At 35.2% G+C, this 72,089-nt stretch overlaps 1 pseudogene; it reads right to left on the reverse strand.

Annotated features, from left to right (window-relative positions):
* Nucleotides 1-19,373: 19,373 nt before the first annotated feature.
* Nucleotides 19,374-19,956, reverse strand: LOC102927788 (nascent polypeptide-associated complex subunit alpha pseudogene; annotated as a pseudogene).
* Nucleotides 19,957-72,089: the final 52,133 nt, after the last annotated feature.

A 72,089-nucleotide genomic window follows, 5' to 3' on the forward strand; every position in this document is an offset into this window, starting at 1 on the left:
TGGTGGGAGACATGGAGACAACATTCACAATACTGGAACTAACAAAAAATACTGTTTTTGCTAAATATGGTATTGTTTTTAGATGTTTATAATGCAGTGCTATTAACATTGTTGAATAATGCTAAAAGCATGACTTCAAAGTTAAAACACTCTTTCACTCTAAGAACAAAGAAAAATTAGAATCTTTCATAGATGTTTCATTTCATAAGTGAAGTATTACTACAATAATGTCTCTACCCATAGCAAACATATATATTTGACAAAATTTCTAATTGATTCTCCAAGTATTTTACTACCTTCAATATATGTATATTCATATATATTTTATTAACTATGAATAAAATTTTATGGTTGTATGTAAGTGCTTTACTTATTTCCACCCCTCATTATATGACTGGTATATTAGTTAAATTGCCCTGTCATTCTGAGAAAACTCTGATCCAAAGCAACATAAGGTAGAAGAAGGTTCATTTTGGCTCACAGTTCCAAGGTAAATTTTATCATGGCAGAGAAACCATGGTGAGAGGTGCTTGCAGTGACTGGTTATTTTAATCACATAGCCAGAAAGGAGAAATCAGTGTGCGTTTTGCTTAGTTAACTTTCTGTTTTTCTCTGAGATTGCAGTGAAATGGTGTTCCCTAATCTCAACTTGTCAACTTTGACCATCACAATAGAAAACTACAATAAAAAATGACAATATGGATTTTATGAGGGATTTGACAAGAAGTATATTTGATTAAAATTAATATAACCAATATATTTGGAACATGTTATATGTTGCAATTTCCCACATATTTTCCTTAGCTTTTGATCAAAATTTGTAGATAGTTGCTAAAATTGGTATTATTAGTGGAGAGTAGGTACATTATGTCTAGGTCATATTGTTCTGGGATTATTTGTCTCTAGGTAACTGATAAACTGCCCTCATGTAGGTTTTTAAAAATACATTTTTATCTCAAGATTTTTGTTTACTGGAAAGCTTTATAATAAAACAGCTTTTTGAAGTATTCCTGTATATGGTTTCTCAAGATGTTGCAGAACTGTCATCATGTTCTACATTCAGTTCAAGAAAATATTTAGGTTGAAACATGCATTGACACTCAGCGGTGTGAATATTGGTGGGTCTCTATTGCTCTCAAGCTATTTTAGAAAGATAGTGAAAGAGAAGGATAAAAAGCAGAAGCTATTCACAGACAAAATTCATCCCGGAGTAAATATACTAAAATTTCTGTCATATGGCACAGGTCACACTTGTGCTCTATAGTGTAAAACACTATGGTTATTACATAACAGTTATACCCAGAAAAATAGAGATACTTTTTAACACCTTGGAGCATGCATACCAAACAGCCACAAAGCAAGACTATATTATAATAAATAAATTAAATTACAATCCAAAAGAAAAAAAAAACAGAAAAAAATACATAGGAAAAAAAAAAACTACTAGGCATTGGTGTTGGCAATTATCTCTTGGGTATGAAAACAAAAGAGATTTAGACAAATGGTTTTGTATGGGCCAGCTCAACAAATTGAATTTATTTTAAACCATGTGGATGTTGTGTTTAACATCCAAAAATATAGAGGGAGAATCTTCATCTTCTAAGTAACAAATCCATAAATAACCAATGTAAAAATGTTTATGTTATCTAAAATATACATCATTACAAAGAATGTATATAGAAGAGCAATTGATGTATGGCATGGTGCTTAAAATTACTGATTATCAGTAAAATTCTAAACAAAACCTGTCAAATATCATCACATAAACGAGGTAAGTGCAGAAACAGCATTCAAAGAAATGATGTGTATATGTATATGTGAATGTGCACATGTGTGTATAAACATAAGCCATTGGAGAAAATGAACATTTATATAGTCATTGCATGAAGTCACATTTCATTCTCTCAAAAAGTTAAATGCAAATTTCCAGTGATCCAGAAATCCCACGTGAGACTAAAAACCCAAAGGAATTTAAAACAGGTCCACAGATACTAGCCTAATATGGTTATTGCAATAATGTTTAAAATAGACAAACCATAGCAGTAAACCTCTTTGTCATCTTAACGGTGAAGCAACACACACACACACACACACACACACACACACACACACACACACACACACACCTTAGCATCCGGGGCATTCGCCCAGGTTGCAAAATGCTTACCATTCAGGCTTGACACTCTTAGTTTGAACTACAAAAACCAATATAATATATCATGGTGGCAACAAATGTTTCTATTCCCAATTCTGGAAAGGTGGAGATATGTGGGTCCTGGGTCATGGTGACCAACTAGCACATATTTAATGGAAAGTTCTAGACCCATGAAAGGTTTTGTCTCAAAACCAGCCAAACAATAGGTACATTGTACCTGAGAAAAGTCACTTGAATAACATCTGTTTCCTGCTTATGCATGTACACACAGGTGCATGTACAATCTCTCTCTCTCTCTCTCTCTCTCTCTCTCTCTCTCTCTCTCTCTCTCTCTCTCTCTCTCTCTCTCTCTCACACACACACACACACACATACACAAACACCATAAAGCACAAATTTTGTTTGAAAAAGGGAATTTCTAGTTGGCACACTTGATGTCCCAAATAACTAGTACACATATTTTTCCCAAAATTTGATTTTCTTTGTTTGTATATGAAATATTATTTTCAAGTAAGGAAATAATTAATGGTGTCTATAAAAAGGTTCTAGACCCTGGCCAGAAAAAGGCTTGCTTGTTCGTTGAAGAAAAATAAAAAAAAAACAAAAAAAAACCTTTTCAGCCTGAAATGACTTGAGCTACATAGCTGAGTAGAAGTGCAACTTGCCTTAGTGACCCTGCCATCATATCTCTCCTCTCATGTAAAGAGAGATCAACTGAATAAATCTCAAGAGAATTTCAGAAATTACACCTTTATAAAGCAAATTAAAAACATAATTATCTGAGCTCTTGTGGTCCTTAACTCTTAGATTCTGTTCCATAGTATATAATATCTCTGAGTTTGCCAAACTAAATTTTTATGAGTTTTATTAATTACACTATAAAATATTTGTGTGTAGCTTATAGGACAGTGGCATAAAGTAAATGGAATAATTAGTGGGCCATACTCAGCTATGCTCATATTAAGTGATCAACTGATCATTATAAAACTGATTATTTTACTATAATACTCTCCTTAGCAAATCTTAATATTGACAAAAGACTACAATTTGGTATCACTTTTTGAATGTATATAAAGACAAATTTTTAGACTTCAGCTATTGATAATAGATATTTGCTAAACAGTTGATATAAGGAACTGTTTTATTATTGTTGAGTTTGTCATAAACCTGTTTTAAAGTCATTATATTTTTATCCTGTAGCCACAACATGTCTAATTTCCATAGAACACTTTTACTTATAAATGAATTAACTGATATGACATGTGCATTCAAGAGAATTTTACCTACTTTGATAAAATAATCCTAGGAACTGTCTTCTAATTGCTGCTGGAAGGCTTTAATCAGCCTTCAATGGCATCCTCATCCTCTAAATAAAAGTAAGGTGTCTTCATGCCAGTGATCCTTTTAACTGTCAAAAGTTACCTTTACTATAGTAAGACAGTATTAAAGAAAAGTTATACATACATAGAAATTGACAGTTTTAGTATCTATAAGTTCTTAGAATTAAAGTTTCTTCAAGTCAAGTGATTAAACCAATTGAAGAAAATTTAACTAAGACAATTCTTTTGCGAGAAAAATAATGTATATTTAAAGAAAAAAGAAACTAAATAACTGATTTTTGCTTCTTAAAAATTTATGATTAGTTTATATTGTTTTTGGAGTCTCTTGAACATCCCCACCAATGGCAATTTGAAAGGACTTTTTCATAAATGCAAGCGGGGTTTTCTTAGTTAGTAATGTGGTTGTTCATGAGAGCATTGTCAGCCCAAGTGGGAGATTATATATATATGGAATAATATCTTTTCTATGTAACTTTTGGTTTATAAATAATAATAATAATATTTTATTTCTGTTGCCTTGATTGCCTCCCAGACATTGATTTTAAGTTGATATTGTTGAAGATACCATGTACTTCAGACACAGGCACCCAGAGGACCATGATTGTATGGTTTCCAGTAACAATTAGTACACCTAAAATATGACTCATGAACCTGAGAATTAGGGAGCATCATGGATGGAGTGGCATAAAGAGTGTAAGAGCCAGAGGACCAGGACTCTCCTCTGACATTATATTTCCTATAAATGATATGTAAATTCCACCCATTATATTACTACAAAATAGCCATATTAGTATATATCTTAACCAAACCCTGAAGATGCACACTGATAGATAGGCTAACATGTAAGGAAGAAATCTCTCAGGGCCCCACTCTTAGACAAAGAACTACAGGCAACTAAGGAATGCTAACAGAGGGGGTGGGCATTTGCCACTCCCAGTGATGAGCCACCTAACTTACTGTCCAATACTAAGTGTCCAACCCTGAATTAATGCTGAGGGATGTCTTTTTGTATGCTATTAATATATGTTGTTCATATTGGTTAATAAAAAAAGCTGCTTTGGCCTATGGCAAGGCAGCTTAGAGGCAGACGGGAAATCCAAGGAGAGAGACAGGAAAGAGAAAGGCAGAGCCTAGGGAGAGATATAAGGCAGCTGCCAAAGGAGCAACATGTAATGAAACACAGGTAAAGCCACGGAACTTGTGGGGATATATAGATTAATAATTATGGGTTGAGTTAAGTTACAAGAGCTAGCTAGCAATAAGCCTGCCATAGGCTATACTGTTTGTAAATAATATTAAGCCTCTGAGTGATTATTTTATAAGCAGTCACAGGACTGCAGGGCTGGGCAGGACCAGAGGAACTCAGACCAGAGAAACTTTTGACTTCAAATTAATATTCATACAAATGGCACTAAACAGACTCCCAGGTAATTTTTATGTATTTAGGGTTTTAGAAATAGTGTTAGTAATGAGATCAACAACTAAAGGAATGAGAGGCAAAGCTGAGCAGCGGTGGCACATGCCTTTAATCCCAGCACTCGGGAGGCACAGGCAGGCAGATCTCTGTGAGTTCAAGGCCAGCCTGATCTACAGAGCGAGGTTGATCCAGGAGAGGCACCAAAGCTACACAGAGAAACCCTGTCTCAAAAAAACCAAGAGAGAGAAAGAGAGAGAGAGAGAGAGAGAGAGAGAGAGAGAGAGAGAGAGAGAGAGAGAGAGAGAGAGAGAGAGAGATTGAGAGAGAGAGAGCATGATTTTTAATGGGAGAAACAAGAGATATGTAAGAAGAAATGAAGGGAGGAACAGAAGTAATTACACTTTAAATTAAAAACTCTTAAGAGAGAAAAAGAAACTGAAAAGTGATTAATTTAAATTTCAGATTATTAATTGGATTCAAAACTATGGAAGTTATCAAAGTCACTTGCTAAGAGAATATCAGCTTGGGTGTAAGTTCCTACACTTCTTGCTCAGATGTGTTATCTCTTTAATATGCCTTTCTGACCAATTTTAAATTAAAAAAATACCAATTTCAGAAAACAACTGTAAAATGAAACACCATACCAGTTAAAGTTGTAAAGCAGCGTTCACTTCTGAGCAATAGTAGATGTGGAATGATGCTGATAGATGCTGAAGCAGTCGACGGCCCCAACCTGGACCATCAAACATGCTGTAGCACATACTGCAAAGGTGGAACACACTGGAGGTCCTGGTGACAGATTCAAGATAGAGACACTTGTGCAGCCAAACAGGAAATACCTTTACAGTTCAGCCTTTTCAGTTTGGGGTTTTTAGTTGTTTAAACAACAACTACAAGCCAATGCCCCTCCTCTCCCCAAAAACCTATGTTACAATATATGCTGTATCCATGAAAAAATTTAAATAGGTAACACATACCACTCTACAGAACTCCAAGGTAACAAACAGTCATTGGAAATACTTCCAAACTGACATATCATTACTTAAGTGGACTAATTTGCTTTCTATATTTTCTTGAATCACATTTTCTACCTCAATCATTATTATTTTCTTCTGTGCTTTTAAAAGTTGGTATAGCTCATGAATATGAATTCTTTATAAATTGATGCATCTATAAAAGCAGAAAAGAAATCGTGTTTTGTTAGCTGTTTAATGCTGCTTTCGTAACACTTGCAGAGGCAAGTTCTAGGGATAATTAGATTTGGAAATCATATTCTGATTCTTTAAGATTTTGGCTTAAAGAAACATTGTATTTGCAACTCCTATGTGAAAGTATCAACTCATTACAGATAATCTTAAAGCTATTTTCAAAAGTATCTGTTAAGTCATATATGAGACTACTACTTAATCATTGCATTCTCCAAAAATAAAACATCTTGATACATGATTTTTTACATTTATGCTTAGATTAAGAACACAGTACACAGATGTGCAAATATGTTAAAATACCTGGTTTCAAAGATAACTAATAAAAGGAAATGTTCTAGGTCAGCCCTTATATTATCAATGAGATACATGTTGAAATCTCTGGGTTTGAAGAGATGAGGGAGATAAAATTTTCTTACAATCAAGATAAATGTATTTCACATTAACAAGTAGTTGATATTCCATGGTTGGAATTTTATGGCATTGTTTATTTAAAAAAACCAAGTTTAATCAAGTCCAGGAGTTATTTTACTTCTTGAAATAAAAGAAAAATGAAGCAATGAATTAATGCTTTGAGTATATGATCTGAAAGACAATGACCCTCATCACATTTTAGTAGTTAATAGAAAAACAAACGTAGACTACCACAAAATTTCTTGTACTTTTAAAAGTATGGAAAATGTTTTGTGAAACTTCACCCTGATTAGATATTCAATTTTCAACCTTTATACATAGAGTATTTAGAAACAAAGTAAAAGTGTCATTTTTAATATCATACACAAATATTCTAATTGTATATTATAATTGTAATTTATGAAAGTTAGAGCTTTTCTCTAACGTTGTCATTAAATTGTTTTAATAATTTTGAGTTGAAAAACTAAAGCATGTATTTTCCTTCTTGGCTGTCTTTTTTTAAGCTAAACTACAAATAGACTCATTTCAGTATTTTGGGAAAAATATGATTTTTACTTATTTATTATCAGTGTGAAAGCATGGTTACAATAGTGCATTTTTTACATAGCTAGTTGTAACTCTATTTATGAGATGAGTGGCTAAAGAGGACACAATGACTGAGGTACTATTCTCCTTTAAATCAATATATAGCTTATTTTACACATGGGAAGGGATTAACCTATGTAAATATTTAATAAGTATTTAATCACAGATTATTAAAAATAGAAAACATTTGGCAAATGGTTTTTTGCTAAATACAAAATGAGCTATGTTTTATTATTAAAATTTAGAATTTCCTCAAATTTTCATTTTTAACATAAAACATAATTCATCATGGGGTTTCATCATGGTTCAGGAAAGAAATTATCCGTTCTCTTTAATCTCTTGGTTTACTTTAAAAATGTTGTTAAATGTTTATCATCTTGGCTTCTCCTTTAAATTTAGTTTTGTCTTGTGTGGGTGGTTGCAAGGGCAGACGGCAGATGCCAGGGATAGGGAGATAAGTGGGATCACAATGCATAATGTGAACTCCACACAAAAAATTAATAAAAGCTTTTAAAAGAGCTTATTCACAAGCATTCTCCAAGAACAGTAATCTGGGAATCTTTTATACTCTGTTCTGAATTAGGAAGCAAACTCCCCCAAAATGACTATATTTGCCAGACAGTAGAGTGGGAAAAATAGTCTTCACCATGGATGAGCCATTTCTTTGGTTATTTGGTTATCCATTACAAAGTGGTAAGCCCTGAAATCATCTATATAAAAGAAACACTAAAGGGAAGAGAAGAATGCTGTAATTATACTGCAATTTTTCTTTTATTGGAAATATATTTTTCCATACTATATTCCATATAGTCTATATTTCAAATCATATTTCATTCCACTTTTTCATACTATATTTGTAATACATTCTGATTATGGTTTCTTCTCCTCCAAATCCTCCTAGTTCCTCCACACCTTATCTTCCTTCCAGTTCCTTTCTTCCTCTAGTTAGAAAACAATGAGGCATCTCATGTATAATAATAAAAGAAATATAACGGAAAGCAAATTAGTATAATAACACTAAACAAATGGAAAGAAAGCAATTCCAAGAAAATCACAAGAAACTTATATAGAAGCAGAAAAACTTTTTCTATCACACAGGATTCCCTTCAAATCCCCCAACCAGAAACCACAATATATTTGCAAAAGTTCCATGAGGAAACCAATATGAAAATGCCAGATACAACATCAGGAGACACAGAAGCTACAAAGATGCCTTTGGGCTAGTATTGTGTTGGCCATTTACTGGTGGCTGTCGGCCTCCCTTCAGAGTCGTTTGTTTTTCAGTGAGACCCCCTTGAAGAAAACTAGTATTTTATTTACAGTTGTTTATGGGTTGGAAATAACATCTGGGTTAGAGATGGGGGCTTATTTCCCCATCTTTGCTCAGCTATATTAACCCACCTAATGCATACCCTGGCAGTCCCTTAGTGTGATGCTGCCAAAGTCTCGGTGACTTCCTACGTGTTATCAATCGTTTAAATACAATCCATCAAAACAATCAACGCATTTAGAGAGCCTTGTTTCCTTGCTGCCATTCACCCTCTCAGAGTCTTACACTGCTTCTGCCTCCTCTTCTACAGAGTTTTCTGAGTCCCAAGGGGACGCATTTGCTGGGGACATCCCATTTAGGGCGGAGTGTTCCATGGCCTCTCACTCTCTGCACTTTGTATAGCTGTGGGATTCTGTATTTGTTCTCATGTACTGCAGGAGGAAGTTTCTATGATGGTGGCTGAGCAAGGCAATGATCTGTGAGTATAGCAGAATGTTCCTAAGAGCTATTTTATTTTTATATTCCTTTAGTAGAGCAGTACTATTTTGGTTTCTTCTATGTCCTTGTGCTGTCTAATCTCTGGTTCTTGGCCACCCAATATTATTCACTCTGGGTCTCATTGAATGAGGCTTCAATCAAGTTTGATCTTGGTAGGTTATTTCACAGTTCTGTGCCATTATTGCAACAGTGTTTCTTGTAGGCAGATCATTGAGAATGATGTAATTATACTTTAAAACAAAAACATAATTTAAAAATCTCCATGATAGAAGAAAATACTTATTAACAACCATTTTCAGAAACGTATCAGAAACACAGGCACAGAGAGTGTGTGGCTTTAGTAGCATCATTCGCAGTCTTCGCTGTTTCTGAAGATTTCTTGTCTGTACACTGAGATTTCTTTTCTGTTCGCTTTTGTGGAAATCTTATGGGAAGAAGATGTTAGCCACAAGATACCCCTTGTCACCATTAAATGGCTCTAGCCTCTGGAAAGCCAATCATGTGAGATTCAGCATAGTGGTAGAGGCAGAAACTTCTCTGAATTATGTGCGTTGTCTAGATTAGTGGTTTGCATGTTGATAAAATGACCTTCTTTTTTTTTTTTACCACTCTGATGTGTGGAATTCTCTGTGTGGTAGCATTAGCAGTTTTCCAGCAGATAGTTGCATACCTCTGGTGAGTGTACTAGAACACTTAAGACCTTAGTGAAATAAAATTCTCTGAGTATTAAGATTCTTGCTTGCATGATAATACAATATTTTACTAAGGCATCATATACAATAATACATATTACTTTAGTCTGATTAGTTATAGCTTTTGCTGATCTTAAGATTTATTCTCATCACAGCTTTAAGATATTCTGTGAAAAAGAATTATAATAGAAGAGAATTTAAAAAAAAACTTTATGAATGTCACAGTTAGACCTACATGGGCAATAAATTTTTCATGCAATATAAGGGTCTTGAAAAAGCATTTAGGATACATGAATTATAATTATTTTCTTCTTCACAATTTGGGTAAATAAAAGATTTTCAGATGAAATACACAAAATTATATCATATTTGTATTTTTAGGTAACAGAAATTAATATTTGTATTTAAGCAAAAGGTATACTAATATCAGTATGTTAAATACAATACATGTATACTTTTACTAACAATTAGTGGCATGGAACAATGTGAATGTGTATTACAGTCTTTTATGTTAGGAGACATTCCTAACAACATTTTACATAATTTTTTCTTATATTTATGTATGTGTGTTTGTGTGACTGCATGTGTGTGTTGTATATGCATGTGGTAAACACACATTTATTTGAAGATGACACAAGACATTGAATTTTCTACTCTGTTAATCTCTACCTTGTCCCTTTAAGAAAAGATTTCTCACTAAAACTGGAGTTAAACTTTTAGCCAGTCAGCCTCAGAAATTCTCATGTCTCTTCTCTTCACATTAATAGGGTTATAAGCCTGAGGAGGAATTTAGGTGACATTCTAGGTGCTATGTAGTTTTGAACTCAGTTCCTTATGATTTCACAGCAAAAGGTGTTTTCAAGAGCAATCTTATACTTCCTACATTGTTGTTTATAGCGGTACCATTAGTGACACTTTGTCCTCAGTCAGATATGTAACATAGCAAACAGTGTTGATAACATCACTGAAACCAAACATGGGATAACAAAGTTTATAAATTTTACAGTGGTGGGCAAGGTGCTACCAGAACTCAGTGATTATTAAGTAACTATAGAAGCACAGATGCACATGTTTCATGTGATAAGTACAAAGAAGCTGTATTTTATATGAGCTAACTCAACTGGATAAGAAATCCCAAGGATTTCTTGTAGTATCAATAAGGCACAATGTATTTGTAAATTTATTCTAGAGTATCAGAAAACTCCTTTATAATCTAATATGAATGAGATATCTGGGATGTCAAGACATGGGCAAGGGGACCAATGAAATGCAATTATATATGATTGATAATCTATGGTAAGCATTCTAACTACTCAAACAATAAACAAATCTGTAGTTCATTCAATCTTCTCTTTTAAAAAACTATAACATAATAAAACATTAGTAATATCTTAGTGTAAGTACAATATGTAGTAAGTTTCATCAAGTTGGATTTTAAGGAGGAATAGGAAGTTGCATAATTAGTGTTTTGGTAGAAATTAAAGAATGTAAAGGAGCAACTTAAATGTAGAAGAAACGAACAGACAGGCTCCAGAGGTTTATTCAAGAACAGTCCAGAATTTCCAGAATACTCAGAAAAAAGAGACTATTAGAAAATACAGAGTAGCACTGAGTGAAAAATATCAGGGATATTTAGAAGAGATCAAATGCATTCCACACTACAGAGAAGTACTCAAAAATGAAGACAAAGCAACTTCCATTGATTTTGGCATAGAGCATGATCCAGGTGCCCTTGACAAGGATTCTAAAGGGTATGCTGGAAATTGGATTAAGTAACTTAAAATGTCATTGACAGAAGAGAATGTCTCAGCACTTTATCATGTGAAATGTTATATTGTGTGTGTGAAATAAATGGAAAAAGAAAAGACAGAAGGCAAAGAGAGTAGTATGTGTCTACTTTTGGAGTGTGGCATATGAGCAATATAAGGAGGGCAAATTGCAAGGAAAATATGGAAGAAATGTCCTTTGATAATTATTGGCAGGAAACAATCTCACAAAGTAAAGTTTTATGAACTATGTAAAGCAAATCCAGGTTTGGCTTAGATGCATGTCATCTTAGCACTTAAAGGTTTGAGGCAAGAGAGTCAGATATCAAAAGACAGCCTCTCTTCCACAGCTATTTTGAGGCCAGACTATGTTCCATGAGACATTGTCTCAAACAAATGAAGATTATGCAGTGAGTCTGAATGTGGCTGGAATGTTGATGATGACAGAATGATAAAGTTCATACTCCATGTGATCAAAGAAATGATACTTTTAAAAAATAAAAAAGTTCTTTGACAGTTTTATATAATATAATAGGATGATACTTGCCCTTCCTTTCCAAAATTTTCCCAGATTAACACCTCATTTTCCAGACACCTAACTTCATGCCATTTTCCCACCTCCAGGCCAATTTTTTTTTTCGCCACCCAAACCGTTACTTCCCAGTCTTCCACTGGGATGTGATTGACTTGTTAAGGGATGCAAGCTTAGAATCTTAGAGAAAATTGAGTTTCCCTCTCTCAGAAGCTTTGCTCTCCACAGTGGGATTTTTGTCTATTTTAGGCTTGCACAGTTTTGTGTATGGTGTTATATACCCTGTGAGTCTGTGTATGCCGCTGTCCTATTATATAGAGATTACACTGTTTCTTCATAGTTATCCATCAACTGTCTATTCTCTTCCCACCTTTTCTTCCACAGTGGTACCACCCTATGAGATTAAATGCAAATCTGGTATCATTACTGCACCATCAGCCTATAGACAGGTCAGAGATCCTGGGAGAAATTTGCTCTTATTTGGCCAAATGGATAAAGTCATAAAGCATTTTTAAATGACTCATTGTTATATTCATAGATTAATTAATATTTTAACACTCATCAGAGAATCCTCTATTTGGAAGAGATTGTATTTAACACAAAGACCCACAACTGACCAAAGTGCCAAAAGTAAGAGACTACAGGATTTTTTAATCACATTTTATAATATGTTTTTGAGACAAAAACCTTCATTAAAAATATAGATAGAAGAAAATGTGGCAGAGGAAATGTAAAAGTATAATGCAGATATTGGAGAGCAAAATGTAACTAATTTAATGGAGACAAAATGGTACACCAAATTGATTTTCCTAATGTAGCTTGACTGTTTTAAATTTAAGCTTAAAGCAGTCCATGAAAACCATGCTTCAACAATGTGGATGGATGGATGGATTGGTTCAATGTTTTCTTCTCATACAATTTCCATGTAGGTAGAAAACAAGAAAGTAAGAACCACAGTGAAAAACTTTGTGTTTGGTAGAAGTATAGAGAATATAAGCTGGTAAAAATGCTGCTAAGATTATGATTCTACAAAAAAGTGATGTACTGAGAAAACTAGTTATTAAATGCATCATATCATGGCATAAAAGAGTTTTAAATTTTTCCAGCCCTGAAATTATGATGAATAAAGATTTCAGCAACTGATCAATGAATATGGGAAATAAAGACTTGGCAGCCTAGACAGAATCCTTTTCTTAAATAATCTTTTATTTTTTTCAAAAATTTAAATTGAAAAATGTATTTTTCATACAATATATTATGATTATGTTTTCCATTCTCCCAGCTCCTTCCAGACATCCAACACACACTCAAGGCCTGCAAAGGTCAAGACTCCATCTTCAAGCCAGAAACTATCTCCAACTGATAGACTGGGCAGAATCTTAAGAAAATAAGTGTCACTGAACCTAGAGAAAACCATGTGGTAGCTTAAATGATTTGGAAAGATGGGAAAAGTAAGCCACAGAGTGGACAAGAGACCTTAACACATTGTATGAAGGATTCTAAAGTGTACAATGATTATGATTTAAAATATATAAACCATTTAAGAAGATTGAAGAAAATGCTGTCCTCCTAAGATAAAGTACAATCAGTTGTAAAGAGGATGATAAGGATCAAAGAATTTGGAGATGTCTTCTGATGACAGGTGCAGAGTGATAGATGGATAAACCAAGTATGGCTATGTTCAAAAATAAAGTAAGTAGGTTTATGTCATATAAAGAGATAGACTCTAGGGATGAAGTGGGGTTGAAAGGAAATCAAAATAACAATGACAAAAATAACAATAAAACCAGCTAAGATATATTTAGTGAATATATGTCATATATTTCAATATGTTAATATTGATATTAAAGTAACAAAGATGTCTGTTTACCTTGTCACTTAGATTTAAGAATATTTCTTTTGGGGCTTGATTATTTGCTCATTGGTTCTGAACATTGTTCCTTCTTGCAGAAGCCTGGAGTTGTTTCCCAGAACCAAAATTGCAGCTTACAGCTCTCTGCAACTCCAGTTCCAGAGGATCCAATGCCTTCTTTTTACTTCTGTAGCCTCCTTCATGTGCACAGTGCAAGATACATTAAGGAACATATGTATCACCATAATAAATAAATATATAAATAAAATAAAGAAATATCATAAAGAATCTGCCTTCTTAACACACTCTGTAAAACACATAAAGTGACACAAACACAAAGTATAAACAACTTCAAAACATCAAGAATTTGAAAATAATGGTACAATGGTATTTGGATGTCATGTAATTTGGACCCATGTTATTATAATTTTGATGGAACTTAACAAATATGATTTCCAAAGTGGCTATACAAGTTTGCACTCCTACCAGCAATGGAGGAGTGTTCCTCTTGCTCCAAAATCTTGCCAGTATGAGCTGTCATTTTTGGTTTTGATCTTAGCAATTCTGATTGGTGTAAAATGGAATTTCAGAGTCTTTTTGATTTGTATTCTCCCAATGGCAAAGATGTTCAATATTTCTTTAAGTGTTTCTCAGCCATTTGATATTCTTCTATCGAGAATTCTCTGTTTAGATCCGTACTGCATTTTAATATGATTATTTGATTCTTTGATATCTAGTTTCTTGAGTTATTTATATATTTTTGAACATTATAACTCTATCAGCTGTGGATTTGGATACTAGGACAGAAGGTCTCTATCTGGAAACTGCCAGTGGAACCTCATCATCAAGGACAACTTCCACACAGCTCATTGAATAATGAGAGATCAACCTCATGTGGGCTTGGAGGTTTCATGCCTGCGTTCAAGTCTCTTTGGCAGGAGAAGGTATTCTGAAGGCTATGTAAAGATAAACCCAGGCATCAACACAGCCACAAAGCCATCCACCTAGATTCTGTCCTGCCTGCAAGATGTGCTGAGGAAATGGGGACACAGAATATGTGGGAGAGGCCAAACGATGTTTGAGTTAACTTGATGTCCATGCCACTAAAGGGAGCCAATGTCCTTCACTGCCTGGATGGCCAGGTTAGCCCAGAGACGTAAGACTGAACCAAACATGACTGTTAAAAAACAAAACAACAAAAATGATTCCTAATTATATCCTGCTATACCTATAGATCAGTGCTGTGCCCAATCATCATCAGAAAGCCTTCCTCTGGCAATAAATGGGAGCTGGTGCAGAAATCCACAACTAGTTGTTAGGCAGAGAGAAAGACAGAGAGACAAAGAGAGAGACAGACAGACAGACACACACACACACACACACAGAGAGAGAGAGAGAGAGAGAGAGAGAGAGAGAGAGAGAGAGAGAGAGAGTCTAGATTGGAATCCATAGAGTCCCTCCCCACAGAGATGGGGAGGAAACACTATACTTTTGGAGTGTGAGGGGATGGTGGACATCAGGAAAACATGTTCCACCAAATCAACTAGACTGGGATCATATGGGTTCAAAAAGCCTGAAAGGCAAGCACATGGCCTATATGGATCTGAACTAGGTTCCCTGAGTGTATGTTATGGCTGTTTGCTTGTTGTTTGTTTGGGAATCCTAATAGTGGGAGCAGGTATAACTGATTCTTTTGCCTGCTCTTGAGACTCTTTGCCTCCTGTTGGGTTACCTTGTCCAACCTAGATAAGAGGATTTAGCCTTGTCTTGTTTTTTATTTTGTTGTGGTTCGTTGTGGACTCTTGAGGCCTGCTATTTTCTGAAGAGAAAACATAGGGGGAGTAGATATGGAAAGTGGGAAGGTGGGTGGGGGGAGCTATAAGGAGTGGAGGGAAGGGAAATGGGATAAGAATCATTGAGAGAAGAATTATTTTCAATTAAAAAAATTTAAAAAGAAATATGATACTCTTATAACCTCATAAAAAGTACACCATGTAACATCATTTTATGTTATAATATGAAGTTTAATTTTGAAATCATTTCCCCTCAATATCTAAAATGTGTGTCAATGTAAAATGTGGATTCAGACCCAGCACAATTACATCTCTTGACTAGGTTTATTCTTATCAAGGTTTTTTTTTTTTTTTTTTTTTTTTTAAAGAAATGGAAGCTCTTAGGTGTTATGGAACAAGGTTCAGCTACAAGGCAGGATGACTAGAATTTGGTAGCAATTTGAAGTTATGATTAACTTGAATGCTTTGGCAACTCATATATTGTAGAAAGGAAGTGTATATGTATATATTTTCTAGTTTCAGAAACAATAATATAGAAGCTGTATCTCACTTTGTAAACCGAATATCTTGAGCCAATTTAGAGGGTTTACATCATTGGATTAAAATTAATTTTCAAATTGTATGAATATACTTTAGAAATACACTATTTAATATGTACCATGGCGGTTTATGGCTCTTGCAGATATCCAGATATCCTGTCAGCAGGTTGTGGATTCACACCATAAGTCTAACCCAATAGTTTCAAATGTGGTTTCCTGCTGAAAGTCTAGACCAATTGTTTCAAAAAAAAAAAAATCAGCTTGCCCCATATCCCTTCTACCCAATCCCCAAATTATCAAGGCATGAAATTCCTGGCTTACATTTTTTTCCTTCAAAAACCCTCCTACCCCTGAACCTGCCACTGCTACTGCCTTTCCCTCCATCTGCTGAGTGGCGGTCCAGGTTCAAATCTCACAATAAAATGACCCTTATGTGCTTGCATCAGAAATCAGTTCCTTGGTGGTCTCTGGGAGTTTTGTGACATGAGTATAACACCTCAACCAGGATTAGCTACCCAAGGGAGGCCTTGACCCCTGTTAGGAGTAAATGGGGTTGGGATTGAGGGGAGGTGGGGGGAAAGGAGAAGGGAAACAGGGGTTGGTATGTAAAATGAAAAAAAATATTATCAGAGGAGATCTGTGGTTGGTATGTAAAATGCATAAAAATTTCTTAAATAAAAAATTTAAATATTTATAAAAAGATATACCATGGACATATTAAGCACAATTATTAATATTTCCAGTTTCCAGATGAAATAATGGCAGCATATGCACATACATATTCTGTCCAGATTTGCTCAGCTAGTAAGTGGCATCTTATGAACTAAACCCAGGCAATCTTGTTTTGACACTCTTGTCCCTAACAATGCCAAACACCAAAGTGAGCACAAGTACATGGATGCATTTTAATTGTATTTCATTATTTCTGTGGAAAATAAATTTCATCAATTTAAACTTAAAAATGCAAAACAGAAAGCTGCCTCTTATTTCATGCACTTAGGTAGAGACTTTCACAAATTAAAAAAAAACCTAGAGAAAAATTTTACAGCAATACTTTTATCATTTGCAAATGTAAATAGATGTAATATCAAAGTTATCAATTTAATCTTGAAGCTGAAAGATAAAGCAATATCTGCTTAATATTTAGGAGAAGGAAAGAGTATAAAGTATTCATAGACTCTCTAAAATGTTTTATTAATATATTGTTGAATAAATACATAGCTGTTTGAAAACATTTATGTGTTGACAAGAGTTACATCTTGGACCATAGGGATTTAAATTTGTAATGCAAGAATCAATGTAGATACACGATATTGTTTTATTCATTAAAACAAACAAGTAATTACCAACATATTTTATCTTTGTGATATTAAACCATAATTAAATAAAGTATCTTCTATAGGAGTTAATAGTCTTATTGTCTAATGAGAACAAAAGTAAATTTTGAAAAGGAAATAAATACATATAAATATTTGTTTTTAATGCAAATTAAACACTTTGACTTGTAATTAGGAATGCTACTTTTACAATAACTTTAATGAATTCATATTAGTTGTTCTAAAATTCAACTTTAATACTTTTCTATAAAAACAATGTTTTTTAGGAATACTGTTTTCTATATCATGTTACATAGCTGTGTGCTGAGGTTTGGCAAACAACCTTAAGTGTGGTTAGGTATTTGAATGTTAAAATAAACAAAGGCTATTTTATTAGAATAAATACATATCATTCATTTATATAAGCTTTCATTTTTCATCTGAATTTAAAATTTATGTTGTCATTCCGTGTTTTGTTGTGACAAATCTGGCAACACTATGCAAGCCACAAGATTGTGAACACGCTAGCTACACATTAACCTATTTTATCTATCATAAGTTTATATTTAAATTTCTTGAATCTATTTCAAATTCTATTCCTTAAAGAACAGTGTTGTCTTATACTACTGTGGTGCTCCTAACCAATGAGTAATAATCAACATTGTAAAAGCCAACCTTATAAAAGATTAACAAGGTTGTGGTCTGATGTAGGAGTGTGTTGTAGTTTTTAAGTATCATAACATATTAAAGAAAAATAATAAAAGAAATCTCGTTTATATCCAAGATAATGAACAATTAAGAAATTATTTCAGAAAATACAATAGAAATATTTTATGAAATAGTTTATGTGCACCTGAATGTGTAGCTTCTTGTCAAAATCCATGTTTCAATTTTATTTTTAGCTTTTATTCATTCTCTCTTTCATTCAGATCTCATAGTCGATTTGAACAGATCACTTAGAAAAATCAGTGAAGCACAAAATGTATTTGTCTTGTTTGTTTTGTTAACAATTGAATCTACATAGTGAGTACATTTTCTTAAGTAGATATGGCAGTTTCTTACTTAAAAGCATGAGTTCTTCATTCAGTAAATGTACTCCTAAGTAAATAAATAATACTTCCTTATTACTTTTAAAATTCTTTTTTAAAAAGTTATCTGAAGCATTTAATGAATTCTATCCATTTACCCAGAACTCTACCACCATCACCAAAATATCGTATAGCTTTTATCAGGCCACTTAGAAATCTTGCCAGAAGGTAAAAAAGCATTCCATATTTTGAAGATATTATAATTTTATAAATACTTATAATCTTATAGTTATAAGTAGGCTATTCACTCCTGATTTGAATCTACATTTTATAGTTCATATTGCCTTGAGAAAAAGTGCATGTTATAATCTAGTTCATCCTTTTACCTCCTGATACTAGGTGGATGATAAGAAGTTGAACATTGCTGCTTTGGAGTTATCAGCCAATACTCACCTATAGGTAACTTAAAAGCCATTATGACCACATAAAGAACTAGGACCACTGCTAAAATCATTTAATTATATGATCTAATAAAACAATCCTTATGAATGTACTTCCATACAGCACATTCTTTAGTTATTAATAGTTATATGCATAAATGCATGCCACATTCATTTCATGGAACTGTGATTTTCATTCCATGATTTTCTAAATAATTAATTATACTATGAATTATTTGTGTAATAATAAGCAATTACTAAAAAATTAATACCACTTAACTCACTTTTAAATATCTACAAGGTGAATAAATATCTGGAGCTCATGAGCATAGAAACACATTTTTTTATCCAACAAGAAGCCACAACTTTATTAGTGATAGAACAATACAAATGTCAAACCAAGCTGTAATTCCACTTTCAAAACACTGAAAAACGGGCAAGGGGGAGGAGAAGGGAAGTGTCTTTGCTGTCAAATAGTTACATTGTTAATTCCATAATAGCATTTACAATATCTTTACTGTTATTCAGGGCTCAGACTGCCTTTGCTCTTGACACATTTGCTTGTGACATGACCAATTCTACGTCCTTAACCTCCACACCTGTTTCATTAACCTCTTCCTCCTCACTCTCCTCTTGTACGGTGGGAGTCCGAGTATTTTCTTGAATGTTTGAAACAGCTTCTCCTTGAACTTTGAATTCCTCAGCAGCTGATAACTGTGCTTGCTGAGACAAATCTTCAATCTTGGCTTCTCCAAAAGCTATGTAGGTGTCTGAAACTGGGCCCCAGTAGACATCTGGTTTTGTGATGACAAAGAGGATATATTTAGATTTCCAGACAGCGACTCTACTAATCCCTGTAACCTGTTGGAAGATCCAGTTTGGACATAGCCTTCCTTTGCTTTCTTTTCACTCCGACTCTGCTTGGCTTTCCTGATCGGTTCTTCATTGATTTCAGCGGCTGCCAGCTGAACTTGTTGTGTGGTTGTCTGTGTGGAGTCTTGTTCCTCGAGCTCTGGTACTGATTCATCACTGTCAGATTCTGTTTCCAACCCTGTCTCAGCCTGAGGCCGTGGCACCTCCTTCTCTGTAGCTTCTCTGTGGCTTCACCAGGCATTTTGTGTGGAGAACAAGGAACCAAGATGGCGGCAGAAAGAGGGCGAGCCAGAGCTAGAAATAGATTTTAATTTATAGGGGATAGTAGCACACAGGCAACGTGAAAGGAAAATGAAGGAAATTAGCTTTATTAAACCTGAAATGAAGCTAGAGGGGTTAGAGAGGAGCAGTCACAGGTTGTGCTAAGTCAAACTAAGAACATATGAAGAAGCCTTACAGAAATCTACTATGTTCTATTTAAATATGTTTAAATACAAATATATAAAAAGAGTTTTAACAGAAACACCTTGCATAGGAATGCTTCTACCAGAGACATTAGTTTTTAGATGAAAATCTCAGTACCAGGCAAAGAATACTTCTGAGTAAAGTATTTGTCAAAGAGGTCTCAGAGACACCCAGAACCTACAAGGTATGGCCATTGCTCTTGTTTGCCTATCGTAACTAGATGGTCAGACTGTATTGCTGAAAATACCTCTCTATTGGAAGACAAAGCATAAAGAAATTAATTTCAATGGAGCAGTGAACTCTTCCTGCTGTCAAGCTTTCATAATGTCTGAAAGTGCTGTGCAGCTTCAGTGGTTAAAATATTTCAGGAATCTCTCCCAGGTCTGGACTCTGCATGTTCCAATCTCTGGGACAATAGTGACAAAAGTGATTTTAAAGATAATCAGCTGCATTCTGACTGGATATCAGGCATGGCCCACAGAATGAATATTATACCTGGAATATAGATTAGTCAAAAGCCCATGACTGAAGATATCATAAGCCATAATGTCAAACTGTCTTCAAAATATTTGTGTTTATAACCATAAACGTGTATGGCTCTCAACTTATCTCAGAGACTGCCCCCTACCTCCCTCTATCTATCATCTATCTTCTACTTATATGTTTATCTGCCTTCTCTCTATGTGCCTGTCTTTCTTTCTTTCTTTCTTTCTTTCTTTCTTTCTTTCTTTCTTTCTTTCTTTCTTTCTTTCTTTCTTTCTTTCTTTCTTTCTCTCTACCTATTTTCTATCTATCATCTATCTATCTATCTATCTATCTATCTATCTATCTATCTATCAATCTGCACACAGAATGGAGAGGAGTATATGAAAGGGTTTTGAGAAAAGATATTGAAGGGAGAAATGTAACGATTTTATAATCTAAAAATGTATGGTTACAATATCAAAATAAAAGTTTTAAAATATATTATGTAAATGTGCAGTGTTTTCCATAAATAAAATATTTTTTTTCTGGCACATTCATTATGAATTTTTCTTAAAAGTATGTTTTTTAACTTTTATTTATTCTTTGTGGTTTTCACATCATGCATCCCAGTCCTGCTTATCTCCCTGTCTCCTTGAATCTGCCCTCTGACCTTGAAACCTCCCCACAAATCAAAACCAAATTAAAAAAAAAACTGAAATCCAAACCAAAACAAACAAAAAGTAAAAAAAAAATAAAAAAAGAAAAAAAGAAAAAAAAGAAAAAAGAAAAAAATAGGAGAAAAGAATTTTGTCATGGAATCTGTACTGTGGCCCTTTGAGTCATGCAGTTTACACTTTAGTCTATTCATCTTTGTAACTTGCAAGTGTTCATTGCCACAAGTCATTTGTCTGGCTTAAGGCATTTGGTTTCTTTCTTTTTTTTTATATTTTTATTTTTTAGTAAATTTATTTTACAACATCATTAACATCATTTAGTTCAACATAATAGCCACAGATTCCCCTGTTCTCCCACTCTCACCCCCTCCCCCTCCCCCCACCCCACCCCCCATTCCCACCTCCTCCAGATCAAGGTCTCCCCCGAGGACCGGGATCAACCTGGTAGACTCAGTCCACCCAGGTCCAGTCCCCCTCTCCCAGACCAAGCCAAGCGTCCCTGCATAGGTCCAAGGATTCAAACAGCCAACTCATGCAACGAGCCCAGGACCCAGCACCAACACACAGCTGCCTCCCAAACATATCAAGCCAAATGACTGTCTTACCCGTTCAGGGGGCCTGATCCAGTTGGGGGCCCCTCAGCCTTTGGTTCATAGATCCTGTGCTTCCATTCATTTGGTTATTTGTCCCTGTGTTTTATCCAACCTTGGCTTCAACAATTCTCGCTCATATAAACCCTCTTCTTTCTCACTAATTAGACTCCCAGTGCTCCACCAGGGGCCCAGCCGTGGATGTCTGCATCCAGATTCCTCAGAGCTTCCTTGGATGGGGTTTATGGCACAACTAACAGGGTGTCTGGCCATCCCATCACCAGAGTAGGTCGAGAGACGGCAGGAAGGTATTTGGTTTCTGTTGCACCACCAATAATAGGCTCTTACTGGGACTCCCCTTGGATATTTTATTGTTGTCCTGTCATGGTAGTCCCACTGTTTGGGTCTGTAGGTTTGTCCTCTTTACATGCTCCTACAGCTCATAGATTTGGTGTGGACGCTGGGGCGAGTCAACACATAGCCCTGGTTCTGGGCCTGGGTAGTTGGTCATCCTGCCAGCTTTCCCTCATTGTAGGTACCTGGCTAGCTCATCCAGTGCAGCCTGTAACAAGGAGCTGGCCAGTTCTCCTGCTCTCAGGTTCTCAGATCCAGGTCCCTCTCCCTCACACCACCAGAGCCAGCTCTACTGTTTTGCCCAGGCAAGGTACTGAAACATAAATCTTTTTAAAAAATATTTTTATTTATAATTAATTTAATTTTACATATCAGCTACGGATTCCCATGTCCTTCCTCCTTCCATCCTGCAGCCTTCCTCCCCAGTCCACTCCCCATTCCCACCTCCTCCAAGGCAAGGTCTCCCCTGGGGAGTCAGCCCAGCCTGGTAGATTCAGTTGAGGCAGGTCCAGTTCCCTTCTCCCTACACCAAGGCTGAGCAAAGTATCTCAGCATAGGCCCTAGATTCCAAAAAGCCAGATCATGCACTAAGGATAGGTCCTGATTCCACTGCCTGGGGGCCTCCAAAACACATGAACTGTGAACCAATAGCTGAGGAGCCCCCGTGTAACATAAATCTTAAAAGATCTTATTAATAAAAAATCCAGAGCCAGATATTAGGGTAAATTCTGAAAGATCAGAGAGACAGAACAAGCCACAGCCAACCTCACCTCACCAACTCATTGGCTGATCTTGTTTCATCAGACTGAAAGCCTCTGAGTCCTCACCTGAATGGCTCTCTGCTGAACTGTTGCTAACACGCTTCTAGTTCCTGGTCCTCATGTCTTATATACTATTCTGCTTCCTACCATCACTTCCTGGGATAAAAGGCATGTGTCCTTCCCAAACGAAGATATGAGATCTCAGAGCCACCGTACCTGGCTCTGTTTCCAATGTGGCTTTGAACTCAGAGATCCAGACAGATCTCTGCCTCCCCAGTGATATGTTTAAAGGTATGTGATACCACTGTCTGACCTCTATGTCTAATTTAATGACAGCTCTGTTCTCTGACTCCCAGCAAAGTTTTATTTGTTAGAACACAAACAAAATATCTCCACAAGGTACAGGGTCCTCTCTCTAGATTATTGTAGGGGGAATACGAGGGAAGTGGAGGGGAAAGCTCTCCTGCCCTACAACAGGGTCAGCTCTAGTGTGCTGACCAGTCAGGGTGGGGGCCTGCTCTCCTGTGTGCTGCATCTGATGTGGGGCAGGGTTAATTCCCTCACTGTCATGACTCCTGGGCCAGCTCTCTTGACTGCCATAGGTGACAAGGGGCAGAGGGGGAAGAGCACCTTTTCTTCACCCCTGCAATGGCAGATGAGAGGGGTAGGGTCAGTGCTACTGTTTTTACTCCCTCAGGGCTTGTTCACCCCATCCCTAATACAGGGTCAGCTCTAGAGTGCTGCTAGGTGACGTGCAAGCCTGTGGTGGGGATGGAGCCATCTTTCCCAAGTACAAGGTTGGGTGTCAGGGTATGGGAGTGTTGAGTTGTCCCCTGATGGGTAGGACCAACTCACCTGCTGAAGTAAGTATCCAGCAAGGGGCAGGGCCAACCATACCAGGGCCAGTGAAAAGCAGGGCTGGGCTCAGAACTGTGTGTTTCCAATGACCCCGATGCTAACATGGGCCATGGGCATCATCTATAGTCGGAACATTTCCTGTGTCCTGCCTGGCCCACGGTCGGGACAAATCTCTCACCCACAGTCCTGCAGCCTTTTATAAAATAATCACACAGAGGCTTAATATTACTTATAATTTCTCAGATATTTGTTCAGGCTTAATACTGACTAGCTTTTACACTTAATTTAACCCATAATTCTTATCTATGCTTAGCCCCGTGGCTTGGTACCTTTTCTCAGTTCTGCCTTGTCATCTTGCTTCCTCTGTGTCTGGCTGGTGACTCCTGAGTCTGCTCTTCCTCTTCCCAGCATTCCTTTAGTCTGCTCACCCTGTCTATACTTCCTGCCTGGCTACTGGCCAATCAGCTTTTTATTAAATCAGTGCACAACAGCATTATCCCAAAGCAATCATCAAATAAAATAAATAAGAAAATGAGGATCCCATCTATTTTTTAATAAAAATGTATCTATTCTCTATTTAATTGCAAAAGCTTCAAGCCTAAACAATAAGTGTTCTGTTGAGAAATGTATATTGGTTTGTTCTGAGAATGAACACTCAATGGATATGAATTGTTGCTTCATTTTTTTTCACTCATTTAAGATTTTGGCTAGCTTGTTAGTGTTTGTTGTTTACTATTGATGTTACTCTTATTAGAACAACACAGGCTCTGAGAAGACGATATAACAGTATATAATATAATAACAGATATAATAACAATATTACATAAAGCTCTCGAGAGCTTTATGTAAATGTATGTTACAGGGGTTGAGAGGGAGAGCAGGCAGTCAGTAGCTTAGGACTTGAATGGTATTTTGCTTCTTTTGCATATAGAATAGTGGACTGTTTTATTGCTCTAAAGGATTATCAAGTGTCAGTGTGACCACTGTATATTAAAAGGTGCAATAGTGAAGGACTTGCATATGAACTGTGTTTTCTAGTACTTAACCTGAATTTCCAACAAAGCTTGAGAGTGTTTTCAGAATTTTAAATACTACATTTTTGCATGACCTGAATAAGTATGAGAAAGCATCCTGGATAATTCTAGGCTTTTGGGGTAAATAAAGGAATAGTAGAGGCCCAGCAGAGGCAGCACATGAAGACTAATGACTGATTCTTGGATAATCCAAGATAGAACAGTGGATTCAAAACTTATTTTATAAAACCCCTAGAAGTATCTAACATACTTATAGGATGATCACCAGGATAAACAGCAAGAGAACTCAATTTCCATTTCAAGATATTAAACACAGAAAACACATTTGTCATAAAAGCAATTTGTCAAATACAATTCACTTAAAAGAAACTTAGGTATTTAACTCATTCATTCCTTGGCTATTATTCATAGAAATATAAATTAACTTAATACTGTTCCAAATACCTGAAAATATCAGAAGTACGGAGTAATTATTTACTGCCCTTTTCAATACTAAGATTATGGAATATCTGTCACTATATAACATATTCAAAAACTCAATATTCTATGATTCCAGAGTTTCTTGAGTTATTTGGCTTACTATGTCTTCAGCTGAGTGCTAACTAAAATACAGGAGAAATATGGAATAATATCTTTATCACTGACTACTAGTCTTTCATGCTTCTTATTATTTATTCTGTAGCATTTCCTTTAAACCACTTCTCTAGGAGGGTGAAATCAAATTAAACATTGTGTCTTTCCCTTTATAACGATGTATATCATATCTCTTTGTCACTATAGACTGAGTACCACAAAAGTGGACCCTTTGTCCCATTCTGCTCCAACACTGGGCAAAGAAAAATATCTACCTCCTAACAAGACAGCCATTGACTATCTTGTATGTCTTTTGGAACTAGATTACAGTGAAAAGAAAATAATTATAAGTCATAATTTTTTTTCAAGAAGTCTTAATATTTTTTATATAATTTTCTTGCACAGTTTATATAAACAAACAAATTTTAAAAACCAAGCACTGAAGTAGTAGGTATTCGGCACACAACAGAAAAGTATGCATTGTATATCATCTTTCTTCTGGTTCCTGGAATTCTTAAAATCGTTTATCTACAAACGCCTTCATCTACTAAATTGGTCTTCATGGTTGACAGACATGATATGCCTGAAGATCTCTTTTTCTTGTGATTTTAGTGGCATCACCTTGAGTAATTAATTTACCTTTTCTAAACAGTTTCATTTATGAGCTTTGGTTCTTGACAGGCTATGGCTTCTACATCTTGCATGAGCGTCCACCATTGACTGCAGATCCACAGCTTTGCTATGGCACCATTTGCTCTGAACCCTCTTCAATCTTGCAGAAGGCCACGTACCTTACATCATTGTTTGGCAAATGTAGCTAATATTAAACAGTTATTTACTTACATTTGGAAGAGTAGATGTTTCAGTCACACACACACACACACACACACACACACACACACACACACACACAAAATCTTAAAAAAGCACTTTAGGTGTGAAACTGTAGACTAGTTTACCTGAAAGATGGCTCAGCAGGTAAAGACCTTCGCTACATAAGTTAATTAAATGTTTGATTTCAAGAATCCCCATAAAGGTCGAAGTGGAGAATAGACTCCACAAAGTTGTTCTTTGACCTCTACCCACAATGGAATGTGACCTCTCACCACTCCTAATAATAACAGATATAATAAAAAAGTTACCAGTCAAGGGAGAAAATGATAACAGAATAGCTCTGATAAGCATCATCAGAAGAACTGAACTGTTCCTTGAGTCGCGTTGTTGACACTCTCCTTTCCCAACTTCCCAGTTACTAAAATCTCAGCATGGCTGTGTTTTTGTGCTTTCAGAAAAGAGTCTAAAATATTTCTTCTTTGCACATTCAGTTCTCTAAGGTATGTATGCTTAAATAGTAATAACAATTTAGACATAAATACATTGGTGGTTTCAGCAGGGGGAGTGCTGTAAGCTTCATAGCACTGGAGAAACTGCTATGTGGTGGTATTGTGTTCCCCAAAATATTGTGCACCCTAATAAACTTATCTGGTGTCAGAGACAGAACAGCCACTAGATACAAAGGCTAGAGAATGGTGGCACTCACACCTTTAATCCTAGCATTCTAGAGGTAGAAATCCCTCTGATTCTCTGTGAGTTCAAGGCCACATTGGAAACAATGTGACACACGCCTTTAATCCCAGGGAGTGATGGCAAAAACAGAAAGATATATAAGGCGTGAAGACCAGAAACTAGAAGCTTTTAGCTGGTTAAGGTTTCAGGCTTTGGAGTAGCAGTTCAGCTGAGATTTATTCTGGATGAGGACTCAGAGGCTTCCAGTCTGAGGAAACAGGATCAGCTGAGGAACTGATGAGGTGAAGTGGCTGTGGCCAGTTCTGTCTCTCTGATCTTCCAGCGTTCACCTCAATACCTGGCTCAGGTTTGATTTTATTAATAAGAACTTTTAAGATTCATGCTACACTGCTACTCTAAGGCTAGAGATAGAGATGGATGCTCAGTCTTTATTAATTTGATTTAAAGGTTCTGTTACAACAGGGAAGAATTATGTTTTGGGGGAAATGCATTCAATCTGAAGCTGTCTACCATATTGACAACTCAAGCTCTGATTTTATATGTCGATAAAGCAATATTTTGGAATTACAGATGAAGTGTGATATTTGACAGGTTTGGGGGGCATATTCGGTATGTTAGATTTAATTCATCTAATGCTTTATAAAATATGTTCCCAGTGATAATTACACAATATGATTTCTTTTGGAAAGGACAGGTTAGAGAGGCATTTTTACCTTGACACATTCCCACTCAAATCCTAGGTAATTTATAATGAAATGAATATTTTTTGGAAGGGAAGTGGAATAATCTTGATCAAGTTATTTTCAGAGAATATAACTAACGTTCAGGGCCAAAAAGCTGGTTAGTGGAAGTTCTGAAACAGATTTAATTTTTCTCAGCTGAAATCATTCATTATCAATACAAAGCAAGAGAGAGTAGCTGAGAAATGAAGAAAATATTTTTTTTGTTGTTGTTAATTGAAATGTCTTTTTAGTCAACACATGTACAGTATGAAGTTTAGCAACTGTCTCTGAAGGAGTTCAATATTTACAATTGTTTTTAAATTTAAAAACAATCATATTCGTCTTACTTATCATTAAATGTTACTTTGCCAGTTTGGGCCATATTTAATCAAGTCACCTCAACTTCATCTTCAACTGATATAGTAGTAGCAACCGCAAAGTTTTATCTAAATGAATTTTAAAATGAAGGTACATATAACAAATGACAACTACACACAGGCTCACGATAAGCATGCATATGTGTTAATACTATACACATCTTGTTCTGTAAAATGGCAGGAACTTGATGCACTGAAACATGGTATTATTAATGAGACACAAAATCCAGTGGATTTCATACATTAATGACATGACTGATGTCATCTCAGCTGTGTATCCTCTTAAAGGTGGAGGCAAACAAATAAGTTAAGTGCACTTTTGTTGGACAATGAGCTTGCACTACTAGTTTTTAGCACTTTACAAAAAAAAAATTGCTTTCAATTCTCTTTTGAAGGGAACGGTGGAGTAGGGCAAGAAAAAGTTAGGGGAGGAAAATTCTCTTTAAATTCACTGAATTGTGCATTGCAGATATTTTCATGGGGGATATTGGTATCCTGAAAGCAATACTTAAATAATTTCCCAGCATGGCATAATCTATGCCTGCACATATTTTGCATAAGTTATTACCTTCCACCAAGGAATGAAAATGAGAATTGTTTAAAATGGGATATGCTTGATAGTGAATCAAATTTCCCTAGTATGTAAATTATTTCCTGGGAGTGAATAAGGCACATTGGGAGCAATTTAATAAATGATACCCTAGAGGTCTGAATGGATTAATGAAGCTGATTATCCTTTTCCTGCAGAAGGAGAAAACTGTCACTCTTCAGTTAGCCTAAACTGAACACTCCATTGTGTCACTTCAAGGTATTTTTGTGGGGAGAACAGAGATAAATATAGGTAGCCTATTTAATTCTTCTTGGGGTAGAGAGAATTTGCATGATTATTTTTTCTCTCCAGCATGATGTCATTAGAACAGGGAGCATAGTCTTATTGAAACAAGAGTATGAGTTACATATCTTGAGGAAAAAAATAAAAACAAAACATACACATGATGCTCTCTTTTTCTTTGGAGCCTGTTCTGTGGGGATATCCAAAGGGGCTTTCCAAAATCCTAATGCAGAGCTGCACTTGGACTCCTCAGCCATGCCTCACAGGTGTGTTTTGTTTTATACAGCATGTCTATGGAATGGGCTCAGGTTTTCAACTAAGCTGTTAAAAGTAAGTAGGGTACATTAAATGTCAATAAGAAAATGGTATCTCATAATTTCACATAAAATATCTAAATTGATTTTCTACTGTTGTGCAGCAAAGCATTACATTGTAGATACTTAAAACTATAAAACATATTATTTAACTGTGTTGGTAATTTTGAAGCTGCTAGAATAAAAATACCAGAGACTTCTTGACTCTTTTTTTTTTTTTTTTAAAGAATTTACTTCTCACAGCTTTGGAGGCTATGCTGTTGAAAATCAAGTCTTGGAGAGCTCTGTGATCCTTCATTATAGATAGATACTATCTGAATTTGTGATCCCTTCATGAGTGCACCAGTCCCATTATTGTTGTCTCCTCCTCATCACCTCATTTTAAGTAATAGCATCCCAATTCCCTAGCCTCTTAATGCTATTCATCAAGAGTAGGAATATCAACATATATTCTGGGATAGAACACAAACATGATATTCCTGGCTTATTCTCATTCTTAGTGAGTCAGAGTTCTGTTCAGGAATTTGCAACCTTCTGCTCAGGGAGAAATTAAGTTATCTACTAGAGCTGCAAATCCATCTGACCTTTTACTACCTCATCCAAATACATGCAGCTTGCTGGCAAGTTCATTTTCACTGAAGGTGTAAGACGATGCTCAGTTTTCTTGTTTGCTTTTTTAAAGAATACTATTTCTTAAGAAATTTGCTGTTTCTGTGTTCTCAGAGGTCATACAAAGTTCCCAGCTTTGTGAACCATGGCATCTTGTCCTATCAACATGAAGAATTCCCATCTTAAGGGCTCATGGCTGATATTCAGTTTCCCAGACTCCTGGATCATTCTCAGTTTGGTCACCTCAGAGCCTAGGATACAGTGACCTCATTTATATCTCTAAATTGTTCTGGTTTGAATGAGATGCCACCCACAAATCTCAGATATTTGAATACTTGGTCCCAGTTCTTGGTTGTTTGTGGGAGGTCAAGGTGGTGGGATTGTCCTGGGGTATGTCAGCATAAGCACATTTTGATGTTTCAAAAGCTTTGTGCCATTGCCAAGACACTTTCACTTTTCCGTTTGAAGTGAGAACTCTGAGGCATCAGCTGTCTTGTCAACATGACTCCTGCTTGCTGCAACACCATTCCATTGTGATGGAGATGGACTCATCCTTCTGGAACTGTAAGCCACAAATAAGCTCTTCCTTCTGTGAGTTTCCTTGGTAATGATCTTTTATCACAGCAATAAAAATGTAACAACAACAAAACAAATTAATTTTGTGACATAAGGGAAAAATGGTTGAGTTATCATTGAATTTGTAGGATTCATAAATGTACTAAGAAAATGCTACCAAACAGATCATGTGTCCTCAAAGATAACGTTGAATTTTGAATGCCTCAAAGTATGATTATTTGACATAGATGTGGCGTTACATGTGGAGAAGCATATTCCCAGACATGCACATTTTCACAGTATGTAACTCACCACAGATCAGAATTTGGTGCACACAAAAAAAATATTCCAAGTTGTTACTTGTCTTCTTTTCCTTTCCAGATAGTTTGACATTAAAAAAAAAATACAGTTATGTGTAGTAGTATAAAACATGCGATTTCAATATTCATGAGGCTGAGTCAAAAGGATGATGAGGTCAAAGACAACCAGGTTACAATAAAAGGCACACAAGATTAAGATTAGATTAGAAAGGGCAACAATATATATGAGAAAAATACATGGGCTACATAGAAAGGAATTCATATTAGAGGCCTGAGAGACTTAATTTTATCTTTTCTGTTTAAGGAGCTTGTCCATGACCTTGAAAACCATCAAAAATACATTTATGTGAAGTTTATCACAAAGAAATTAAAAATAATGAGGTGATTATGAGTTTAAGTGGACTACATGACCAAAAGGTAACTCTATCTTTTTCTCAAGTAATGAGGGAATTGTAACATATATCCAATCTTTGTGCAAGGACAAGTACAGGAATTCCATGGTTAAGTTTATTGGAATTAACATAGTTTCATAGAAAAAATATACAAATAGATAAAAAGAATGAAGCAAGTAAAGCTGTGAAATTGTAATAAGTTAGACAAATATCCATGAAAAGTGAAACCTATGAAAACTGAGTATATAAAATTATGCATATTAACATTCTTCTAGACTTGATTTTAAGAACAGAAAAACTGGACTGGTAAAAGAATTCAAGAGATAAATTAGGCTACTGGACACTAGTTATTTCTTAAGAGACAATAGATGGTCCTAAAGAATCTTTATTTTATTCTAACTGTAGAATATCATATATTTTAAAGAAAATTGACACACAATCATGTTTATTTCATAAAAGTAACTCTGGCTGCAGCTGAGATGATGTCCTAGAAAACACTTGACTTGAAAATAAAAATTTGACAGATTATGTATGTTTTTGTCCAGATATTATATGGTGATTATAAAATTAAGATCACATTAATTCATTTTTTGTTATAATTTGAATATGAAATATCCCTGACAATTTCAAATGTCTAATGTTTGGTCTCTAATTTGAGGTACTATTTTGAAATTTGTAGAGCCTTTAGGAGGTAGGGGCTAGCTGGGAGAAAGTGACAAGTAGAGGTAGACTTTGGAAGTTATATTCACCTCTGTTTCTGGTATTGATTGCTTTGCTTCCTGGTTAGCCCTCATGTGGACAAGTGGCTGCTAGCTATTCCCATTGTAATGGACAGAACCACTCCAAAAAGCTTTCTCGGTTGGGCTGTGAATTAAGTTCTTCTGAACTTGTGAGACAAAAGTGAATCTTTCTTCCTATAAGTGATCCTATTATATATTTTGTCACAGAGAGTAAAAGCAAACTATTTTATAAATACATGATTAGTTAGGGGAATAAAAGAGTGGGAGTTTAACCGAAAATAATGACCAGAACCAAACTGTAAGTATAGAGTACTTGCTACTGCAGAGACAGGAATTGAGCTTTGGATTAATGTGTACATGCCATTCAGGGAAACAAATGATCCAGAAGCTCTGGAGAAAAATCTTGAGTAAGGCATTAATGTTCATCAGCATGGAGGTGGTAATTGTGGGTATGGGATTAAACAATACATCTATTATGTAAAGGGTAAAAATATTGGTATTCAATCAAAAGAGATAGCCAAAGAAAAAGAAACCTCCCATAGAAAATGTGAACCTAGTCATAATGCAAATGATGGTTTCCTTCAAGACATGAAAATAGAGAAATTTGTGAAGTGAAGGTCAGTAGTATAAAATGTGATAAAGAATTCAGATCTGCTCAAAACCAAAACAGACTGAAAAAGTTCTGAGGGCAAAAGATACTTTTAGGGATGTAAGAAATGACAGCAAGAAAGAGATAGTGTCTTTCTAATCTTTCAAGTGTTTCTACTGAGGGGGAGGGTTTCTGGGTGGTTTGAATCATCCAGTGGCCAAAGGTGATGGTACATATCACAGCAAGGTCAATATCATTTATAATTTGGAAAAGTAATAAATGGATGTCAAGAGGAAATTGAATTTTAATGTACAGAGGCCCAGGGTATAGGAAATAAATAAATGAATGTAGATTTTTATTTGTAGTATAATATTTCATTAGGCAAAATTAGAAGGTATGTCTGCAATAATTCCATAAAAGTTTTAGACTACTATTCTTACAACCAATCAATAATCATAAGATTTAAGAAGTACTCATGCAGAACAGTGCTACGTGGAAAACAAAGAAAATATTGCATTATAGATTATAAAGAAATCTATTTAGATGCAAGAACATGGAGTAAACAACCTTGAAAACAAAAGATCTTCATGTAATGAACAAAAAATCAGACAAAGAAATCTCAGTGAGATCTCACTACTGAATGCAGGAGTTGCTCGAATAAGGGTCAAGATACATATTTGTTTATTTACTTTTTCATTCATTCGTTTATTTTTTTGAGATATAACATGTCTGTGTAGCCCTGCTTGTACTGGAACTTGCTATGTACAACTTCAAGTACTAGTATGGCTCTTAACTCACAGAGATCTTCCTAACTCTGCCTCTCAAGTGCTGGTATTAGATGTGTGTGCCTCCATGCGTAGCCTGGAGAACCTGCCTTCTAACATTTATTGTCTGTCCCTAATGCATTCTTTTGCTTTAAAAGAAGAATCAAGGTGTTGAGCCTTTAGGACAGAGATCAATCTGAGTGACCATGATTGAGTCAAAAGAGCTTTTGAAAGAATTGACCTTCCTTAAAGGAAGGGGTTCAGAGTTGAAGACTTATTTTGCTGTTCCTGAGGAAGTAAATAGCACTACTCTGAAGCATCTATGAAAGGTCAGCTAATAATGACAATAACCTATGAGGGCTGATAACAGTTCCTGGTGGATGTTTAGAAAGAATTTAGGAAAAAAAAAAGTATTACAGCCAGAAAGTCTGAATTCTGCCACCAACTTGGCTGTACTTTTAATAATAATGATTACTCTTAACTTGCTAAAATTCTAATTTTTATTCTAAGCACCTTAAATATTTATAGAACTTAAGATGAAAGTATGATTATGTTTTCATAAGAACCTTGATCTATATAGGTCTCTCCATCAAAGATCAGCCAAAGCATCTCACTTTTGAAAGAGATTAGAACTATTTGCTCTGACTTAGTAAATATGAAGAAAATTATCTAATGGGATATCTGACCAGACTTCAGAAGGCAGGAAACATTCACTCTTTTTATTTTCCAAGTTCTGTGCCTTTAAGGTGAAATCTATTACAAACAAGAGATCCAAAGGCATCTAGATCTAATGGCCAATAATCTAGTAACTGCCTGAATTGTGACAATGCTATGCTGGACCAGTCCAAAATCAGCTCACCTAAAAGCAAATTCAGTCATAAGAAATAGCCCCTTGCAGAGCCTGACTGTTAGGCCACACTAGCCCAAAGTCCTAGCTAATGTGAAAACTGTTTGAAAAAAAAAATACTAAAAAACTCAAACCCACAAAAAATAAAATAAAATAACAACCCCCCCCCCCTAAATAAAACAACTTATACTTATGTTAAGCCTTAAGTTTTCTAAAAATATAGTAGTGGAGATATAGTACAATTAGAGAAACAATCTAACATTTTGATTTTAAAGTTGATGTTTTTGACTAAATGATAAAATTATAAACTTGATATTTATTACTAAATGACAAAGGTATAAAACAAGAGAAATAAAGCCCATAACAAAGCATCCAAGGCCCCTTTGGAAAAAGAATCCCCAAACAATGAAGATACATACTCTATGTTACATCATCTTAATCATGTTAGGCATAGAGAACACTGTTCTCTTAGAACTGTGGTGATATTTTATTTGTATTGAAATGTTATTTTAATTTTATGTTAATAAATAAAGTTGCCCTGGGGTCAGAGCTATTAGAGCCATAGTAAGAGCGTGGTGGTTAGAAGAGCTAGGTAGATTTCTGTGTGTTCAGGGATACAGCCAGTATTGGAGACATACGCCTTTAAGACCTGGAGGGCGGTACTTACAGACAGTGATGAGGCAGTCATGTGGTTGGGTTTACAACCAATGAGAAGGCAGAACAGAAAGATTATTTAAACAGGGACACAGGAAGTACCTCCCTCTCTCGGGGAAGCTAGGAGCACTGCAGGAGGTAAGATTTTATCTCTGAGCTCTGACCTCTCGGCTTTTCTCTTTTACCTTGGCTCTGTGTTTCTTATTTTAATAATACGATTGGTTACATCTACATCTGGCGCCCAACGTGACAAGAATCCATTAAAAACTGCTTGGGGCCGGCTCCCTAGCTGGAACAGCCGGCTCCCTAGCCCCGGCCCAGGTCTGGGCTCAGGCTGGACTGTGAGCTGCTTGCTTAAAGCCAGTGCTACAAACAGCTCAGGCCTGCCCTGCTAAACAGGGCCCCTGGCTGTAAAGCCAAGCCTTGACTCGGCTCAAGAGGGAACAAGTGGCTGGCTTTAAGCTTTAGCCGGCTACCCCTTCGCTTTCACTTTCACTTTCACTTTCGCTTTCGCTTTCTCTCTTGCTTTCTCTCTGTCTCTCTGTTTCTCTCTCTCTCTCTCTCTCTCTCTCTCTCTCTCTCTCTCTGGATTTACACCTAGGACTCTAGGTGGCTGTTTTGAAATTCGCTCGGATTTCTACTGTTCTACGCAGATTTGGTAAGTCATAAAGGAAACTATTTAAAAGACAAATTTTTTCCACATTTAAAAAAAAATGGGTTTTCTGTGTACATTGGAAGAAAATTGGGTTTTGTTTGAAATTTTAGGCAGTCTGACAATGGAACAACTATATGAAAAGATTAGTATTATGGGAATTATGCAGTTAATCACCATGCTTATTCTCATTTTACTATTTAAAAAGATAGTCAATTTAAGTGCCAGGATAACAGCTTTAGAAAAACCTGTTAATTTTAACAGTGAAGTTGGTTCAAGTTTGGATCATAAGGTTACAGAAAGAAAGCCTGTTTTCACACAGTCATCCTTAATTTATCCTGTAACCGTACAGCAGATGCCTGATCAAATGGCTACACAAAATATCTGGGCTCCAATTGAACTGATGGATTTTAAAAGGTTTAAGGAGGCAATAGTATCTTATGGCATGCATTCCCCATATGTAAAGCAAATGTTAAACTCTTGGTCAACATATAATAGGATTATACCACAGGACTGGCAGGACCTTGCACAAGCTGTTCTGGAACCCAGCCAGAGAATTCAATTTCTAACGTGGTTTAAGGAGGAAGCTAGAAACGTAGAAACACAATGGAGGGATAAAGGAATACAAGTTTGTCAGGATCAGCTTATTGGAGAAGGCCAATATGCTTCAATACAAACACAATGTTTATATGATGTTCAAACTGTAATTTTATGTCGAATGGCAGCCTTGAATGCATGGGACAGAGTTGATGAACCAGGAAAAAAACCTGAGTCATTCACAAAGGTTATGCAAGGCCCAAAAGAATCTTTCACAGATTTTTTAGAAAGACTGGCTTCAGCAGTAAACAGAATGGTTTCAGGATCAGAAGCTAGTAAGGCAATAATTGAAGCTTTGGCATTTGAGAATGCGAATGCAGCATGCAAAAGAATAATCAGGCCGTTAAGGGCAAGATCTGCACCTTTGGAAGATTGGATTAGAGAAACAATTAATGTTGAGGTTGATGAGCATGATACGTGGGTAGGAGAAGTAATTTCAAAAGGTTTGAGGAGTGTTAGATGTTTTGGGTGTGGAAAGCAAGGACATTTTAAAAGGGACTGTAAACAGGTCATTCCTAGAAGCAATGTTTCTTCAAGGAACAATGGCAACAGAATGCCCCTTCCTTCTGGAGTATGCAGAAGGTGTGGTAAGGGAAAACACTGGACCAACGAATGTAGATCAACAAAGGACAGACAGGGTAATCCTTTGCCTCAGTTTTCGGGAAACTCCCGGAGGGGCCTCATGCAGGCCCCCATAGCAAAACCAGTTCAAACCTTTCCTGCAGCTGTAGAGGAAATCCCTGCTCTGGGCGATTAAATAACCAAATGACTATTGGAATAAATCATGCTGGTCAGGATGATGAAACAGAGAGAATAGAAAATTCAGGAGAAAACATAAAGAAAATTTTTTGGCAAACTTCTATTAATGAACAGAGACCAAAATTAACGATAAAAATAAATGGTGTTTTGTTGTCTGGTCTGGTAGACACAGGTGCGGACATTACCATAATTGCACCAGAATTTTGGCATCCAGCTTGGCCTCTTCAGGAGGTAAACGTTCAACTGTTAGGAATTGGGACATTATCTGGAGTGAAACAGAGTGCAAGATGGCTGGAATGTATAGGTCCAGAAGGACAGAGAGGAAAATTAAAACCATATGTCGCTAACATAGCTATGAACCTGTGGGGTTGAGACTTGTTGCAACAATGGAATACTCAGATTAAAATCCCTCCAATCTCAGAAACAAATCATAAACTAGCACATGTTACTGAGAGAAATATTAGAAGATATTATTCTAATGAGTGGTCACCAGCCATCCATATTATACAAGAACAGGGCACAACAACTGATAATCTTCCAAAAATACCAACAGCTCTACCTTTAAAATGGTTAACAGACAAGCCTGTATGGGTTCAGCAATGGCCTTTAACAACAGAGAAACTCCAGGCTTTAGAAGAGCTGGTAGAAGAACAGTTAAATGCTCAGCATATTGAACAGTCAACCAGCCCTTGGAATTCTCCTGTATTTGTTATTAAAAAGAAATCTGGTAAATGGAGAATGGTAACAGACCTTAGAGCAATTAACAAAGTAATTCAGCCGATGGGCTCTCTACAATCTGGAATTCCTTTGCCTACTCTGTTACCAAAAGGATGGCCTCTCATAGTTATTGATTTAAAAGACTGTTTCTTTTCAATACCCTTACAAGAAAAGGACAAAGAAAGATTTGCTTTCACAGTGCCTACTTATAATAATTCTCAACCGGTTAAAAGATTTCAATGGAGGGTCCTCCCACAGGGAATGTTAAATAGCCCAACTCTGTGCCAGTATTTTGTACAACAGCCATTGGAAGTGATACGTAAAAAATTTCCTAAATCTATAATTTATCATTATATGGATGATATTTTACTAGCTGACTCAAATGCAGATACTTTAGGAAGAATGTTTGAAGAAGTAAAGAAAATTTTGCCTTGCTGGGGATTACAAATTGCTCCTGAAAAGATACAAAGAGGAGATTCTATTAATTATTTAGGATATAAAATAGAGCTACAAAAAATTAGACCCCAAAAGGTGCAAATTAGGAGAGATAGACTACAGACTCTTAATGACTTTCAAAGATTATTTGGAGATATTTCTCATCTACGAACTATTGTTGGGGTAAAAAATGATGAACTGACTAATTTGTTCAAAACCTTAGAAGGTGACAAGGACTTAAATAGTCCAAGAGAATTATCACCTGAAGCTGAGAAAGAATTGGCCTTGGTAGAAAAGAAGGTACATGAAGGGCACGTGGATCGTATTGATCCAAAGCTGAATTGCATTTTGGTTATTTTACCTTCTAGGCATTCCCCTACTGGAATATTAATGCAGAGGGAAGATATTATATTGGAATGGATATTTTTACCAAATAAACCAAATAAAAAATTAAAAACTTATGGGGAAAAAATCTCTGACTTGATTTGGAAAGGAAAATTGAGACTTCGTCAGTTAGCAGGAATAGACCCAGCAGAAATTGTCGTACCTTTAACTAAGGAGGACATTGAAAAATTATGGACAGAAAGTGAACCTTGGCAAAGAGCTTGCAGTAATTTTTTGGGAGAAATTAACAGCAAATATCCCAAAAGCAACAGAATTGATTTTATAAAGAGAGCTGATTGGATCTTGCCTCGAATTGTACGGCAAAAACCCATATCTGGAGTTCGTACATTTTATACAGATGCCAACAAACAAGGAAAGGCAGGTTACAAATCAGAAAATTTAAGTAAAGTAGTACAAAGTCCTTATAATTCAATGCAAAAATCAGAATTGTATGCTATTCTGTTGGTATTAATGGATTTTTCAGAACCTCTCAACATAGTAACTGACTCTCAGTATGCTGAAAGAGTGGTATTACATATTGAGACTGCAGAATTTATCCCTGATGCTTCAGAATTAACTTCACTATTTATTCAATTACAAGATACAATCAGGAAAAGGAATCATCCTTTATATATAACTCACATCCGATCTCATACTGGTCTGCCAGGCCCTTTAGCACAAGGCAATGATGAGATTGATAAATTATTGATAGGAAATGTGCTGGAGGCCTCAGACTTTCATAAAAAACATCACGTCAATAGTAAAGGTTTAAAAAAGGATTTTTCCATAACCTGGCAACAAGCCAAAGAAATAGTAAAGAAATGTCCTACTTGTTCTTTCTATAATCAAACGCCATTACCAGCAGGATGTAACCCAAAGGGTACTCAGAGGAATGAAATTTGGCAGATGGATGTGTTTCACTTTGCAGAATTTGGAAAATTGAAATATGTACACCACACCATTGATACTTATTCAGGATTTCAATTGGCAACTGCTTTGAGTTCTGAAAAAGCTGATTCTGTAATCACTCATTTGCTAGAAGTTATGGCCATCATGGGTATACCTGCACAAATCAAAACTGACAATGCTCCATCATATGTCTCTGTTAAAATGAAACAGTTTTTTGATTATTACAAAATAAAGCATATTACAGGTATACCACATAATCCTACAGGTCAAGCAGTTATAGAAAGATCAAACAGAACTCTAAAGGATATGCTAAATAAACAGAAAGGAGTAACAAAAACCCCCAGAAATAGACTGCATAATGCTCTATTAACTTTGAATTTTCTGAATGCCAATGAGAAAGGAACAACAGCTACAGAGAGACATTGGGTAATAGAAAAAACTACAGAATTAAATCAGCCTATATACTTTAAGGATGTGCTGACCTCAGAATGGAAACCAGGGTATGTATTATGTTGGGGACGAGGTTTTGCTTTTGTTTCTACAGGAGAAGATAAGCTGTGGATACCATCAAAATTGATAAAGGTTCGATTTGAACAAGAAAAACCTCTTAATTAGAGGAGGTGATAGTTCATCAACCAGCATGAACATCCAATTTAAACTAACTTGTACCTGTAACACATGTCTTTTCATTTAATCAGATAATAACTTGCCAAAAAGGAACATCCCCAAAATTAGTCTTGGGGGAAGGTTTTTGTTTTTGTCTTTTAGGAGAATGAAGGTTAAGGAATCTGAAGGACACAAGACAAATGAGACAACTGAAGAAAAGGGACAAATCATCTATCCCAGGAAACAGAGTATATGGGAGTATATGGCATATGGGTATATATTATCTAAAAAATTTTATGTCTTCTTAAATGTTTGTTTCTGCTTTTCTCTAAAGATTTAACACTATTGGTTTTCTAATAGTCCCAGTTCAATTAAAATTTAAAGCTGACTTTGGAGTTGGAGAATGGCTCTCTCCTTCTTCAAACTCAAGCATGTTGTTAAAAGGAAAATGCAAACTCCCTGTATCATGCCAGAAAGAGCCATTTTCTGCTATGGGACAGGACAAAAGCCAAATTAATTAAGGGACTATTCTATTACTAATCTCAACTCTTTGATTCTATTCTGATTCTTTAAACTTTTCTTAAAGTATAAATTTTATATCAAAATTTACAAGATTAATATATATATATATACATTTTAAACTTTGTTAAGATATGAATGGTCATATAGAGTACTAACTAATTCTAGAAAAAAGGCTTCAGTTAGCTGCATATATATGTCTTTGTGTTCGAGTCTCTTATCAGTTTTCTGCAGGAAATCACGGCCAGGCCTAACATCAACTGAAGTCTCCGGAAAGAAGATGGGGCCCCACAACAACAACAACAATTCCACGTGGACAATAATAATATCACTAAACTGACAAACATCATCTACAGATCAGCTTTGAACTACAAGGTGCTCAGAGTAATTTTGAGATGACTAGCTGAGATGATCCAGTCTCAAAGACTACTTGAATAAGGACTTGAGATAAACCCTGAACTTTGGCTTTATACACAGACTGGATAATAATGAAGGATATAGTTACCTTTCCTAGAATTTGACAATTAACCTAAAATTTTTCTTTCAGGATAAAGATAACTTCGCCCATACCCAGCAGGAAGCAATTTTAAGAATATGACACCCACATTGCCAAAGAAGTGGTGTGGGGCGGGTGGTTTTTTGGTTCTTTTAATGGGTTTTGGGTCTGGGATAATTTTCATTGTTTAGGGGGGTTGGTTACAAGTTGTCAAGGGTTAGGAAAAAGGCTAAGCAAAGGAGATTAGATTTAAGGTTTTTGTTTAAAAAAAAAAAAAGAAAAAAAGAAAGAAAGAAAAGAAAAGAAAAAGACAGTTACTAGTTTTAAATACTTTACATTATTACCAACTATTAGGATATAAAGAAATGAAAGTTAGTACTTAGACATTACAATAGAAATTGTAGTCATATTAGATATGTTTTAAAAAATTGAGCAGATATATTTTAGACAGGTCATCTTCAAACCCTTCAGAGATCTACAGAATATGGCATTTAAAATGTTTTAATAACTTAGAAATTTTTCTTTTTTGAGACATGTCGGCTCCTGGCAGTACCAATCTACTTCAGAGAAAATATGGGCATTGAAGAAACTGCATATGGAGTTAATTTTCATTGTGGCAAAAGTTAGCCACTGGACAACAAAGTATCCTCGTATCAACAGGACAAAATGGACAGACAGAACACGAAACAAAGGACTACCGATTCCTGCCAAAACAAGTGTGGTTATGGCTTTATCAGACGGCATCTTCTGAGGCCAGGACAATATGGCACCATCCCTGAAGTGGCCTTCACAATCTGGAAAGGGTACAGTGCCCTTTTCTTCAAAGGCAGCTTGACAGGCAGAGGGCCAATGGCTTCTGTTGTGCAATGGAACAGCAACTGAAAGCTCATGCCTCTCAATAATAGACTGGCATTTAATAGAGGGATGTGGAGAAGGGCATGCTTAGATGAAGCCATATATACACAGCCAAGAAGAATGGACAGCTGAATTCAAAAACCATCAACAATTTCCAGAATTTAAAATCCTGAATCATGACATGACACTAGTGGAATTCAGGTGTTTCTAGTACATGGACTGCTCTCACCCAATGTGAGGTTGAACTGTTGACCTTGTGTACAACCTACTTCACAAATGAGTCTGTCAGATACCATAAGCCTATAGGCTGAAGATGATGCCCCAACACTGTGGAGAAACCTCAGGTGACTGTCCAGGCAGCTGGCTGTTTCTGTCAACTCACAAAATTTTTGGAAGTTGCTTTTGTGCACTTCCTGCTTTTATTTTTGTTAGTTAATATTATTTCCTTCTTGGGCCTCTGAGGGAGTTGAAGATTAGTTAGTTATAGTTGAAGATTAATTAGGATAGAAAGTGAATTAGATACATTTTGGACTTACTAAAATAGGATAGATAAGGGAATTATTTTCTCTGATTTGTCAAATACAAATGGACTAGACATCGTTTAGGTATTTGTTACTTGTATATATTGTATATAGTTATTGTACTTTTGTATATAGTTTTTCTTTTGTTAGTTATAACCTTTTGCCTTTTTTCTTTTTATTAAAATAGAAAAGGGGAAATGTGGTGATATTTTATTTGTATTGAAATGTTATTTTAATTTTATGTTAATAAATAAAGTTGCCCTGGGGTCAGAGCTATTAGAGCCATAGTAAGAGCGTGGTGGTTAGAAGAGCTAGGTAGATTTCTGTGTGTTCAGGGATACAGCCAGTATTGGAGACATACGCCTTTAAGACCTGGAGGGCGGTACTTACAGACAGTGATGAGGCAGTCATGTGGTTGGGTTTACAACCAATGAGAAGGCAGAACAGAAAGATTATTTAAACAGGGACACAGGAAGTACCTCCCTCTCTCGGGGAAGCTAGGAGCACTGCAGGAGGTAAGATTTTATCTCTGAGCTCTGACCTCTCGGCTTTTCTCTTTTACCTTGGCTCTGTGTTTCTTATTTTAATAATACGATTGGTTACATCTACATAGAACATAAAATTTTACTTAAGTGGTGACTTACCAATGCTTATGCAAGAAGGGAGGCAGCATTGTGTTCCAGAGACATCAAAATCAAAGTGATCCTGAGCTCTGTCTCCAAAATACTGAAACATGATTTGTCACAGAGAATGAATTGACATTCAGAATCCTGAAATTCAAAGCATAAGTGGACATGTTTTGAAGTGAACAATTATATCATGTAAACTGTAACATTTATGACTAAAAATTAAAATTGGAATGATTCATATTACTTGAAAAGAACCCCACACATAACAAGCTGGAATGAGCTATTATGCGTTTTATACTCTTGGTAAAAATACTGACAAAGTGCGTTTTATAGTGGCATTTTCTGTTACTTATTTTTTACACTGGGACTTAGCATGTAGCCCAGGCTGGTCTGTAACTTATACAGATCCACTTGATTCTGCCTCCAGAGAGCTGTGGTTGAAGGCATGTACCACTATACTTGACCTTGTAATCAGGAAGATACTAAACATCTCCAGAGCTGGAAACCATAGGAATTTATAGTTCTGTGGATACAGAAGTACATATAGGAAAAGGGAAGAAATAGGAAAGTGTCAAGAGCCATATTTTTTTTCATTTTGTTTTATTTCTGTTAATTTGACAGGCATCAACAGTATTTGGCTAGGACCATCCTCAGCATACCTGTGTTGATAGAAGAATACATATTTACTCACAAATATGGATCACCGTCTTTAACCAATAAGAAATTAGTATCTAGGGCAAAGCAGACAACAAGCAAATGTTTAGCTTTAGCTTCATGACTTAATCTATGGACAGGTAAAGAGCTGTGGAAACAAAGAGAAATATTTAGCAGAATCATAAAGAAACACTGGAAAATAGAATGAACCTTATATTCATTCTAAAGACTAAGGAGAAGGTATACAGAAAGGCAGATGCCCCAAACTGTATCTAATCATCAAGTGTGTAATAGAATGAATAACATTTTTTTGTTTGGCTGATATTTTTCTGTTTACTTTTAAGTAATTTTGATTAATGTATATTAATTGTACAGATGAGTGGATTTCATGAAGACATTTTCATATATGACAGAGGGTATTTTGATCGTATTTCCTTGCCATTAGCTACATGTCCGCTTGTAGATAAAATTATAAAGTCTTAGTAAATAAGAAACACAGAGCCAAATACAGAGTTAAAGCCAAAGAGATCAGAGCAAGAGTCACGACTACCTTGTCTGACTACCTTGCCACCTTCGCTTCCCCCAGAGAGAGAACTCTTCCTGTGTGACTTGTCTTTTTATTGCCTTTCTGTTCTGCCTTCTCATTGGCTCTAAACACAACCATATGACTTCTTCATCCCTGCCTGTCTATACAGACCTCCAGGTCTCTATGGTTGATACTGGGATTAAAGGTTCAGGTCACCATACTTGGATGTGACCTTGACCACACAGAGACTCTGCTTGCCATGTGATCGGATTAAGGGTGTGTGCCACCACCGCCAGACTTCTGCTTAATAGCTCACTTTTACCTCTGATCTCCAGGCAACTTTATTTATTAACATAGAAATAAAATCACATTTCAGCACAAATAAAATATCACCATATCCTCTACATTTACCCTCCAACCAGACCCACTTTTCTTCTCATGCCTTTTTAAATCATATATATGATATATATTTAGTCATATATATATACATATACATATATATTTGAAATTATAATTGTACCATTCCCCACCTCCCTTTCCTCCATTCAAACTCTCCCATATAGACCCCTTACCCCCTCTTTTTTTTAATTCAGGGCTTCTTTTTTAGTAGTTGTTGCTATACACACAAACAGATATATATTGTCCTTGATCAGTTCATGTTGGTGAGACTTTACAGGTGTAGATTTTGACATCCCTAAGAGATACAATTCCACACCACAATGGTCCTCTGGCTTTTATAATCTTTCTGTCCCCATTATCGCAATGATTTCTGAGCCATGGGTGCAGGAGTTACACTGTAAGTATATCAGTTTGGACTGGGCTTCAAAACTATGCATTCTGATTGGGCGGGGTGGAGTTTGTTTGTTGTGTTTTGTTTAGCTGTGGTCTCCCCTTTTGCAAAGCCATGTCTTCTTGAAGGGCTGTGAATAATACAGGGCTATTCATATGAGCATCACTACTGCCCCCTTAGTGCTTTCATACCATAAGGGTCATTGCTGTACTTCACAGGCATCCGAGCTGGATAGAACAGTTGGTTGCATTTCTCCTTTAGAAACCTGAATTCTCATGCCTTGAAAGCTAATCCTCAGAGAGAAAACTTTCTGGTTATGTCCAACTCAGGAGACTCTGAGCCTTGTGCCTGAAGCCCATGGTGTCTTCAGCAATGTGAACTTATACTACTGGGTGGGAACTAAGAGCAGTAACAATAGCATAGAATATTTTGGGAGACTCTTGAAGAATGGTTCTCAACCTTCCTAATGCTGTGACCCCTTAATACAGTTCCTCATGGTGTGGTGACCCCCAAGCATAAAATTATTTCCTTGCTACTCCATAACTGTTACTTTACTACTATTATGAATCACAATATAAATATCTGATATGCAGGATATCTGATATGTGACCCCCATGAAAGGGTCACTTGACTCCCAAGGGGAACATGACCTACAGGTTGAGAACTACTGCTCTTGAACAATCTTGACCAAATCTCAAAAGTGGGCTTTTCATGCCTGGTGTTGGGGTTTTTGTTAGGTGTTCTTTTGCTTTGGAGAAAAGTGGGTATATTTGGAACAACTCAAGTAACAAAACTCAGTATTAATACTCATTTACTGTCTCCCTTTTAAATCTGCACCACTGTTGTTCAATGTATCTTGTTCTTCTGTATTTTAGACATAAGAAAGAATTAAAAAAAAAAACCAATGAATTTGCACAGCTAGAAAAGTGTTGACTTGTTGGTCTCACCCAATGAGATTTAGACCAATGAGTTTAAGCATACTAGAAAGAGTACAGATTCTATCACATGCTGGATATAATACATATAGAAGACACAGAGACACAGAGTTGAATGTTTCCAACTGAGCTCTGCTAGGAAATTGAAATGACCCATCACATGGGGATTGAACTCAATGTAACTGAAGAAAGAATTTGACACCTTTTAAATATATATGTAAATCAAGTGGTATGGGACTATGAGAGTGGATGAGATTACATTAGCAGATAAGTCTGGGTACAACATTATACAGAATGCAATATTTAAATTTTGATTTTTAAAGGGTAGGGACAACTTGAAGCAATTTTATCACTAACACACTTTGGGAGAGACAACTAATATTTTGTTGCTGTGGGTTGAACAAATTCTCAATAGAGAATGAAGGGAGAATTCTTTCCTTTTCTCCATAAGGTAAAGGACACTTATCTGCTAAAAATGAAAAATCAGGTACATAAGTTTTCAGTTCCTGTGGATATACTAGGAGAACATTTTGTTACTACATTCTATACTATATTAAAATATATCTTATACATAACTTTTTACAACATTAATGTATGATTCTAAAGAAATGCAATGCTGCCTAGTGGGTTAATAAAATTAATGATCTAAAGTGGAATCATGTGCATGTTTGAGCTCTTATGACAGAATCAGTAAACAAGATTTGAATAACAGTACCTTCAGCAAAGGAAGATGCTGCAAAGAATGAGGTTAAAATAGCAATAACAAAACACTAGATTTTTTAAAAATCTATTCCCTTTCTGATATTTATCAGATTTGCTTTTTCCTCATTGGCCTGGGAATTCCATTCCTTTTTCAAGTAGCCTTTATGAAAGCAAGCACTGAATCTTCACTGCTAGGAGTCTCTTGATGCCCTTATCTGGTCACGTGTGGTTAGATCTTTAGTAGGAAGATATATAAATGGAAGCAGCCTTAGAGTTGCTACTGGTCGTTTGGTCTCCCAGGGTGTTTTCAGGACCCTTTGGGTTAGTACTTTATGTACCAATGGCATCACTGCATCCCAAAGGTGCAGTGAATCATCTAAAATGCTGATATCTCTGACAGAATGCACGTGCTCAGTGATCCTTTATGGAGAGCTCACTCTTGAAAAATAAAGTTGAAAGAAAGAAAGGCAAGTGAAAAGGAAAGTACACAGAAGCCTACGAAGAGGATAGAGCTAATTCATGAAAATTCATTATGAATTCCATGTTTTAAAATGTGAAAATCATTACATCATTACTCATGTTAACAGAACGTATTAAACTTGGTATTGTTTTATGGTATGACAATATCAGTTTTATATCACTGGCACTGAAAAACAAATCCAAAGTCTGAGAGACACAGCAAAGTAAAACTATTGTAAAATTGAAATGTTTCCAATATGTGTTGAAAGTGACCAGAATGGGACTTCATCAAGACACTGAATGAGATGGAGAGCTACAAAGATAGAGTGAATGGAAAATGATGTCACAGGTAAGGGAGAGTAACAGCAGAGGGTCACTAACAGCTCCAGGCTATGGAGATGCTGAGTTTAATTCTCTCAAGAAAAGCAATGCTTCTGAAAGAGTCAACCAGTTACAAAAAAACAAAACAGCCGTAATTGGCATCAGTTAGGGAACTATTTGTCATGGGAGATAGAGTAGAAAATAGTGAGGATAAGTAGTGGAAATGCAAAGTTGGTTTTCAATGTAAGTGTCATCATGGCATGAAAATGCAGTATTTGTAAAGAGTTTGAATAATAAGTGAACAGCAAAGGAGCTACAGTGGGAAAATGTGCATATCCATCCTGGACATAATGGAGGGGAGGAAAAGTGTTTTTGAAGGAGGTTGCAGACATGGCAAAGGAATGGCAATGTGCCCAAATCCAGCACTGAAGTGGGTATTGACATGTCTTGTAATTAGAGTTTAGTTTTGGAAGGCAAACACAAAGCGTAAGATCTTAGATAGTCACAGATTTCTCTCAAGATTTCTGTGGACATTTCCTTTTAATCAATGGATAGACATTAAATGATTTAGCTGAGGTGTTCAAAAATCAAATTTGTACCCATAAAGCTCTGTGATGAGGGGAGAATTGATTGAGTGCTGATCTCAGTGGGGAACAGGAGAAGAGTAAAGGGAATAGGGCTGTAAGAAAAAGTAAGAGCAGGGGCACTTCAACTAAGGGGGGGCCAGGGCCCCAAGAACGGGCTGCAAAACAGATCCCAAGTGGCTTATTAAATAGATGAAATCAAAAGTTCCTGATGGTCAATAATATGTACTGAAATTTTCCTGTCTGGGTACAGCCAACATTCAGCTCTCTGGTGCAGAATGCTGCCTATTCCAATACCTGAGGAAGTACACAGTGTAGTTCTGAGTGATAGAAGAAAAGAAAAGAACAGCAAAACGAAACCACAACAAAATAAAACAACTAGCCAAAATAGAACAGCTTCTTTCAGAGTCAGTCACACAATTAGAGTTCAATAAGTATAGTTGTTGGAATATCAAATTAGTTTGCTAAATTTCTCTCTCTTCTCTCTGTCTGTCACTGTCTCTGTTTCTATGTCTCTGTCTGTCTCTCTGTCTCTTTGTGTGTGTCTCTCTCTGATGGATTTAAAGCTAAAGAGAGTCTTGGGGCCCTGAGAATAGCAGTATTACTGAGCATCATATGATAATTAGATGACGTTGAAGCAAAGAGGCAGGGCAACCATTTTCTCTGAAAGTAAACTGTCTCCCGCAGGAAAACTAGTTAAGACTCAGGAAAGATCAAGAGTTACAAGGCTTGGGAAGTATGTGAAACACAAATGACAGGAGTTTTTCAAACTCGCAAAATTTACAAGGCACCTCCCAAACATTTCACAAGCAGTACCAATTGCTGGGGAAAAGAGATCGTCCTACCTGTAAGCTACCAGAAATGGATGTAGGACTTGAGGGAGAAACAGCTTCCATCAATGGTATGTTCTATGTTGCTTCAGCTTACTAGTAGTAACTCCTCACCTGTACTTCTTTCTGTAAGTACCTCTAGTGATCCATCAGTTCACTAAGATAGACTAGGGTGGAATCACTTATTTGGCCTGTCATCAGTGTCTTGTCCAGTGTTGGCTTGATTCTCTCAAGGGGAATGCCAACAAGAGGTCACTCAGAGCACGGTCTTGAGAGCCAAGCCTGAGAAATACTAATATTAGGTTCATTAGAATCATGAGAAGTAAGGGGGGGTAATACATGTTAACTAAAGTTAAAGGGAAGTACAAATGATAAACAAAGGCAAACACTACCCAAATAACATAAGCTATTAGCAGGAACAGTAGGTGAGATATTAAGGCAGCAGTAGATATTATGATTTGAAAAGACAAAGGTATATGAAAATTAAGTGGAAACCTTGGATGTAGACTAATCATTTCTTGAATTGTCTAAGAGGAATAAGGGTAATGAATCAGTCTTAAGAAAAGGAAAATGGAATAAAGGAGAAAGATATTTATGGAGGTGGCAACGGTTGTTATATTTTAACCTAATGAAAAATCAGCATCAATGAACAGAAACAAGTAATACAGGAAGAAATGGAAATTGTGTATTAATTAAAATCTTTCCAGACTCTGAAAGTCAATGTTTAATAATTCTAAATTTAACATTAAGGAAAATTTGTATACGACAATTGAAATTTTGACTCACTACTCTAGCTCAAATTTCTGTGGCTATTTCAAAATAAATATGGAAATGTCTCACTTTTCCTCTAGAACTGTGTCACTTCTTAAATCCCTGTGTGGTGTGACAGGTGATTATTACCCTCCGGTTATTCATTTTGTCTCATCATGGGGACTTATGAAGAATATTAAATATGGGATTCAGGAATGAACTCTAGTACAAATGATCAGGTTCAGAATCTGAAAGAAAATGCTAGGAGAAATTTTACAAGGAATTTCAACTTAAATTATTTCAATGAGAAACACCAGCTCATTGTATTACTTTTAAAATTCAGGCACTTAACAGTCAGTAACTTTTATATAAGTGGAGAAAATACCTTTGTAAAATTTCAACTATTTCCCCATCCCATTATCCTGTTATAAATGACAAATTTCTTCCCAATTCATCCTTAGATATTTGTCTCCTAAATTTGAAATTATGTGTTTTATTAATTGAATTTACTTGAAAAGTTAGCACCTATTTTTGTGTATTTTGCTTGTAATATTATAATGTATTTATACCATATTTTAATCAAAGTGTGACGGTATAAACATTTCAGTGGAATTTTAGTAAAAATCACTACATACAGTTTATTTCTTACTGATCTCTATTATTATGAGTGATTGAAATTCACAGAGGAGATGCTTAATTAAAGAAAATATTCCACCTGGGAAGTGGTGGTGCAAATCTTTAATCCAAGCACTCTGGGAGGCAGAGGCAGGTATATCTCTGTGAGTTTGAGGCCAGCCTGGTCTACAAAAGCAAGTTCCTGGAAAGGCACAAAGCTACACAGAGAAACCCTGTCTCGAAAAACTAAAACAAACAAACAAAAAATTCCAACTTCTATTCCTGAATTTGTTTAAAGGCACTTAACATTTGCAACCAAATATTGTAAATATTGAAGTGTGGACTTGACTTATTTATTTTGTAGAATAATGTATTGCTGGTCCTAATAGCCACATAAAAGCAGAATGTGTTTCACTTGCAATCATGGCAGAGTCACAAAGCATAGCAGTAAGTATGACTACAATTGCTACACTAGCTTCTGTCACTATTTTATTCTCTAAGCCTGATTTATGGAATCTGATCTTTGGGGACAATGCAACCAAACATAAACTTGTGAGCAGGAAGTAAGAGATAACAATGGAATTACTCCTTAAATGGGTTATGGTAATTTTTTACTCAGGAAGTAGCTACCGAAATTCAGGAAAGTTGTTCAGGATTTAATTTTAATAGAGAATGAAAGTTGGAATAACAGGCACTACTAATTTAAAGTAAGTGTGACAAGAACCAAAATTCCTTAAGTATCAATTTCTTTATTTTTTCATTATTAGAGTTATCTTTACTATAAAGAATATTTGAGTAGTATTTTAATAGTTTATAAAATGTATGTAACTAGGCAGAGTATGATGTGCTTATATATGTAAGTTTTTTCTATATAGGAAAATGTAAAAATTGGCTGCAGAATAAGTGTTGTACAGTTGCAAACATATGTTCATATTAGACTATGTTTAATATTCACTAATAAATATATTCATCATATGATTGGCAAATTTTTACATCTTTAGAGTCTGATGAGTTAACTATACATTATGACTTTTATATAAAAATTATAAAGATATTTGCATAAAACTTGCACAAATTTATATATTTTGCTTAAAAATCAAATATAAGTTATGAATAAATGCAATCAATTTAAACACATGAATCAATGATAGGAAGAGCAGTTTCAGGTTAGGAATGAAGAGGATAAGCAAGACTGTACTTCCTCAAAGTTTAAAAATATTATTTGCATTTAATTGAGCCATTTATCTCAGACCTGGCTCCAGAATTTTCATGGAGATGTAATTTTATACTTATAAGTATAAGTAAATACCATATTAATTCAGTTCATGTTTTGTGTAACCACTTTTAAGTTGGGTTTTAAGGAAACAAAAGTTGAAGAAATCACAATTCTTGAGTGTGGGTATTGGGTAAGAGCTCAGGCCCTGCTCCACCAACATCATTGTACTTTGTATCTCCCACACATGGAATTCCCAAAGAATTACACACACACACACACACACACACACACACACACACACACACACACACACACAAATATTCATAGTTGGAACTGAAAGCTAGAAGTCCATCTAAGTTAAGCTCATCCATAGAGAGAAATCTCAATCAAAGATGATGCCACCTGATTGCTTCGACTTCTGGCATCATTTTTTTGTTGTTTTTACTGGCTGATTGATGATTAATTTGATGTTACTGTTTGCCTTCTCAATCAGACACCTAGAGTTGTCTATGCTAGGTATTTTAAAAGTTTCATTTGATAATAATATTTTTATCAGGGGCTTTGGATGATCAGTTTCTTGTTATTTTTTTTCTTTTTGATGTATCAATACAATGTTAATAAACTCTTCTATTCAGACTCAAAACAACAACAAAAGCCAAACAAACAATAAAATAAATCACATATGTGCCATGACACTGGATAGTAAGATCAAATAGTTTAAAGGTAGCAGAAATTCCAGCAAATACATCTAAACCATAATGCTTTTGCCAGTGAAATCTTACACGCTTAAGAAACAATTCAGACAATTAGAAAACACATATGGAAAACTGAAGCATAGAAGGATTAACAAAGTTCAAATGTTGTTTACAGATTTCACATTACCAAACTAGGAAGACTTAGTTTAAAATCTGAATGCTTAACTCAGAAAGATTCTGATATAAGGACAGGTATGGAAATCCATAGAAATGAAACTTTTGAAAGACGGTGACTGCTTCTCAAAGGCTGTCAACATCATTCAAATGTAACAGGACAACTTTCCGAATGTTGCTGGGAAAAAATTACCATACATTAAAACCATCAGCTTACTATTATACACTTCCTCAAACCATAAAAAAGAGCTGGATTACAGTAAATCATAAAATTTAGTGTTTCAGTATTCTATAATATGTTTTTCAAAGAATAGACTTACATGTACAATGAATATGCTACCATCTTCTAGTTTTTGTTTACATAAGGAAAACAAATTGTATTACAACAAAAGCAGCATTTATAGATATTCAAAGCAGACAAAATGGAATAAAAGTTCAATAGTAAGTCAGTGAACAAATTATGTTACATTCTTGTTTTGGCATACTTCTTCACAATAGTTAAAAAAGATATTTTTATAAACACAAAACCACAACAATTATACAGATAAATCCTAAAATGATTACTTGAGATGTTACAAGAAATCCTGTATTATTTAAAGCATATACAATTTCAGAGACATTGACATTGTAGTGACAGATTCATTCATTGTGAGGGAAGTTTGACTACAAGAGCATGAAAGGATTCTAATTCAGTGCTGGCTACACAACTACACACAAGTGCCAAGTGAATTAAACCATATAACACAATAGGTTAATTACATGTAAATTATACCTCTATAAATCAATGAATTTTAAAAATAAAACTTCAAAAACAATGAACACGTCAAACAGCAATTTAAAATGTGTAGAAAAATATTAATGAGGTGGGAAACTGCTTCCAAGGAGTTCCTGAGAATGTAGGAAAAAGACCTTAGAAATGTGAAAATAGGCTTAGATGATGGCTTGGTGAGTATATCATTTATTGTGCACATGTGAAGACCTGCTTTGGATTACACAGATACAGAAGTATGCAAAAATGTAACTCAAGTACTCCTAAGACAAGATAAGAAGCAGAACCAAGAGTATCCACAGAAGCCCATGGGTCATCAAGTATGGCATATGTTGTAGAAAAGCAAGAGAAACCACCTATAACTAGATAGAGGATAATAAGTAATACTTGAAATTATTTATACAAACACTATAGCATGCATGCATTCACAAACACACATTACCTTGCATGCACACATGAAAATAATAAATGAAATTTAAGTAATACTTGATAAAATATGCCTAATGAAGCTCTCTATACATATATTCATATGTGCTTATTTATGTGTATGTGTAGACATATTGAATAGAAAATACAGATCTGTATACTTGTGTACATGTATATTACATAGAAGCATACAGATACATATATGAGTAGGTATACATATATATTCAGGCTTTAATTTTTCATAAGTAAAGGAATGTATGTCTTCAAATGTAAGAAATACATCAGGAATTGAGTAGCTGTACATATCTGAATCCTTATTTAGTATGTATGTACTCAAAATAATATGAATACAATTAAACATAAAAGCAAAACAGAAGAAAAGAATTACAAGATATTAAAATGCACTTAGAACAATCTTCTTATTAAAAACTGCTTTAAAGGGGCTAAACTGATGAGTCAGTGGTTAAGAGTCATCTACTAACACACATATTAGGTGACTCAAAACTATCTTGAGCTACAGTCTCAGGTGACATGATGGTCTTTTCTGGTTTCTGCAGGCACCAGGACATGCAAGACATGCCTTCCCAGAGAAACACACACACACACAAACACACACACACACACACACACACACACACACACACACACACAAATGTAAACTAATAAAAATAATTCTTTGAAATTGTTCATAAATCAGTTTAGTGGTATTCAAAAGACTGGGAAGAAATATTTCCTACTGTATCATATAAGTATAAAAGAGAAATACTCATATTTCAGGTAGAAATTTTGAAAAAAAATGCTAACTAATATTATTAAAACATTAAAAGCTAAAAATGACTGACCTACTCTGGTGATAGGATGGCCAAACACCCTAATAGTTGTGCCAGAAACCCCATCCAAGGACTGAGGAATCTGGATACAGACATCCACGGCTAGGCCCCGGGTGGAGCTCCGGGAGTCTAATTAGTGAGAAAGAGAAGGGTTTATATGAGCGAGAATTGTTGAAACCAAGGTTGGATAAAGCACAGGGACAAATAGCCAAACGAATGGAAACACATGAATTATGAACCAAAGGCTGAGGGGCCCCCAACTGGATCAGGCCCTCTGAATAGATGAGACAGTTGATTGGCTTGATCTGTTTGGGAGGCATCTAGGCAGTGGTACCAGGTCCTGGGCTCATTGCATGAGTTAGCTGTTTGAAACCTGGGACTTATGCAGGGACGCTTGGCTCAATCTGGGAGGAGGGGACTGGATCTGCCTGGACTGAGTCTATCAGGTCGATCTCAGTCCTCCGGGGAGGCTTTTCCCTGGAGGAGGTGGGATTGGGGGGTGAGCTGGGGAAAAGGGGAGAGGGTGGGAGGGGGGAGAACAAGGGAATCTGTGGCTATTATGTAGAACTGAATAGTATTGTAAATTAAAATAAAAAAAAATTAATGATAGCAAAAAAAAAAGAAAAAAAAGCTAAAGATAACAATGAAGGGAAAATGGTAAGAAAGTGTTCTCTAAAAGATGTATGTTTTCATCATTTAAAATGCTTTCTATAAATTTGTGTAATAAGGTACAATTGTTACAATATTTATAAGTATGGATTTAAACAAATTACAAGAATCATCTGAATTAATAAATGAATAAATAATTGACCCAATATTGTTTGAAGTTTTCCTTATCAATTAATAAGTATTTGTTGCATGTACAAGACTTCCAGTGAGTCAAAATCCATTGATTCAAAGGATATATAGTAATTAAATATAAAATTGTATTTCTTTCTTTGGGATTAATAAATTCTTATATTAATTTAAATTGTATATTTTTATTTCACTTGTTTGACTTAAATGTTTATCCAAATATAATGATGATGGTGATGCTTAATTAAATAAAATTCATATAAGAACAACAGAAGTTTATAACCAGAATTCACCACTAACCTATGTCTTCTGTTATTCATGCCTTTATCTAGCCTCTTTCTATGCTGCTTTATTGGTGGTATTTGATATCAATATAACATTATACCTATCTCTTTTTTTCTTTCTCTATATCTCTCTTACATTTATCACCATGGGAGAATGTGTCTTCCCTGTTGTCCAGGCCTGGAAGAGACTTCTGGAGAAGGGTATTGTCATCAAATTCATTCATATCCCTACCTCAACAAACAATATAATCCCTTCTATTTTTTGTCATGAGGAAAAAATGAGCTCCAAATACTTCACTGATTCTCTCTTAGTTCACAAAAAATAGCACACAGTCAAAGGAGGCTAGATGACACACATTTAAATAGTGATGCATTAACTTACACACACAGGTGTGCTGACAAATTTAGTAAAGTATGTTCAGCACATTTCTTTTGTGGATGTGACAAGGGCAATTCAAATCTGTTTTGACCAACTTCCAGTCCACAGCATAATATTGTTAACAAGTCAGCAAGCTGCACCTTTCTATACGTAAGTTGTAGAATTGTAACCTTTGAGCAGAAATATTTGTCTTTCAAGCTACTGAGAGTTGGAGTACTTCAAAGTTCATCAATGGGTGAGTTTCCCATAGGTTCTAATGGTTAAACCAAAACATGTACCAATGAGAGCCTCTTCAAAACATGAAAACATTTGTTATGTCACCATAGAAATATCAAAAACTGATGTTTTGAAACTGAAAGGTATAGTTGGTAATGGTATTACATTTAAGACAGATTACTTCATAGTACTTAACATACAATTTTAGTACAGCTATACAACTTTAATTTCCTTCAGTACTGTCTGCCCATAATGACAGTTACAGTTTCAACACAGAATAATTGCACATTGGTAAGTACTCACTGAGAACTTGTATAAAAGGTTAACGTGAACTTATTCACCTTAAAATAAAGGACTCAAAGTAATGTTAAGGAGACTGTCAGAGATGTCACTAAGAAATACTGGCTGAGAATTTTTCCTCCTCTTTTATTCCCTGGGTGATGAGAATATGAAGCTACCAAACAAAATCAAAATCTTTATTAGTAGCAGTATCTGTCTGATTTAACCTAGAACTGCAGTAACTTAGATTGGTATTCAGTAACTTATAAAATAATTGATTGTGGAATAATTGATTGTGGAATAAAAGCATATTGAACACAATGTAATATAAACATGAAGTTTACTTGATATTTATTATATCTAAAAATATTAACTAGAAAATGAAAATTTTAGATATTTGCATGTTTCATTATCCACTCTAAGACAACACCAAGAACCATCTAAAACTGGTTTTCAAATAGGACCTTACAAGAAATATTGGTATGCCATCAAAGAAGAAGATGGTAATTTAAACAGGTAATTTAAACAGATGCCCCTGTCATATCCCTCATGTCAGAGCTCAGGGAATCCAGCAGAAGATGTAACAGAAAGAGTGTATGAGCCAGAGGGGATGGAGGACACCAGGAGAACAAGTTATTTAAGTCTTTATGAACAAAGCTCATATGAACTCACAGAGATTGAAACAGTATGCACTGCACCGTGCCTGCACAGGTCTGCACAATATCCTCTAAGGATATGTTATGGCTTTTAGTTTAGTGTTTGTATGGTACTTCTGAATATATGAACGAGTGGATCCCCAACATTATATCCTTTCTTGGGTCCTTTTCCTTCTATTGCTTTGCATTGTCCAGTTTCAATGTGACAATTTTGTTATCTGTTATTATGCATTATTATGTTATGATTTATTGTTATCTCTTAGAAGCCTGATCTTTTCTAATGAGAGACAGAAAAAGCAGTGGATCCAGGAAGAGTTGGAAGTGGAGAAGAAGAAGGAGGATTAAAGGAAGGGCAATAGTAATAGATACATTGTACGGAAAATGAATTTATTCTTTAAAACTAATTAAAAATAAATACACTTTTTAAGAAAAACCAAATCAAACAACAACAACAACAACAAAAGCAATCAGCAACTGCAAAATAGCAGAGACCCACCATAGGCCAATGTACAGAGTGAAAGCTTTTGGAGTACTCATCCCTTAATAGAATGGCCAAATCACACACCTTCCGGTAAGGCTATGTGATCTCTGTATGGAAGAAGGCACAGAAAGACTGTTAGACCCAGAATGGAGAGTTACTTCAAGGAAACACTTATTACAACACTTCTGCATCCCAAACCCTTCCCAGATCCCCTATACTCCTATACCCATTCAATGTCATTTTTCTCTCTTTCTAAAATCAATCAATCAATCAATCAATTAATGAATAAATAAGAAAACAAAAGTCAAACAAACTAAAAGAAAAAATGGAAATTTTTGAGTGTACACAGACAGACAGACAGACACAGATAGACACACACAAAAAATAAAATAAAAAATAAAACTAAAAAATACAAAGCAAAGGAAAAATCCACCATGGAGTCTGTATTTATTATTACTATTATTATTACTGTTATTATTATTATTATTATTATTATTATTGTAGTAGTAGTAGATATATTGCTGAGGACTCTAGGTCATGAGACTTGATCTGAAGTGTGGTTGTTAAATCCAGTGACAGTCCATTGGGGATAAAAACATTCTATTCCCTGATGCTGGAAGTTTTCCTGTGTCCCGCCTAGCCACTCAGACCCAAGTAAACACACAGAGGCTTATATCCATTACAAATTGCATGGCCATGGCAGGCTTCTTGCTAGCTAGTTCTTAGATCTTAAATTAACCCATTTCTATTAATCTATAAGTTGCCACATGGCATGTGACTTACTGGTATCTTTACATCTTGCTTCTCCTGGTGGCGGCTAGTAATGTCTCCTTTTGCTCTCCCTTCTTTTCCTCTCTGTTTGAGTTTTTTCTGCCTGCCTCCAAGCTGCCTTGTCATAGGCCAAATGACTTTATTTAATCAACCCATCAGAGCAACACATATTCACAGGGTACAAAAAGACATTCGCCAATCAATTCCCAATATTCTCTTGGTAAGGAGTAAGATGCTGATTAGAATAATTTTTTTAAGACAAGAAAGAAAATGAAATTGACTAGCAATGGAGGTAGGGGAAGATTTGAGAGGAGTTGGGGGAAGGAAATAATATTGGCCAATTTCTTTCCATGAAGTTTTCAAAGAATAAATAATAAACTATCAAGCATCACTCTTAGGAACACAAGTAAAGAAAAGAAAGTACTGGTTTTAATTGGTCTGGTTCTTGCAACTTCCCTTAGGTGAGTCTAAAATTCTGAAAATGAAATTGAACCTTGAAGGGTAATTTACAAACACACTGCTCAGAAAATTGAGTTTCTGACTACCAATTGCATCATTCATGAGACCCTGTGTTCTTGGAGCTAAAGATTTACTGCATAACTGGTCCTTAATCTTTATCTTGTCTCTCATTTGCTTCTAAACAGTACTTGAAAACAGAAGTTTGAGTTGTTGACTTTTGGATTTTAATGTTTTCAGTGCCAATGTCATCCTAGGACATGAGTCCATTCATCCCAGAGTATTAATGAAGTGAGGGAAGACAGAATTTCCCTGGACTACTTTTTAGATGTTAAGCTTATTAAATTTCAGTAAGATTGATTTTAGGGGCCATAAACAACCTATATATACTAAAATTATGCTGATCACAGGTTTGTTCAGGTATTATTGAGAGGTGATTTTCGTGTGCACTGGAGGATGCAGCTTAAGGACATTATTGCTGATGTATGGACATTGCAAACACATCATTTAGAGTCAGGACTACATCGATGACTTACCTGGCAAGACTCAGCTAAAGTAGCTAAAACTCATTAGCTGTAAATGGAGAAACCATAGAAATGGAACAGGCACAAGAAGTTTTGTTTGTTCATTTATTTTTAATTTATTTTGCATATTCATTTGGATACCCAATGTTAATCATTTATAATGTCTAGGCATATTACATTAATGTAAATATCATTTTATACTGGGTGTTTTCTAGTGGTTAAGAATGTAATAATTATTACTTGTAAGAAAGCTGTCTTAAATCCCCCACATGAATGTGTCTATATATACATTTATGTGCATTCTACATGTATCTCCATGCTGACACAGATAATAGACAGAAGAAAAGGCTATTGCTTAATATTGTATAATTTATCCATTGTCTTTTTTTTTTGTTTGTTTGTTTGTTTGTTTTTGTTTTTTCGAGACAGGGTTTCTCTGTGTAGCTTTGCGCCTTTCCTGGAACTCACTTGGTAGCCCAGGCTGGCCTCGAACTCACAGAGATCCGCCTACTTCTGCCTCCCGAGTGCTGGGATTAAAGGCGTGCGCCACCACCGCCCGGCTATCCATTGTCTTTTTATTGCTTGTTTTTTGTATTTTAGTTCATATTAATGGGTAATAAAAACTAAGAGATAAGAATGAGCATATTGATATCAAAAAGGAAATGTGAGTTGAGAGCTACCAAGGGGTTGATTACTAAAGAGAAGTCCAGAGCTAGGTAGATTTTTTTTTTTCAGGATAGCTTATTGGTATTTTTTTTTAATTATTTTGAGTTTTTCATACATGAGTACTATACATACAATATTTTCCCCTCTAGTTCCACTCCTTCATCAAACTCTTCCTGTGTACCATCTGCAAAGCCACCCATTCTCTAATTCATGACCCAAATTCACCTTTAATGATCCTTGCCACATGGATATATACATGCATACACTAAACACTGGGGATTGTTTCATGCTTGGGGAAGATTGATTCTCCCTCTCTCAGAAGCCATTGGTTTCCTGTAGTTTTTCCTGTATGGTTGGAACCTTGTGAGATTTCTCTCATCTGTGTCAACTTCTCATCCGGGACAGTGATTATGTTGGCCTTGTTTAGCTCATCATACTGTTGAGATTCACGGGATAAGCATCTTTGTAATATACAGAAGACACTATCCCAAAGCACATGAGCATCGTGGTCTGCTGCTCCCACAATGTTTCTACCCCCTTTCTTCCAATGATCCTTGACCCTTAGGTGTGTGAGTCCTGTTGTAGGCAATCCAGATGGTATCAGGCACCACACGTAATCATTATATTTGCATTCCGACCAGTTATGAATTTCTCTAATTGTCTTCATCTGTTACAAAAAGAATATTTTGTTGATAAGAGATGAGAATACACATACATGTAGGTGTAAGGATAAGTATTTTTACAATTTGGTCAGAAATCATAATAGTTTAGGAAAGCAGCAGAGGTATGCTCTCCCCTTCAAGGTCTGTGACTTCAGTAGCCATGGGTAGGTGTCTCAGTTTACAGTACCATATATGAGCTTCTTCATCCTGTGTAGGCCTTAAGCCAATTAGAGACCCTGCTTACCCACAAGATATGAATGACAACATTGCATCACTGTAATTATCTTGCCAGATTGGTTATTGTTATACTTCATAAACCTTCAAGATGAATAGAACTGTTGTTCACTTTTCTTTTTCAGTAGCTTGTATAGATAGCTCATATATTATGAACACCAATCTGCAGAGAAAAGACTTCCAGGTAAGTTGCAGCTTTGATTCCTATCTGAAGGGTGTAGTGTCTTAACCAGTATGTTCTTGCATTCTAGTTATATGAGGCAACCAAGTGTGATGGAAATAGCCTGTTTTGTTTTGGGAGTTTCTGAATATCCCTTGACCAACAATTCCAAGGGAAGTTTCCCATACTGGGGTTTTGAACAGCCTACGGCTCATCAACAGGGGAGCATTGTCACTCCAGTAGCATCATTTCACTTGAACTGTATTCATACATGTACACAAATACAGTTATATCTATAATATACCTATTTTTAAGAAAAATTAAATACTTCCCTATAGCCTGTCTATATTTATCTCTCTTCCCTGCCTCTCTTTCCCTCACCGTCCCCAGGTAAAGTTTCCAGGTTTTCTTAATTCTTCATTCAAAGTGCCTATAGTGTTACACTTTTTAACAAGAATTTTTCTAAAAATATTTTATGTACTTAAGGTAACAGGTAGAGAGTGTCAATAGGATGACTGACAGAAGTTCCAGGAGGTAGATCTTTATATTGTATGTGATCCACTGTGAGCAGACCTCATGGTTAACATGCAAGTTAACACACATTTAACAAATAACAGGAAAAAATATCTCATTAAAAATGAAAAAAGTAGCATGCGTTAGGTATGTTTACTTCATGATAACTGGAGAATTTGATAAGCTCTATGTCTCTAAGAAAGAAGCTAAAGTAGAAATTTAAGTTTGTGGTTAAAAGAGAAATAGACATAAGTGACTAGAAAAGGGAAAATGTCTAACATTTAGTTTTGAATTTTCTCCATGATTGTAAATGCTCACAGACTATATATCATTCTATCATCTATCTGTCTGTTTGTCTGCCTGCCTGTCTACCTGTCTGTCTCTGTCATTGTCTCTGTCTATCTATCTGTCTATCTGTATCTGTGTTTGTGTTATTTGGTATATGCATACACATCTGTATATATGTACCCAGATAAACACACACATACAGAGGCTAGAGGAGGATGTTGAGTGTCCTACTCTAACAATCTTTCCTGTTTTCTCTTTAAATGGAGTTACTGATTCAACTGGTCTTTTCATTTGGGCTGATCTGATGACCAGTGATACCCAATGATTTTCTTCTCTAAATATATCACAGTGCGGATACTACCTCATTTGAAATGATTTTTTTCCCCAAGTGCTGAAAATTGAACTGAGGTTCTCATTTTTCAGCAATAAGCACATTTACACACTGAGCCATCTCTCCAGCCCATCGTTTTGATCCTTTATTTTATTTCATTATTAAAGAAAACATTATCTCTTTTTGAGAACGTTATCTGCTGCACACTTTAATATGAACTATGAGGAACATACCTATCTAAATACTGATTTTATATCACTGATTTGAATTCACTGAGAATGCTAAAACAAAATACTAAACATAGGAGGAATAAGAGATTTGGTATTAGATCCACCTTATACCCTAAGAATAGATTATACAATATTAGTGAAATGTAGTTTGAACGCTAGCTGTGGAATATTCAACACTCTCAGACCATATTAACAAAACTAATTTATACATTTACTTATACCCTGATTCTACAAGGAGTCAGTCCATTCATAAGAATATCTATAATAAAATAATAAATTGTATGTAAATAAAAATTGTTACCAAATTCATATCATAACCAAGGACAAGCTAAAGTATACGAATATATATAGACCAGGACTCTTCTAAGTTTTATAGTTGATAATAATACATTGTTGTTGTTTCTAAAAGTTTAAACTTAGAGAGAAATCTTAGCCAGTGATTATTCTTGGAACTTTAATTTAACATACATTTCAATCTTTTTCAAAAAAACTACACTTTGCCTCCATAGCTTAAGCTTTAAAGTTTTTCACTGAGAGAGGCTTGGACCTGCCTCAACTGAATATACCAGGCTCTGCTGACTCCCCATGGGAAGGCTTACTTTTACAGAGGAGAGAATGGGATGTGGTTTGCAGGGGAGAGAGAGCTGAGGGAGGGCAGGGTAGTGAAGAGAGGGAGATCTGTGATGGGTATGTAAAATGAATAAAAAAATTCTTAATAAAATTTTTATGTGCTGAGGAAAACAATGAGGGTACAGAAACCTAATCAAGATTTGCTACTAAATATCACACAAACTATTTTGCATATGTCTTTTAAATTTTTTGAAGTAATTTATATTTTGTATATTTTATAAATAGTATCTAGAAGGGCCAAATTTTATATACAGTAGCACAATGCCAAAAGTGAAGAGAATTCTATGTTTTACTTTGTGGAAACAGCATATTCTGCTATATCTGCTGTGAATAAAAGCACATTTTGTGGAACTTCTAGCATTTTCCTTGAGAAAAGAACATGGAATGTGAAATAAAAGTTGTAAAATAACAGTACCTATGTGGTCTTGAAGAACACATCAAGAAAAGCATCCCTTAAGTGTTTCTCTCTTAACTATCCATTCGCTTTCTTAATCGGTTTTCCCTTTTTTGTAAATAAAAAGTAATAGTAATAAGAGTTTGAGATACTGTTGTTTTTCATCAGCAAGTTCCATGGTTATTGGCAGATACATACTCAGGATATAATAAACGTGTGAGTGGAATGATTAACATATGAATGAATCAATTTGCAATTTTAACAACTTGATAAGAACTCTTATTTTATAAGGCTGGCTTTCCATTATGAATGATAATTTCAAAACTGACTTTTTTAAATATCTGAAATAAAAGTAATAAAAGGCAAACACCTATAAACATTTAAACACATTCACAAGTATATTATGAAGAGCACAAATATATCTAATATGTGAAAAAGAGAGAAACATAAAAGGAATTTTTAGTGTTAGCATTGTCAAATGCCTCTCACAGTTCAGAGCTTCATGTTAACAACTTCCTACTGGTATTCATAAAATGAGGCATGGAATCAGGATCTTAGTCTTTGGGAGAATATAAAGCCAATTTAAAAGGTTGTCATAAATTCATTATTATGGGATAGAACAAATGCAACAGTCCAGTCACACTGAAAAATTCCCAATCTTAGAACTTTATCAGCAATAAAAGGAAGTATTTATTCCAAAATAGTTTTGTGCTAAGAAACCAGAATAATGATTTTGTAGTTGTTATGATGGTTAATTAGAGGGAGATAATGTATATATGTAGAAAAGCCTTTATTAATTACTCAAAATACTAAGATAAAGTGAAGAAGAGTGTTAAATGACAGATTTATAACAAAACTATATATAATAAAGTATTTTGTCACTAGAAATTCTAATTTATTCATAATATGGCAAAAATCAGTGGTTTGTCCAAGGAACTTGGACAACTTTGTGAAGAAACTATGGATACACACTTCACTTTGCTTGTCTTCATGATAACAAAAGTACCTTTTCTCTTTAGATGTTATCCTTGCTGTACTTGAAAATTATAGAGCATTAGATTATATGGACCAAAAAACATTGAGAAAAAAATAACTCAGCTATGATAAGATTTAGATGTGTTGGAATTTTGAAAAATCAATTACAGCATTCTAAGATTCATAAGCAATAGAAACTCTGTGGATATCAAATGACAAAAATTGATTTAATTTAGGGAAGATAGAAATATTCTTATCTCACTGAAATACAATGATCTCATTACAGAGTGTACTGTACTGCAGAAGACAAGTGGTGTGTCAAGATAATTTCCTCTAAACAACATTACTAGACAAGGATTTTTTATTGTGTGTCAAACTGGACTATTGATGTTTTCATCCATATTGACTATGTACAATTTTTAATAAGGCTGCCCTTCCATTTAGAAACATGAGATTAAAAAACAAATCCTTCTTCTAATTACATGCTATCACTTAGAGGGTCATTCAGGATCACATGTGCCACATTTCATTAAAATCTGATCTGGATACTGGTGAGGGCAACTTACTGCTTTTGTAAGTTATTTTTTAAGCTTATCTATGAAACAACACTTCTTAAGTGTGTTCTTGTTTATATGTGAGTACTCAAAAGTGGTTATATAATATATATTAAAATAATATTATAATATATATTAAAATAATATGTATACAGTACATAGGTATATCCTATATATATATATATATATACATACATTATATTAATAAATACCCCAAAGGTGTTAGTTATTTTACAGATACATATTTTATATACAATATATATTGAGATTTGAATAGCTACTTAGCTGTCTATTGTTTTGAGACTTTGAAAAGAAAATCCCCAAGTAAGATTCAGAAAGTGTCATGGTTTGTGAGTCATATGCAAGGCTCATATTAAATAAAAGAGTAGCATTATTCAAGGCATAATTAAAGCAATTATCTGTCATATAATTTTTAGGAGAAAATTTAAAATATATATAATGTATTCAAACACAAAATCAAAATATTTTTGTCATAATTATAATGTTTTTTTAAGAATTCTATAAAATTTTGTGAAAATACTGTAGTAAAATTCTGATGAGTTACATTAAATTGTATCAGTGCCTTTCAATAGAAAAAAATCATCTTTTATATTTTCTTATTTTTAAGATTATAATTATTTCTCACTTCCATTTCCTCCTTCATGTATCCCCTTCTTGTTCCTTCATATTTATGGCCCAAATTTTCTTATTTGTTGTTAATCCCTCTCTCTGTCTCTCTGTCTCTCTGTCTCTCTGTCTCTGTCTCTCTGTCTCTCTCTCTCTCTCTCTCTCTCTCTCTCTCTCTCTCACACACACACACACACACACATTACCTAATTATAGAAATACACATTTGTGAGTACAGTTTAGCTTTTCTGTATGTGTTTTCAAGGCTGATTATTTAATGTTTGATACCCTTTAGGTACGCTCATATCTAGAGAAGACTAGTTCTTCTGCTCTCAGATTTTAAATTGAAAGTTTTTGATATATATTACTCTTCATAGATAATGCTTTGTAATGTTTATACTTTAGTATGATATTTTTGTACTCGCAGTGAAAATCCACTAGAAAGTTAATTATTCAAGTCAGGTCAAGGTGGCAACTTGAGCAAAAGACTCAGAGGCATCTTATATAACCAAATACTCTAAGAAAAAAGAAAATAGACATTCAAATTAAATACGCTAATTTTTGGAATGCCACCGTGGACTAACATACAATAGTATTTCTTCCAGACCCCTGCCTTGAATTCCTTTCTTGGTTTCTTTTAACGGTGGACTGTAACCTAGCAACCAAATGAATCATTTCGTCTTCAAATTTCTTTTGTTCAGAGGGTTCTTCATATTATCACATACCCAATTAGAAAAGAATGACATTTAAAGCAACTTTTTATGTTTTAAAAGTTATTTTTTATAAGTTATAATAATTGCATCATTTCTGCTTTCCTTTCTTTCCTCTAACCACTCCCACATATCTCTCCTTGTACTCTTTCAGAGTCATGATCTCTTTGTTCTTTGTCCATTCACCCTTGTTGCAAACCTATATGTATGTATGTATGTATGTATGTATGTATGTATGTATATATGTATATGTGTATACATACACACACACATACACACACACACACACACTCACTCACTCTCTGATCGTTCAGTGTAATGTTACTTATATGTATTTCTCTGGACTGACAATTTTGTTTTCAGGGCTGACCATTTGGCACTTGGTAAAATAAGTGATGTGCTTTTTTTTTTTAACTCTCATCATTCCTTAGTTTGCCTATAGTTCTTTGTGTAGGGTTGAGGCCTAATGGACTCTTCATCCAGTCAATGCTGTTGTTCTTGCTCAGCTCGTATTTAGGTAGTCATTTTGTGAGACCTTAACAGTCTCACAGGAAACTTCATGTTCCTCTCTTCCTCCGGCTCTTACAATTTTTCAATTCTCTATTCTGTAATGATCCCTGAGTCTCAGGAATTGTATTGCAGATATATCAGCTGGGACAGACTTCTAAATGTATGTGTTTTGAATGGATGTAGTTTTCTGTAATGATCTCCATCTGCTTATAAAGAGAAGTTTCTCTGATGAGGGATGAAGACTACTCTTTTCTGTAGGTTTAAAGACAAATGTTTAATGTATGTGGTGATACATTGTGTATCCTAATAAACTTGCCTGAAGATCAGAGGACAGAGCCAGTCACTAAATTAGACATAGAGGTCAGGCAGTGGTGGCACAGACCCTTAATCCTATCACTCAGGAGGCAGTGATCTGTCTGAATGTCTGAGTTCATGGCCACACTGGAAACAAAGCCAGGCAGTGGTGGAACACAACTTTAATCCCAGTACTGGGAAGCACACATCTTTAATCCCAGGAAGTGATGTCTGGGCAGAGAAAGGTATATAAGGCATGAGGAAACAGGGACTCATTCACTTTAGGCTGAGAATTTTGTAGAGGTAAAAATTAGCGGTTGGCTGCTCTGCTTTTCTGATCTTCCAGCTTTCACCCTGATATCTGGCTCCAGGTTTTTTTATTAAAAGACCACCTACTTTTGAACAACCAATATAGTTAGGATTATACTGGCTTAATAAAGTAGATTATCCTTAAAGGTTCATGACTTCACCTGTTCTGGGTAGCTGGCCATGTTTCCACTATCAGGCATTATTTTCCACCATCCAGTCGTTGGTTACCTCCAGGTTATGTGTACCACTACTGTTCCCTTATGGTTATTGTGCCCTGCCAGTCACTGTGGTTCATAGACCTCATAACTGGGGCAATCTAATACTGCCTTTATCATTTGGAAGCTTGCATGGATGGTCAAATAATAGTAAGGAGGTCTCAAAAAGTCAAAGTGAATCATGCCATGAACTCCCTAAAAATAGATGTAATACACACAAATCAGTGTAAATATTGATATATAGTGTAAATGAAAAATTTTCCATCTGGGCTGGTAATACTCTTTCCACAAGCTATAGACCATCTAACAAAAATCTTAACACCAATCATGAGAAACAGTATTTTGAGTTTTGTGGGGATGTCCAAAAGACTCTACAACATCACAAACTATTCCTGTGGTCTTTGTTTGCTCCTCAGAGTTCATAGCTCCTATTGCCAAAGACAGCATGTACCTCAGTCACAGACCTTAGAGACTTCTGAACAGTAACTACTAAAGAAATTTAATAAGGTAACTATATAAGCAAAAACTCTCTCGCAAAACTTAGTGTCCAAAGCAGAGGACATGTGCATCTTGTAAGTAAGACATCAAAAATTACAACAGATGCTATGGGAAAGGGGCTACACAACGAACTTGAGCAACACTCTTCCTGAGTCTACAACTAGGTAAACAACAAGAAGTTGAAGATTTACATTAATGTAGGAAGTGCTTAGAGTCCGTATAATACTCCGAATTTGATTTTGGCAATAAAAATTGTCATTGACTGAATTTATTACTATTCATGAAAACAGTAATTTGAGTGTGACTTGTCATATATGTCTAATATTTCCTAATATGGAAAGGAAATTTTGCCAAAAAATAGTCTCCATGTCCTGAAATAAGCAGTTGGATAAGTTTATAAATTCTGTACTATATTTTAATACACTTCTGAAATCATGAAATGTATCATGACTCAGAAAGTGGATATGCAAAAGTGTTCCTGTGCCCATGTGGCATCTGTGATTATGAATCAAATCCTCAGGATAGATACCACGCAGGACATGAAGGAGCACACTCTTACTCAGACTCTCAGATCCTTTACTCATCTCCAGATCTGTCCTCCCTGGAGCACCTCCTGCTCTTCCCACTTTGTGATCTCCAACTCAAAGCATCCACATGTAGCTGTACTCCCCATGACTGCACAGCTAACCATTGCGTTTTCATTTTAAAGTTCATATTTACATAACCATAGCCATATAATGTATATACTCGGTGCCTTGCATTTTCCACCTAATATGTCCATCCTGTCAAGTTTTAAATTTATTTATTATTGTTACTATATGATTTTATGTAGCTGGAGAGTTTTCTCTCCTGGTGCCCCTGGCAGTCCAACAGCCCACTTATAAACACACAGACACTTATATTATTTAACTATTTGGCCTAATGGCTCAGGCTTTTGGTTAACTGTTCTTTTATCTTAAATTAACCCATTTCTATAAATCTGTACCTTGCCACATGGCTTGTGGCTTACCAGCATCTTTACATGTTGCTTGTCATGGCGGCGGCTGGCTGTGTCTCCCTGCCTCAGCCTTCCACTTCCCAGAATTTTCTTCTTTGCTTGTCCCACCTATTCTTCTTGCCTGGCCACTGGCCAATCAGCATTTTATTTATACAGAGTGATATTCATAGCACTTCCCCTTTTCTTTATTTTAAAAAAGGTTTTAACTTTTATATAGTAAAATTACATATGACAAAACAGTTATCTAGCAAGAATTATAGTAACAATATCTAGTTTATTTATAAAATCTATTCTGTTTGTATTTGGCAAAATTAAAGAAGATATCTTATCTCTCTTATATTTGTGAGTCTAAGGTTTTATTTAACTTATCTTTTATCATAAATGAGGAACAATCTAATCTTCAACTACATCAAAGACCCCAGAAGTATATAATATTATCTGAGAACTGAAAGAAGGACACAAGCAACTTTGGGGAGTCTTGTAGGGTACACAGAGACAGCTGGCAGCCTGGACAGTCATCCAAATTTTTTTTTGTAAAGTTGGGGCATCTGTCTTTAGCCCACAGGCCTAGAGTCTCTTAGGGTTTTTATTTATTTATTTATTTATTTATTTATTTATTTATTTATTTATTTATTTATTTATTGGTGTGTGTGTGTGTGTGTGTGTGTGTGTGTGTGTGTGCGCGCGCGCGCGCGTGCACACCTTGTAGAATGTCTGGCAGTTTTTTCTGTGAAGCAGAAACCTAAAGAACCATTTTGTCAAGCATAGTTTAGTGGTCACCTTTATATGGGTCCTGCATGTCCAGTCGATCAAGCAGTCCAGGCAAGAACAGTTTCTTGCCCAAATGGCTATTTTTGTCAAGGTGAAGATACATTCCATACTGAGTGTCTTCCATGCCCATCTTTCTCTCTGAAGTAAATTGGTGTTGTCAGGAGCAGACATGTTTTACTGTCCAGAAAATCTAAATTTTTTAAAATATTTTAAATGTTATATTTTGTAGGTCTTTGAAGTGTTTGAATATTACCTGTCTATCTGAAATATATCAATGTTTGTTTAGAAAACTTAACTAACATGGCTATGAGTATGATAATGATAGATGGCTAATTATTAATCTATTTTTTAATTATCTATTATAATTTTAAATGAGCTGAACAAACATAACACCTTAAACAAGAGTAGAAATATACATACAGTATAAGAAAATCAACTTTAAGTTGTTTAAGTGTGTTTATAAGTGGGCAGTCTGATAGCCCACTTATAAACACACAGACACTTATATTATTTAAACTGTTTGGCCTAATGGCTCAGGCTTTTGGTTAACTGTTCTTATATCTTAAATTAACCCATTTCTATAAATCTGTACCTTGCCACATGGCTCGTGGCTTACCGGCATCTTCACATGCTGCTTGTCATGGCAGCGGCTGGCTGTGTCTCCCTGCCTCAACCTTCCACTTTCCAGAATTCTCTTCTCTGCTTGTCCTGCCTGTACTTCCTGCCTGGCCACTGGCCAATCAGCATTTTATTTATACAGAGTGATATCCACAACAATTTTAATTTGTATTCATCGATGTTTTGTTTATCAGCCTTTTGTTATTTTGTGGTTGTTTAAGACAGAGTCTCCCACTGAAGGCCAAGCCATTATCAAACTCATGGCGTCCTCTCATTCTGCTTCCCCCCAAGTGTTAGACTAAGAGGCATGGGACTACACACCTAATTATCTGGCTTATTTTATAAACATTGTGTGGTCCTCTATTTGGGACAGAGTGAGTATATTACTGTGAATACTCCAAATCACATATAATGATAGACGCAGGCAACAGCTTTTCCTGTCTCTATGAGGATGGAGTTACTGGGACACATGTTGTAAATATGCAGATTTTATTGGTTAAATATGAACTGTTTTTTAATAAAAGCAATGCATTATAGTTCTTCAGACAGTGTAATTAGTGAGGAAAAATTTTGCTGTAAAAGATAACTCAAATATTAAGAAACATCTCTTATTAACATCTGGCATACATTCTGTCAAATAAGGAAGATGCTTACTTCTTGTTTCCCATTTTAAAACTTGCTATTAAAATGTAATTGCAGACAGTTATTTTCTGTTTAGTTAACATGTGATTTTATTTCACAGTATTACTTTCTTTTCAGACTCAAAGCTTACCTTTATTTCTTCAGACTTAAGAATGTACTTTTGGTGACAGATATTGACACCTACTATAGTAATTTCAACTAGTAATTCTATATTTGCTTCTTATTTTTATACAAGTATTTTTTATTTCATTCTATCTCAATACCAATATGCAAATACTTACAATATATTCAAAACAGTCATCATACCAACTCCTAATACAATCCAGTTACCAATTAATCTTTCAAAAAACAAAATTGTCTCCTCACTTATCATTGTGTTTTCCATTTAGATCAATCAAAGACTTTGCATGTTTGAATGAACCATGTAAACCTTTAAGAGGAAAGATTAGATTAATTTTAGTAAGGCAATTCATAGTTCATTTTGTCATAATTGGATGCTTAATAGATTTATTTTGTACTCTTCCTTATCTATAATAACAAGAATGACTTGATAATAAGGTTCAAAACAAAGGTATTCGTTATATTTGTGCTTATATTATTAATAAAGAAGATATCTACTGTCAGCAAAGTAAACATATTTTAAGCCCTCATACATATGAAATATAATTGTTCTCTTAAATCACTGGAGTTAAAGTAAATTATGAAGTTTGTAGATTAGGAGTTGATTTTGTATACACTCAGTTCTTCAGGAACTCATTAATAAGGACTGTTTGTCCTTTCTTTTACTCTTTCAAAAATATTTTCTAATAAAAATGATTAGAAAGTATATATGATTTTTAAATACACACAATTTAACAATTGATATGTAACTTTAAATCTTAAGCTGTGCTTTCATAATTCTGTTAATAAATAGATTTGAAAACAGGAAATGAAATGGTTAATTGAATTACTAAGAACATACCTAAATATCTCACAGGTAAAATCAAGTACTGGGAGATGAATCTGTGGTTAACAGCATTTGATCCTCTTTCCAAGGAATGTGTTCAGCTCCCAGCACCACATTTGTGGCTTACAACCGTTTATCACTCCACTGGATCTTCTGCCCTCTCACAACCTATATAGAAGCTGCATATATATATATTTCATATGTGCATGCAAGTAAAACACTCATACACATATTTTTAAAAAGTAAAATAGCATTTAGCATTTTTGTTAATTTTGGTTTGAAGCACTTTAATGATTTTTGAAAAGATGTATTCAGAAATTTTGTTTTAATTATGCAATTATCTACAGATATTGAAAGGACAATTCTCAGCTTATATGGAAAAACACAA

Source organism: Peromyscus maniculatus, chromosome 10 (assembly GCF_049852395.1).
Source record: "Peromyscus maniculatus bairdii isolate BWxNUB_F1_BW_parent chromosome 10, HU_Pman_BW_mat_3.1, whole genome shotgun sequence".
NCBI classification, from domain to species: Eukaryota; Metazoa; Chordata; class Mammalia; order Rodentia; family Cricetidae; genus Peromyscus; species Peromyscus maniculatus.